We start from the raw sequence: 72089 nt of genomic DNA on the forward strand, positions 1-72089 counted from the left end.
TTTCTATAACGAAGTTGACTCTAGAAATACTCCCATAGTATTTCATGTTTCGCTGCGACGATGACTCGTGGTTTGGGTATTGGGTATGTTTTAGGCATGCTGAACACCACCGTCACTCCCAAGCACATGTTGGCCATGTCTCGAATGAATATAGTTGATTAGGCTATATTGACCCTAGGCACGACTACATAACTGCCCAGGTTTAACCGCACCGTACAACACCCAATTACTTATGTTTTGCTCTACTCATACTTACGGAATCCGGCGGTTAGGTATACTTGTATACTTTTTGAAAATACTTATATTTTAAAGCATTCTTTTAGTTTAGAGCACTTTGGCCCCTTTAGTGTTTATGGTCTTATACCATGTAAGGTTTGGTATACTTAGTTCACTATAAACAAGGGCTCTGAAAATGAACAAGTTTCCTTTGGTTTTCTATAAAATTGTTATCCAAGAAAATCTAATATTTTCTTATAAGTAAAGTTAAGTTATCCGTTTGTTACACAAATCTGGTTATGAACAGTTCAGTTATCCCAAGAAAAACCCTTATTTTCCTAAAAGTTGGTTACTAATCCAAAATGAAATGTACAAGTATCTACCATACTTGTAGTGTTAAGAGAAGTGTTCTGAAAACTGGTTATCCTTGTGAAGTGCATTAGTTTTAACACGTATATAAAACTAACGAGTGGGTAGTAAACTAATTCTGGAGGTTATTAGTTCACTAATTTCATTATTACTAACAAGTAAATCTCTGTTATTCAAATTGCGAGTTCTATAACCACACGATAGACTAGATATGGCAATAAGTAGTCCAATATAATTTTATGACTTTCGTCATCCTTGGACCTTTCGGTCCGGCTGTAGCTAGCAGCCAGGTGCGGGGTAGTCAGCCCCATATAGATCCATACACTCAAGTCACGTTCTCCCTCCAGGAGATTCTGGTTACAGAGGCGGTCCTCCACTCGCGTATCTCTGTGGAGTGTTTCCGAGGACGTGTCTCCAATTTTTAGGAATAACACATTTACAAGTAAAAATACAGAAAAATCATGTTACAAAGGTGATCCTCCACTCGCATATATCTATGGAATGTTACTGAGGACGAATCAAATGTACTAAACTAATGCTTTTAACAGTAATGACATGGAAAAATCATTTGTGAAATATAAAACATGACATTTTATAACGAGTTTCACAAATAGTTTGAAAACTAACTTTACAAGTTAGACAGGTTGTTAATACGATTTCCAGTGTTAAAAGTATACGAAATATGAAACAATTCAAATGAAATAATATGTTTGAGTACAAGATATCCTTGTACTTTTGCTTGTATTCCCCCCTGAAAATATTTAAAACACGGAAAAAGGTGTAGGGGTATGCACTCACCAGACGAGAAATGTGTCGGCTAGGATGCTAAGTGTCAGTTCGGGGCTTGATAACACGCGAGGTTCCTATGTAATATGAAGAGATACACAATTGTATCTAATTAGACTTTGAACCACTAATTAGATAAGAATATACACTTCGAGGAACGAAAACACTTCAATTCAAGTGTTAGGAGTGGTCCGGGTAGCATCTAAGGGTGTGTAGGGCTTAGATATGGAGTTTGCTCTTCAAGAGTAAACTCCTAAAGGAGATTACAGCCCAATGACCATTTCCCCATGAGTTTACAGCCGTAAACTCATGGGTGGTGTGTTCTTGGTTGCTTAATGGTCATACAACAGTTGTGGGATGAAGCTAGGATTAAATCTAGGGCATAGGAAGTGATTAAGCCACAAAAGGGACCATTTAACAGAGTTTACGGCTGTAAACTAGGAGTTTACGGTCCTAAGATCTTATATAACCTTTCCTTTTGTGTTTTGATGGTCCTAGGTTAATCACATGTGATTCTAACTCAATATACAAGCCATGGAAGGAAGTTAGGGCACCTTTTGACCACTTTTGAGGAGTTTACGGCCCAAGAACCTTTCCTTGGGGGATTTATGGCCGTAAGCTCTTATGGGGGTGTTTTCGTTCAAGTTTAAGGCCCTTAACACATTGGTGGTTGATTCTAGACATCATTGCAAGGCTTAGGAAGTGTCTAAGGGGCATCTTACCACCTTAAAAGGTGTTTACGACCTAAGAAATGGTGTTTACGGTCCAAGCACGTTCTTGAGCCATAAACTCATGTTTATCCCTAAAATGTTAAGTTTTCGGTGTTCCAAGTCCATTCATACAAGCCCTAAGGTCGTATCTAAGCTCTAGAAGTGATTTGGGAGGGTTTTGGGGCTCCAAAACCCCATTTATGTGTGTTTACGGTTTTGGAGTGTTTCAGGGCCGAAACACATGTTTTTGGTCATTTTGGATGATTTTGACACAAATTTGTAAGGTGAACATGTTAATCTAAGAGCTAGGATGGATATCTTACAGATTTGGAGCTAGAATTGGGTGGTTTTTAGATCAAAAGCTTGGATTTGTAGAGAGAGAGTAGAGAGAGGGTGAAAAAGCTTCAAATGAAGTTCTTTTAACTTTATATATGGTTTAAGTTTGAGACACAGTGGAATTCTACCTGATACTAACGTTAAACGAGGCTTATGGTCGTACCCGATTAAGTGTTTGTAACCCGACGTGGTCATAACTAAAAATTTTCCAATTAAATATCGAAAGTGTTTTCACGTGTTTCTAACGTGTTTCGACACCCATTAAGTAATAATAAAAGTCTCATATTAAATGACTTAATCCAAAAACGCAAACGAAACAATTCAATAAGAACGAGTTTTATTAACGGAAACAGGTTACAATGACAGATTAAACTTCGGGTTGTCACAATATGGAACTCATGTTCCTATTCTAACTCCTGTTCAAGCTATTGGTACTCAAGCTAGACTCGGTGGAGGTCAAGTTGTAATGAATCGTCCCACCAAAGACGATCTTGACAAAATGGAATGTGATGTTGTTGCCTTTTATGAAATCTCATATTTAGTGGCCCCAGATAACTTTGACATCATTATCAATTTCAAATCAGACAAAGAAATTTGGGATGTTCTTAAAAACTTATACGAACGTTTAGAGCAAGCTCAAGACAAGAAACCCACCATTGCCCTCAACGAGTTGAATATCTTCAAAGCTCATCCAAGTGAAAGTCTTGAAGGCTCGTTCAAAAGATTCAATATTATTGTCACCAAGTTGTCAAATGTTGGCACCGTCCGAAGTAATCATGAAACAAAACTTTAGTTTCTCAATGGTTTGGGTAAGCACTGGACTACAGCCAATATGATTGTCTAAGGAGATAGGAAGATTCATACAATATCTCTCTTCAAGTTATACAGCGAGCTTCTGAAACAAGAATCAATTGTGCTAAAAGCTTATGCAGACTTCGGAGGTCCACATGCTCTCAAAGCTCAAACTCCACAAAACAAAACTACCCAATCATATGAACCTTATTCTCTTTCATATGATAACCCACCATAGTGTTACGAAGCCGATACAGAATATGATGATGATGATGAATTCCAAAATGCAATTGCTCTTGTTAGCCAACAATTCAACAGGTTACCTCCAAATTCTTTTTGCAAAAATCAACAATTTACCAAACCACCCTTCAACCGTAACTCCAATTCACAGAACAATCATTCTCGATATTCCAGAAACCCTCACCAGTCTTCACAACCACAAAATACTCGACCGAAAGAGGCACCGCAGTCCTCCAAGCTAACTTACTCCGATACCTCAACCAAAGACAAAAGTGATGTTATCATTTGTCACAAATGCAAACAAAGAAAATCATTTTGCTAAAGACTATAAAGCTAATGTGGTGAGAGATAAAGAATTCTATATGAGAATTGCATAGGAGATAGAAGAGAAAGAAAGGGCAAGGGCATACGTAGCCCATGTAAAAAGGGATCATCATGTGTGGTCTTCCGGAGATGAAGATAAAGATCATAACATCAAGGGAAAAGGAAAAATATGTATGGTGGCAACTACGGATGAAGATGGATCAATAAATCTAGAGAAAAACTAATGCTTAATGGCAAAAGATGGAACTCTAAGCATCATCAAACAGGTAAAACTCATGATCCAATCTAATAACAACAACATCCATGATTGTCAACCCTTCTTGGACAAAATTAATTACACTTATGTTGTCGTCGTTTCAGACTATAACAAGGCATTAGATGTGAAGAACATAGCGTCCCAAGCAGTGTTTCATGTGAGAGGACAACTAGAAGATAAGAGACTTAAAGTTGCCAAGTTAGAGAAGGACTTAGTGTTAGCAAAACATGCTAGGATGTTGTTCGAAACACAGTTAGAGATAGCCTTGAATCAATGGGTTTTAGCCCAAAAAGAAAATGTACGTTTGACTTTGGTAATCAAAAAATTGTTTAATGAGAGTGAGGCTATTGAAAATCTTGTGAACAATGGGACTACAGATAACACATACAATTGGGGATGGTCTAATGGGTTCTCAACCACAAAGGACTCATCACCTCGATTTAACCAAGACTGTCCATATGTCCCCCCGGATCGCGAATTTCAATTTCCTGTCAATGACAAAACATTCCCCAAAGACATTAGATGTCACTGTGGTAGGCTTCATGAATTGAGTAACAACTGTGTTATCAAGGAAATTCTCCCTGAATCCTCAGATCTCATACCAGTCACTAACACAAATTGTTTCAACTCTCAATCCTCTTCTTATGTTGACGAAGAAATTTTTTTGGAAGGACCAAACTGAGTCAATAGTTATCCATCATTATCTTCTATAAAGTATCCAAACAAAACCATCTTTAACTCATTCTACGGTAGTCCAGTCATCCTTACCGTAGACCGAAGTCACAAGTTCAGTAACCATACAACCCATTCAATCATGAATTACCAACTGAAAACTTTGAGTATGGTCAGTGTTCACAAAATCCTGAACTCTCTAGTTTTTCAAACCATGGTAAAAGACCCACGTTTTTCAAAATAGTCAACCACTCTGAAACCATAGTTGAACATTTCTGAATGCGGTTCTCCAAAAACTCACGCCAAAGTGGCTTTCAAAGAACACCTCAAAAAGCGAGATAAAAAATATAAAAAACATTTCAAACATCCCAAAGTTTCAAAACAAAAGAATTTGAAAAAACACATCAATGACAAAAATCCTTCAAAAATCACTGCAGTCAACATGTTAGACAAAAGGGAGTGTATCGTTACAAAATATTTTCAAAACTAACTTGCAAAAATCCCAACAGAATGTCACATCTTTTCAAAGGTATAATTTGCAAAATTATTCCTTAAAAGATCCAAAATGGAAAGGTCTTTTACCAACTCCTATGTCTACAAAATCACCACAGTCACCTTTTACGTCAAAACCTTGGAGAAATTCACGTGTAAACACTCTTTCAAGTTCCAAGGGTTCTGCAACCAAAAGTCATTCCTGTACTAGACAAAACATTCAAAACACACCCTGCGGACCGATATGCAAACCTGGTGTTTGGATAAAGCTTCTTTCATCTGTACTTTTTCTTCTGAAAACATTCCATCCAACTAAACCTCGTAACATTCCCAAAGTTACAAAATATCCAGCATAGGTCTCAACTCTAACACGAAACATCTCCCAATAACCCATGTGCATGCATCAAGTCAAAAAAATTCCAATTTTACCCCGGGCTCCAAACTTGTTTGGGTGCCCAAACTAACCCATTAATTTTATACGCAATGTGCAAGGAGGAACAAGAAGAGGAGTGATTAATAGAAAGTGCCTGCTCCTAACACATGATTGGAAGGTTAGAGTACCTTCGTGATTTCAGGCCTATATGTAATGGTGGACATGTCATATTCGGTAATAATGCTAATGGTATCATCCGAGGTTATGGTGTGACATCCCTGTTTTTATGGCCAGAAAAGACCAATTTCGTTTATGCTTTTTAATAAAAATCAGATTAACTTCTTAAAAAAGGTGTTGCGGAATTTGTTCCTAAAACAAAATATGGTATAAAATTATCAAAGCATTTCTTAAAGAAATGTGTTTTCATTACATTACAAAATCTCGGGATGTCAATCATCGATACACACCATAAGCATAAACCAAAAATAAATAAACATCTTAGGCCACAAAACATAATCTGGCCTCAAATCCATAATCTCTCGTCAGGTGATCGAACTATGTTTTTGCCACTGCTTGTAATACAAGAAACTAAATGGTTCAGGCTGGGGAGCTTGGTGAGCATATACGGTTTTCAACCCATAATAAATAAGTTTATTATTTTCAACAATCATTAACCAGATTACCCGTTCCCGTTATCCTCACCTTATGTCCCTAAAGCATCTATTAAAAGGGACATATCCTAAGGAATTTCATCGGGATGGACACTACAGCTAAGGGGATTCCTCATCCATAAGTGTTTGTAAGGCAACCATGGGGGGATAGAGTACACTGGTGAACACTTTGTTCACAAACACCTACAGGTCGTGAGCCTGCTAGCGTTCCATTGGACTTCCTAGAAAAGTTTGTGGTCGTCATCCATACTCCACTAAATGACTAGAACAACGTCAAGAGTAAGGCCTCTCATCATTTTATTTCACCACACACCAACTGTTTTATCTACCCATGTGCTACCCAACATTTTTGTAGATATTAGATACATACATGGTCTAGATCTGTAAAATAAAACTTACATCTTTTATCCAGCATAACTTTTAAAGCATAAAATACATAAATAGTCCAGATCTGGAAAACAATGTTTACATCCTTCATCCAACATAACTTTCAAGGCATAAAATATTTATACGGTCCATATCTGAAGAAAAACTTCAGATCTGAAGGCAAGAAGTTCAAATCATTCATCCAACATAGATCTCAAAGTATACAGTTTAGATATTAAGAAAAAGTTTAGATCTGAGATGAAAAAGTGTGGATCTGCAAGAAAAAGTTTAATATCTGAAATGAAGAAGCATAGATCTTTCATCCAACAAACATCTCAGGTAAATAGATAACATTTATATACACATAGATCATAATTTATATAAAATACTTCATATCCATGTGTAAGATGAAACTAACTATACACTCACCTGATAAGGAGTGATTCGGACAGCACCTCACTTCTAAAAAATAAGCTTCTTTGACGAAACCGAGAAGTTTGCTTGAAAACCGGGCTCCGCGTGGGCAGAGTTACAAACCGAAAAACTCTTTTTCTCGGAGACTCCGGACTCTCCGAGGCTTTCTTCTAGTGCTAGGAGGGTTCCCTTGGGTTTAGGGGAGTTAGAATGGGTTAGAGAGAGAAAGAAGTTATAGAGAGAAGTGGAAATGTGCAAGAAATTCGGCTGCCTTCGCACCCTTTCATATAGGGCCAGATTCTCAGACTCGGTTGTGCGTTCGGAAGGGCTACGTTGGGCGTAGATTCGGATAAAGTTACAGGTTGTGGTCTCCGGGAGGTGCGACATGGAGCTTCCTGGGTCGAGGAGTGCGAGGCGTACGCTGGGCACACCGAGCTCGGATGCGGGGCGTAATGCGAGGCTAAGTGTCACGAATCCAAAGCCGGTACCGAGGTCAGCAGTGGAGGGTCCAGATTGCTCCACCTCATCAACTCGTATCAGACTTCGCAAATTCACACTCTGACTTCAAAAACTCATAACTCTCACATACGAGCTCTGTTTCCAACGTTATTTATATCCATACGTAGGCGGTAATGTACTCTACAACTTTCATTTAAACTTCGTTGGCTAATTTTGATTTTATTTTAAAAGTTATATTACTAACAGGTCGGGACATGATTGGTCCATTAAAATCTCATAACTTCTTCATTCGACGTCCGTTTTCGTCTGGCTTTTTATCGTTACGCTACTATTAATGAGATCTTCGATTCACGTTTCGGTTGTGTTAGTTAAAAACCGCTCGATCTAATATTCGAACTTCGGGTTGTACACCGCTAAGCGGAAACTTCGAAAAATCAAAACTTCCTAATACGAAGTCAGATTTGGGCATTCTTTTTATGGACGCTCTCGGTTTAACATATTCTATGTCTTTTGTTTAGGTTGCTAAGGCTATAAAGTCCTCTATCGTAAATTCACTATTTACATATTCCGGTGTCGTGCCGGTTCCCTCGCGAAACTTTGACGGGACATAACTTCTTCGTTATTACTCGGATTTCGGCGTTTTATATATCCCCAGAATCCTTGTTTCGACCACTACAACTTTATGTAAACAAGTAATAACTTCTCACACTTTAATTTTGATTCTTACTTTTATTCTTTATTTATTATATTATTATAAACAAGTAATAAGCACACAAACGCACATAATATTCAAGTAATTCATCGTTATTACTTTAAAAAGAGTTACAATAATTGACGTAGACTATTACATCATCTACTAATGCTTAGCCCTGAAACCCAGGTGTTACATATGGTGTTCTGACTATAGGCAACTTCTCAATTCAAAAGGTTGCGTATGTTGAAGGTCTCAAGCATATTTTGATCAGTGCGGGTCAATTGTGCAAAGCCGGCCACAAAGTTAATTTTGATAGTGAGTACTCCCACGTTTTGACAAGTAATCGATGCACTTGTTTGATTAAGTCTAAATTCTAAGGCACAATGTATCCTTTGGACGTTTCTTTAATCATTGGCAAACCACAATTGTGGTTTCTTTCCAAAGATGTACCCGAAGTCAATTGGCTGTAGCACCGCAAGTTAGCTCGTCTCAACTTCGGGTATATCAACAACTTAGTCACATAAGAAGTTTCCATGGTCTTCCTATTCTAAAATAGAACAATGATTCTCTCTGCCCAACTTGTGATTGTGGAATGAAAACAAAGGGAAGCCATCCCTTGGTGATCGATTCTTCAATAATGGAGTGGTTGGAATTACTTCATATTGACCTTTGTGGTCCATCTACCGTAGCCAGTCTCCATCATAAAAATACATACTGGTTATAGTTGATGATTATACATGTTTCACTTGGGTGTTCTTCTTGAGACTCAAATCAGATACACCGAAGGTCTTCATAAATTTCATCAAAGAAAGCAAGCTTCAGATCAACCTTCCAGTAAGAAGAATCAGAAGTGAAAATGGAACTGAGTTTACTAATAAACTTTGGAATAGTTTCTTATTTTGTGATCAACAACAACGATCACCTTAACAAATTTGTACCCAAATCAGATGAAGACATTTTTCTTGGCTACTACACCAATAAAGTAGCCTATCGGTTTCTCATCAGACGCACAAGGATAATAGCCGAAAGCTTCGATGTCAAATCTGATGACTATTATGTCCGCAACACTGCTCCCTCAGCTGAATCAAAATTCATCTTGGAGAGTGATATCCCAGCATCCTCGGGTTCCCTTAACATAGTTGAAGTCAATTATGATGATCTTTTTGACCCTATTGAAATAGAACATCATTCTAAAATACTTGTGTCTCCGGTAGCACAGCAACAACATGCTGAAGTATATGGTCCATCTCTATCTGATGATTTGTCACTCAACATTTCCTCCTTGCCGGTTGAGGGGGAAAGTTCAACTTCAATACAAACGACAACCATCGAGGTTCCAGTACTAGAAGATGCGACTCTAGTACCTTCTCATGGACTCTGATGATGAAGAAATTGAGAGTATTGACACACGATCAGATCCAAGGGTTATTACTCATACATCTTTCCAGGGGGAACTTCCATCCGCAGTTCAGGGAGACATTCATCTCATCATTACAGCAAGCTCCTACATTCTAAGATACTTCTGCAGGCTGCTCTCAAGTCGAGGGGGAACTACCTTCCCCAACCAAAGAATGTTCAGAGATTGGAGACATTCCCTCTACCGCAGCCGCTAATCACCAACAACCTCGTCTTCACATTTGGACGTCACCCACCAGGTCAAATCATTGGTAACCCATCCGCAGGTGTGCAAACTCAATCGTCTAGTGATTTAATGGACCACTGCCATTTTGCAGCCTTAATATCCGCAGTCGAGCCCCGTTCCATCAAGGAAGCTCTCAAGGAGCCTGACTGGATCACGACAATGCAAGAAGAGCTAGCTGAGTTTGAAAGAAACAGACTGTGGAAACTAGTACCAAAGCCGAAAGGACACATAATCATTGGTACTAGATTGGTTTACAAGAACAAGCATGACGAATCTAGTGCGGTAGTAAGAAACAAAGCAAGACTTCTTGCTAAGGGGTACAGTTAATTGGAAGATCTAGACTACATCGAAACTTATACCCCTGTAGCTCGAATGGAAGCCATACACATCTTCTTGCCGTATGCGGCACATAAGAACATAAATGTTCATCAAATGGATGTCAAAATTGCTTCTTGCAATGGTTAACAGAAGGAGGGCTTCGAATGTCGTGAATTTCCAAATCATTGTTTCAAGCTTTAAAAGGCAGTCTACGGTCTCAAACAAGCTCCAAGGGCATGGTATGAAACCCTTTAAGAGTTTCTCGTCGTGTCTGGATACAAAAGAGGTGTTATTGATTCCAATTTTTTTAGAAGGGCAAATGGTAATCATTTAATGCTCGTCCAAATAGATTTGGATGATATTATATTTGGTTCAATAGACTAGAATATGGTGGATAACTTCACAAAGCTCTTGAGCGACAAGTTTCAAATGAGCATGAATAGAGATATCAATTTCTTTCTAGGTTATCAAGTAAAACAAGTTCCTCAAGGTATTTTCATCCATCAGGAAAAATACACCTCAGAGCTACTGAAGAAATATTCAATGGACAATTGCTCCTCGACCAAAGTTCCTATGGCCTTTGGATACAAGATAACTACAGAACCTACCGGAGAATCAGTTGATCACAAAACATATTGAGGAATGATTTAGTCATTGATGTACTTAACCGCAAGCAGACCAGACATTGTCTTCGCCACAGGCTTATGTGCTCGATACCAGGCCGACCCTATAATATCTCATCTAATCGTAGTCAAGCAAATTTTAAGATACCCCTAGGGAAGCGTAGATCTAGGCCTCTGGTACCCAGTAGGAAAATACTTTAGCCTTCAAGCCTTCACTCATGCGGATCACACCAATTGTAGATTAGATCAAAAAAGTACTTCCGGTGCTTGCCAGTTTCTGGGAGTAAGATTAGTCAACTGGCCCTCAAGGAAGTATAATTGTATCTCTTTGTCTACCGCAGATACAAAATATGTGGCCGCAGCCAGTTGTTGTTCTCACGTTCTTTGGATGAAAACACAACTTATGGACTATGGGTACAGAATGTTGCGGGTACCAATTTTTGTGACTTAGAGAGTGCCATTGCAATTTATCACAATCTAATCCACCACTCAAAGACGAAGCACATTGAATTGCGATACCATTTCAATCCAAGACCACATACTTAAAGGTAACATCGAACAACTTATTATTCCAACTCATGAGGAAATAGCTGATGTTTTCACAAAATCAATTGATGCCACTAAACTGAATAGATTTCTAGAAATCTTAGGAATGATGAATCCTAACCCACAATTCCTCTTGAATTGATAGCTACCGTAGTCTCGTGAAGAACCTGTTTTTTTTCTTTTCGAATTCTTCAAACTTATTCTTCACTACAATGCTATAACAATATATGCATCATGTGAGTACCGGAATCACATATGATCTATGTATTCTTCGAGTCCATAATTCTTTTGATTTCTAAGTGTTTAATCAAGTGTTCTCTCAGAACAGGCTACCGCAGCCATCTATGTCTCAATCTAAGCTTCACTTCACTGCATTCAAACTCAGTCACCAGGATCCATCCGGATTAACACTAAATGATCACTTCATGAATTATTTGGACTTTGTGTGCTATTTAATGTTCTTCATTTAAAAAAAAATCTTCATAAAAAAACATCCGTTTTGTAGCATACAACGTTTTAGTTGCTTTCCAAATCACCTTATGTGTGTCAGACCTATTCTGGGCTATAAAACAAAAAAATCTCTTTCCCACAAAAGAAATATCGTAAAGAAATCTTTTCATTAATATGTCACATCTCTTAAGCCCACAAAATGTCTAATTTAATTTCTTTTATGTGGCTGATAATGGTTAAAACCAAAGGATTTTACCATTAACAATTGCAAATAAGTTAAATCCAATAACTTTTGAAATCTGGTGTTGTATAACAATCTTTTCCCTACCAAGAAAGGTTTACGCTCTCTGAACCGTTACGAAGACCTTTCTATTCTTCATCTTCTTGCTCTCTTATTTTCTTGCAATTTCTAAAACCTTTTCAAAAATGGTGAAGTATAGAATCTCCAAAAAGCAATCCAAGGCCTCTGGGTCTGCTCGATCAACTGGCTCCGATTCAACAATCAGAAATCAATCTCCGATGATAGGCTCGAGTAATTCTAGGGGTGTGTTTGAAGATTTTCCATCATACAAGGAGGTGATTCATTTGATGATCAAGTACCTATCATCTCACCCATTGTTTCGTGCGTTTAACTCTTTCATCGATATCATTCCTTTATCCACCCTGTTCAAGTGTGCATTCTCCGCTTTTCGCCAAAACAATAACCATCAAGAAGTTCACGTGACCATTGATCGATGATTGTATTGTGGTCCTGACTAAAGCTAAGTTTCTAGAAGCAATTAACCTTAGAGTTCTTCGTTCAACCTAAATTTACTCACCAAGTGTCAACGAAATCACATCAACCCTATACCAGATGGGTTATCAGAAGAAGTTGAAAGGAATTGGGGAATTCAAGAAAAAAAAAACTCCGTATGGTATGGCAATACATTTGTCACTATGTCATCCGGAGTCTCTTTGGTAGAACCAGAGGCACAAAGAACATCGGAATCAAACTGCTCGAACTGGTATGGAGCTTCTTCAAAGGAAACCCATTCTACTACGGCTAAATTCTCTGGGATGACTTCCTACAATATGTCCCCAAGGAGAACCCTCAAGAAGATCCAACTAAACTCACATTTCTACGCTTCTGGTCCCTCAACATCTTGGATCTTCACAAAGATACAAACCATGACATGGATACTGACGTTAATATCTATGCTACCGGCTATTTAAAAAGGTACACACTCTCCTAAGATCAATCATATTTTCGACCTATTAAGAGATTACCTGGCCACATTCTCAAGACCATTGGTCTTGAAACTCGAGAAGTCACTGACCATATTGAGGCTACGGATGGTATAGAACCATACCATTCCTCCCCACCTCATCCCAGTCAGGCTATTTTTGTTCCTTCCAAATCCCAAGGTCCCTCAACTACCGCAATTCCTCCTACAACCACAGATCCTCCTACAACCTTAGTCCATCCTACTGAATGACCCTTTGGTAAACCAAAGCCCAAGCGTGTCAAGCAAATAGTCTTCTCTAAGAAGGCTCCCTGCAATATAGCCAGGAAGTGTAAACTACCTTCCAAGAAACACAAACATATGTTTGTAGAAACCTCAGCTAACACCCCTCCTTCTCAATCTGAAACTCCCGGTGAACCACTAAATGTTGATGAATCCACAAGTGATGAATCTGACGATCTCTTTAGACGCAAGAAGCTCAAACTTACCCCCATCCATAGCCAAATGTGTGACCGGACAAATACTATAGTCTCTCAAGAGACTCCGGTAGTCCTTGGAGACCCCACAATATTATTTGCATCTACCATCTCTAGCTACTTAGATGCATCAGGTGCATCTGTTTCAATTGAACATGGAGATGATAGCCCAGTTGGATCCCAAGAGGATCCCATTGGTACAAATCGCCCTAAGGTCTCCAGGGCAAGTCACCTTCAATACTTTGAGCTAGAGGAGTTGCGCTTCATCCTTCTTACTATCACCCACACACTTCAAACACATAACCAACTGCAAGAAAATTCTTCCGCCCTTGCCAGAACCGAACCGAGGCCACACTTGATTACGGGTCAAGGAGACCAAGGATGTTCAGGAAATCCTACTTCGCCACCATTACAATCAAGTGGTTTAGGCGTGGTGAGCACTATCGTGGACTCGGTTATTGTATAGATGATTCCTGGACACCCCGATGCGTACACTAGGATTTACCGGTTATTATATAGATGATTCCTGGACTCGGTTTCAGCCAAGTACTGAATCTGAGATCATTAATTATGAAGCTTTCCGCAGGGCATTTCGAGCACGCAAGGCTCAACAAAAAAAACAACAAGAAAAGAAGGAACAAGAAATTCACACCGTGGCCAAATATTGGGCAGATGCTATCAACAACACTAAGACGGCTCATGACCTTCTCAAGATTCAAGATTGGATGTCCATAATGGAAGCAACAGTGCAACAAGCTCAAATATTACAAGGTGGTGTTGGTGCATCTCATCCTCCAATTGCTGAGAATCATGAGTTCAATGTTGATGGCACCGCAATTGACATCAGTTCAAGTCTGATGCCAGAGAACATATGGCTGCTGAAAGAATCTCAATAAAAGTTGAAATGGGTATTTGAGCCCTGGAAAACGCTCGAACTGTGGATCACAAACAATTAATGTCAACTGCTGAAACTCTTATTCAAGAGGTTACAACTATCAAAGAAGAGATCAAGTCCACTCTTGATCGACAAGCTGCCAATTCTCAGATCCTAGTCCAAGAAATACACAATGTGTATGAATCTGTCCTGTCAATACTTCAATCAACAATCAATAGCCTGAGATGTTCTCTCATGGCTAACTCCAGTGTTGATGAGATATTGCGGTTAACTAAGGAAATTTACAACATGTTGTTTAACGCTGATGTCCCCTCCAACGCTCAAATCTCCGAATTGATCAAATCTCAGTTTGATCAAACATTCTCTAAGATTGATGGCAACAGGTTTTTACTTCCTCAAAAAGGGGAACTGAACACTCGAATCTGGAGCACCATCAAACTACAACAACATTTCCTATACCGAACTTTGGTCCATCCCACTTTGGTACATCACAGCCAAGGATAAAAACTCAGCAACCAACTCCACAACATTCTCCACAACACACAACTATGGTTCATTCTCCTCTTAATCAAACTCCAATTGTAACTATGGCCACACAAAAGCTTCCCTCTCCAGTGTAAACTCATCACTCTCCTCCACCGCAACGACACTCATCACATCAAGAACAACAACACTCACTGCATCAAGAAATCCATCAATCCCCACCTCGTCAAGAAACTCTACCACATTTCAAAAATCTGGAGCCAACTCTGTCTTCTGAACACTCCAATGACTCTCCTGCAACCAAACAATATAAAGCAAACTGAAAAGCCACAAAGTTTTCTGAACAAATCTGGAGAGATCATGGTTTTGACATGACAATGAATCAAACCCTGATTAACTCCTGGGTGAATCCTACAAGAAGTTTGCTCGATGAAGACTATAGGCCAAATCTGACATATGTAGAACCACCTACGAATGGATATTGGTACATCCCGATCTCTCCCAACGCCAAATTTTTCACTTTGTTTGAACCCTTTGACCGCAGTCTCCATGATGACCAAAGGCTGCCTCTTCAGTTTGAACAATTAAACAAATTCAACGCCAAGCATATATCTACCTTTGAAAGCATATGGTCTAACGATAGACCCTCCTCGGTCAAGAGTTACAGGATAAGGAGATTTACGAAGAAAAAATTCATTCAGTACGCACTGACAAGAACAGGCGACCGTTATATCAGAACTCAGGCTGCCCTTCCCTATATGAATCCGGAAGAGGTATTTTTGATTGCCAAGGTGTTTCAAATGAAGTCGAAGAAACATCCAAAGATGAAAATCGCATATGAGTAGGCTTGTGACTACCTTAAGTTCGTAGTGTGTGACTTCGCAAAGATTGATGCGGATATTCATCCGGTCCTTGCTAAAAAATTCAATCTCCCTGCACTTGAACTAGCACCTCTCTTTATTGAAGGATATCAAGATCGATCCATAGGAGCAACCAACTTCCCGGAACTGGGAGTTATGTTTAAAAGAGCCAACAACAATGTCAAATACTTCATCCCCATCACTACCATGCATCGTCTAACCCGCAAAAACCTAGATGTTACCTTGACTTCGGTGCAAAGGACAAAACATACAACAAATGAAGTAAAATTTGAGATTACAAGGAGGATCACTTGGTTTGGTGAAGTAAGAAAGTTTTGGTGGTTGCTAATCAAGTTTTTGATTCTCAACAAGTAATGAAGTTGAAGAGGACACTTAGGGAGGAAATGTTGAATCAAGAAAGTGACCCTCTTAAACTTGTCAGCTGAAGTCATCTAAAGCAACTCCCCTACCGCAAAAAATCATATCTTCAGTCTACAGTCTTTTGCTACCTCAACATCAAGTGAAGAAGTAATCTGCAATCTCTATGAAGACGTCATCCACAACAAATACTCTTTAGTTAATTTGTTTTTGACTTAGTTGTTTACATTGTATTACCTAGTGACATTCATAGTTGCTATAAGTCAGATATTTAGTCTTTGTTTATTCTCTATCTAATTTCTTGAGTCTCTATAAATAAAGTACTCAACTATGAATGAACATATATCTCCATTCTCTCAATATCTGAATCTCTTTCTGAATTCTTATCTTCTAAGAACTTACTGAACTTACTCTCAAATACGTGAAGATCACACTATCATATCTCCTTCGGAGCAAGTCCTTGTGACTTCATTCACTTTAAGAAGATAACATGAACTAACTCATTGTGAATGCAAACCTTGTTAAGAATTAACTTAGTGTTTACTTGATATATAATTTGTTGTCATTTACATTTCCATTACTTTTATGCACTTACATTTCCGCATCTAACTATCTAACAACTCTAACATCTTATTATTGTTAAGATTTATGATCCTTTGAGATTAACTAATTTCCACAATATATAACTTTCACTAACGTTTGTTCAAGTGTTTCTCAAAAGTTTTTCTCTCAACAGAAGTAATCTTCTAACACTTCTTTGCAAGAGAGAATATGAGAGAGTATGAGGGAGCTATAGTTTTGGTGAGTAAAAATGGATGAATGAAAACCTTCATAAAGCTAAATTATTACCTAAGACTTCTTAAAACTTTAAGAACTCCATACCCTAAATCCTATATGTCTCCCATGCCTCTTAAGACATGCTTAATTTACCTGATTATATTCAAAAGACCATGTCTTTTTTCCTAGAAAGTAGATCATCTTTTTTTTATACATAAAAAGTGAAGAGAAGTTTATAAAATTCTTATAACTCTTTATAAGATATAAACTTTAAATTTGCATTGAAAGACAAAAATAATCTTCCTAGTTTAAAGTAATATACATGACTTAATAAATCATACAATATGATATATTATGTTACTAACTAATAAAAATTAATATTTTCATTAAATAAATAATTTCCAGTTAATTATAAGAGTTTATTGAACATTTATTAAAATCATTTTCTAATAAATAATCAATTATATCAAATTATTGTAAGTGAGACGCATTAGTATGATTTGTTAATTAGAAATATCACTTTAATATGATTCTTGAGCATACTAGATCTTTCAATCTCCCACTTGCGCAAGATTCATATTAGACTGATATAAATCTTAACACATAAGAGGAATAAATCCCATCTTAACTACATAAGTGTCTTGTATAGCTTACACCATACCTAAAAAATGGCTTTTATGACTGTCCGGTTAAGGACCAACATTCGACCATATCAAAGCACTGCACTCTTTACACTTAAGTGCCACTATGCATCGAGGTGTTAAGGATATAAATATAGTACCTTTTAATAAATTAACATTCATGATAACGATTCAGTTTAATAGTAGTTCTCTGATAAGTACCTATGAAATTTGATTACAGCCCATTGCTAACTTTCATTTGGTGAAATTCAACCAATATAATTCATATTAATCTTATTTCGTAATTCCTCCCATAATTATAACCAACTATGAACCTTTAGAATAATAAGATTATTCATGGATTAAACATGTTAATACAGAAAACAACAAGTATTGATGTTATAATCATATCCTAGTATATCAAAACATTATATAATATTTGTTGTCACAATGTTCTAATATCCAAATCAAAATACCATTTGTAGAATAATAAAGTCTTACAGCTAAAGTGTGAACATTGATACTTAGCTTAGAAGAAAGGATTTATTAATGGGTTCGACTAAACTTAATTTTTGTGAATTTTGCGAATACTATCATCTCCATATTTGAACTTACTCTGGGTATACTTAAATATCTTGGAGAATATGATTGGTGTTCTTTCGTGACATAGAGTCTCTTAGCTTGATTAATTATACTCTAGAAGTCACAAAGATTTCTATGTGATCTTTGTAAGGTAGAAATCAACATAGTTTTTCAATGAACTCATTCATTCAATCATTTTGATTTGAATTTATATACTACTATATTCATATCCTGTAGTAGATTGTTTCATTTCGTATTTTCTTGGACCTCATTCCAACTAAACTTACTCTTCATTCCACAATGAAGTGATAATACAATTATAAATCATAATTATCTATATTTTTTTAGAAATCAGAATCCTATGTAGTTCATTAGATGAAGATTTTATTCTAAACTAATTATCTCATATACATTTTCTTAGTTACTGTAAAGTACTCTTAGAATTTCCTTATAGTGAGCTAGCGACTTAACCATGTATCTACATGGTATATTATGATATGCTCATAGCATGATCATATAGCATGTTCTATGTGTAATATAGCTTAAATTCCGGATTCATTTTCCAAGAAAATCAAATATAAATCATTTTAGCTAGTTTAAACCTATGAGTTAGGTCCTTTTGAGGCTGGCTCAAACTTAGTGTTGTGTGATAATGCCTAGATTCCTCTAAAGTAATCTTCTATCTTGATGTCCTTCAAGATATTGTCAATATATGCATAAAGATATAAAACTTTTAATACTCATTTTCTCTATCTCTATAGATTTTGCATTCCAAGAATGTATCTTGTCATTTCATAGTCTTTTAGCTAAAAAAGAGATCCCAAGTCAAGGTGAAAAGGATTGATATGGTCATAATGTAATTTCTCATGATTAAATATGTCTCGTTTATAAAACTTTTAGGAATTTAATTGTGCTCACACTAGTTTTTAGTAAACATACATGCTCTATCCATTTTTTTATAAGAGCATACTTTGTGGTTTTACATTAAAATGATTATTGCAACCTTGAGATGTTTTCTTTATATCCACAAGTGGATCTCAAGCTTCACACATTTTCCTAAGATAACATAGATTAAGAAAGCCTCTAGGAGTGTCCATGTAGATATCTTCTAGTAGATGTCTATTCAGAAAAGTTGTCTTTCTTGAATTCTAATTGCTATATCTCATGTCAAGAATATGAATTTATAGTAAATAGTATCCTTGTTGATCTAATCATAGCTACTTGTATAAAAGGCTTGGGCATAGTCAATGTCTTGAGTATGAGTGAATCTTTTTGTAACAAGTATTGATTTAAATTTGTATAGTTATCCATGTAATGTATTCTTTCAAGAAGAATCACTTAATCCTTCTAGCGTTTCTATAGGGATAAAGTTTAATCAAGCCCATACTTGATTATTATTCATGAATTACATCTCATGTTTATCACTCTAAGCCATGAATCAGATTCGAGATCTGACATATCATCTTGGTATTTGATGGAATTGCCAGAAACCATCAATAAAAGCTCACTAATGAGAGATTCCACATTTCTCAAGTCAACAATGATTTCTACCATTAATTGGGAATAATTTGTGTTTGTGAATAGCTATGATTCAATTTTAACAGTCCCTTGTTAAGACTAGTGCCAATTGTTACTATATCAGGTTATGGTTCATGAGATGCTTTAAGTTCTAGGTACCTCCCGTTCGTGTTGTTATTAGAAACTTGCTTTCTGCTAACACAATTATCAGAGGAATAAATAACATACTCTTAGTGGGTTTGCATCTAATGATCTAAGGAACATTTAGAGTATTATACAAATCTATATCTAGTAGATTTTGGGTTTAGAAGCTTTAGTCCAACAAAGGTTTCAAAACTACAAAACATTTAAATAAGATTGGGACGGAGCCTTTCCATAAAAAATTCTTATATAGAAAATATTTTATCTAATTATTATTTGGTATTTGTACTCAAGGTACAATTAATAGTGTTATAGGTGTTATCCCAAAGAAATAAAAGGAGCACATTTCTATCGATTTGAATGTAAATCACACTAAGTAAGATTTAATTCATCCTTTATTATCATTAAGTCCATTAGATAGTTTTTACCAGTTTGTATCTTAACTTTATATTTGAAAGCTTCAACAAAGATTTCACAATTATTCTTTACCATGTAAAATATAATTATAACTACTATATTTGTTAACAAAGTATATTTGGCATCTTGTGGTAAATCTTAGATATTCATTTGAAACGAAGTCATACACCATAGTGTATAGTTCGTTAATAATTATTTTCTCTACTACATAGTGAACATTTCATTAAGGAAATTTATATATAAATAAGTTTCACATATATCAATTAACCTACATTATTTGCCTTCAAAGATCCATTTCTTGAAGTTGGAATATGTGAATGTCATTTAGAAATTGAAAATAACAATGTCAAAGATATGTTTGATTCAAACAAGTATAAGTAAAAAATTGTTTTCCATATAAAACTTGTTATTTATAAAATATTGATATTTACTTTATAAATCTCATTAAGAGATCTAGTCTCATATATAGAATTTCAATCATTTCCAAATATGAAGGTGGTCGTTATGAAAAAAGATTTAAGTAAATAGTCCATCATTTATAAATTAATGGAGACATCTGTTTAGAAAATCTAAATGAAAACATAAATTGTTTCAAAACAAACATTGTTTCAGAATACAAGTACATTATGTTCCTAGCATAATTAGTAAACTAAACTCCAAGAGTGCAGTTCCAACTTGATTGTGATCAACTGGTTAGTCTTTTGTACTATTGGGCTTATAGTGTTGCGTCATGGGCTTGGTCCTTAGCCCAATTTTGCCAGTTTGGGCCTGTCCAACCATGGATATTTACTCTAGGGTTGTAGTATTTAAGGTGCATGCATGCATCCTTAGTAAGTAACGCTTTTATTATCTTTCCTATCAAAGTATTGTAAACCCTAGCTCGCTTCTATAGTGGAAGTTCTTTATCGAGCTCTGCTGAGGCATGACTATATTTGAATCGTAAGCTTAGTATTGATTCCATACTATGTTCTTATTCGTATTGTGATTGAGTTGTTTGTTTTTAATCATTATACCTATGAGAGATCTAAACGATCTAGAGATTATTTCTCATTAATTGGTATTAGAGCAGGAGGCTGTGTAATTCATACACATCTCTTCTATTGAAGAAATTATTATGGGCATTGATTGATACTAATTGAGTCGTCATTCCATATTAACGTATCTCATTAACTGTCGATCTCACTCTAACCATAAATTACAAGTCTGATCTTAAACAAGTTATCGATCAAACATCATCACAATGTCTATGGATGATTTGCAAACCAATCCAACCAACATCTCCAACAATATTGGATCAACAACAAGGATTCCAATCTTATACACTCAGGATTATGAAGTTTGGAAGCACCACTTCGAAGATTATGTGATCGGATCAGAGGATAATGGGTACTTGATCTGGGAAGCAATCACAATCTGTCCGTTTGCTCACTCAAGCACTTCAAAGATTGTCAAAACTCAAAAGGAGTACAATCAGCTCATGAATGATTTGAAAGACATTCCTCAAGACAAGAAAGAGAAGTTTCAGTTCAACATCAAAGCCTTAAGAATGATTAGGTTTGCTTTATAATCGGACACGTTTCAATTAGTGAGTTCATGTGCTACAGTAGAAGAGATATGGGATAGCTTGAAAGAATTATATTTTACTGATGAAGATCTGGAACATTCGATTCAAACCTTGATACTTTCTGAATTTGGCGATTTCAAATAGAAGCCCGAAGAGAAACTCATTCAGGCCTTCGATCGGTTTAATCATCTTCTCAATAAGACAATAAAGCACGGGATCGAGAGGAAGGTCATTGAACAGAAGTTTACCTTCATGAACGGTCTTAGACTCGAATGAAGGGCAGTTGTATCCACAGTAATGGCACACAAACAGTTTAAATCATATTCTCTGGCGAAACTGGTGGGAATTCTAAAGGCCCATGAAAGTGCGGTGTCAAAGAAAATGAACGTGGTTTCTAGCTTGGGGTCATTAGCTCTTATTTCAAAAGGAAAAAGTGTTGTTGAAGAAGAAGAATAATTGGATCTTGCTGACTATGATCTAACTGGTGAAGAGTATGCCCTGATGGTTTCCAATCCAAGAAAGTTTATCAAAAGAAAGTTCCCAGCCAACAAGGACCGAAACTGGCAAGGAAGTTATAGTTCTGAAAAGGTGAAGGAGCAACCGAAGATGGGTTCAAAGTCAGAAGAATCTAAGAAGGAGACGAAGATTGGTGGTGACTCAGGCTTTGATTGCCATTATTGTGGAGGAAAGAATCACTTTGCCAAAGACTTCATGCTGAAGAAAAAGGCAGAAAAGGTTGATGAGGATGATGAGGAAGCGAACCTCCTGAGACGATTGGAGGAGATCAAGAAAAGAAAATCAGTAGCTAACAATAACACCATGAATGCTTTGATTGTACAGGATACAGGTAACAATGATGAGTTTGGTGGAGTGGATGTGTGGTCCACGGATTCAGAGGACGAAGAAGTGAGAAAGCTGACTCATAGCATGGCTATGCTGGTGAAAGAAGAATATACTGCAGGAAGGTGTTTGATGGTGACAGAAGGTGTATAACAGATGCGAGGGTACACAACATATAGTGGACTGGAAGATGAGAAGGAGCGAGAGGACAGGTGTTTCGCTGCGAAACCTGTCAGTGCATAGATCAACGAATGTGATGAGTTGATCAAGAAGGTACAAAATATTCTTACTTCTCTGAAAATACCTATTACTAACTATGAAAAGGAACTGAATAGCTTAAAATCTAAATTTTCTAGTATAAGTAGTATTCTTACCCAAACACGTGTCACAAACTCTAACCTGACTGATCAAATGAGCAGGATATCGTCGAAGAGTGAGGAGAGGCGGATGTGGATTGAGCAGAAGGAGAAAGAGTTAATTAGGTCTAGGGATGAGTCAATCTATTTGCAACGAGACAATCTTAAGATTTTAAAACAACGCATGATTTTACCCTTCCTTGAGTTAAAGGATGGGTGAAGTCGATGCCGAAGCTAACAACTGTGAAAATGTTATATCTTTTGACAAAATCTCTCTTGCCTACAAAATTGGTCTTGACAAAATAGAGTATGTTAGGTCATAATTTTGGGGTTTGAGCTAGGCTTCATCTTGTATAGGTCTTGGTAGGGTCTTGGGGTTTGCTATGTTGGTTGTAGTATGTTAGCGAGTGTGTGCATCCATACAGGTGTGTGCTGCTGCACACTCTGTGTGCGGCCATACACATGTGTGTGACTGCACACTCTGTGTGCGGCCATACACGCGTGTGCGGTTGTACACACGTGTGCGGCTGGTGGTCCTATAAATAGAGTCTGTCTGTGTCAGTTGTATAGAGACGTCAGTGACGTATGTGTGTATTTTTCCAAGGTTTACCTGACATTTATGATATAGATGTGTGAATGCTTGATGTTATCTCTTTTCTACTCCTTCTACACTTCATTTTGATTGCTATTTGATTTATTGATTACTGAACTGGATCCATAGTTTTTAGGGACTAACAATTGGTATCAGAGCCAATTTGGTATCAATTGAAGCATTTTAGAGTGTGAGGTTGCAAAATTTCACTGTTTTTTTGAAGTGCATTTGATTAAAGAACTACTGTTTAATTCCTGTTTTCAATAGTTTAAAATCAATTTTTATCAAAAAATCTGAGAAAATTGTGTGTGCGGTCAACTGTTTGAAGGTGTGCGGTTCACTATTTGAAGGTGTGTGGTTCATTGTTTGAAGGTGTGCGGTTGGAGTTTAAAGGTGTGATGTTGGAAATTTGAAGGTGTGCGGTTGGAGTTTGAAGGTGTGCAGTTGGTGTGTGCGGTTGAGTGTACGGTTAGAGTTTATGGTTGAGTGTGTTGTTGAGTGTGCGGTTGAAGTGTGCGGTTGGGACCCAGGCTTGTAATGAGTTGGGTCCCTAAATCTAAATAATCCTGCTCATTGTGCAGGAATAGCTGCGGAGAAATCTCGTCAAACCTTGGTACGTCGACAGCGGTTGTTCCAGGCACATTGACAGGAGACATCTCCCAACTGCACGTCATTCAGACTTTTAATGAGTGTTATGTTTCCATCACGGGAGGAGATGGAGGGAAGATCACTCAAAAAGGAATAGTTGTAAATGGAGTGCTGAGTTTTGAGAACATCATCTACGCTCCTGAGTTAAAGTATAACTTGTTGAGTGTCTCACATATCAGCTTATAGACTACTGGTAATGATATAAGGTTAAGCAGTGAAGACCTCGATGCAATAGTGTTTACAGAGTGTTCCATCGAGTTGTACCTGATGTTTTTCTAATATAAACGTGTACAAGCTCGATTTCTTCTCATCTTCTTATTCAATTGCGATTGTTTGTTGCTTGATCATTGACAGAAGGAGTTATTGGTGTTCTCAAAGTGACGTCTCCAACTTTTGATCAGATGGCCGACACCTTTCAACCGAAATGGATACAACTTCAAGGATTCCTCCCCTTAATCCTGCTATTCCTACATTTGTGCCATCCACAAGTGATTCGACACCGACACAAATCTCCCTGCCTTCTGTAAAAAGAAGTCGACTCGATCCAAGGCATGGAGTATTTATTCAAGATCAAGAACCACCAGTCCAACAATCCTCCAAAGCTGCTACACCAACTCAATTGACCCTAAAAGGACCAAGTAATGTTAGATCTTCGTTTGATGTCGAGAGTTCTTCTGCTCCTGGGGGTTCTTCTCCTCCACAACCTGTGCATTATGTTGCGTCTTTGAGGCTTGCCAGGTTTCTTGCTCAACAAGATTCAGATCCTTTACCTCGTCACAAATGAATATCAATAGGCGAAGGAAGTTCAGGGGGAGCAGGCCCATCTATCTCAGAGCTCAAGGAGGAGATCACTACTCTTAAACAGAAGATCATCGAGAAAGACGTTCAGATCGGAAACCTCGATATTCGAGTTTCTGAGCTTGAAGAAGAAAACTTTCAGAAGTCTAAACAGATCTCCAATCTCCAGCTTAATCTTGGTACCGTATTAGCAAGCTACTCTAACTATAAGAACAAACTTATTGCAGAATTTGGTAACAAGTTCAAGACCACAGTTAAAGAACCTAGCGCCACTGCAGTGATCGAGTTTCAAGATAGCAATTGTGTTATTCGTCCTGTTTGATGCTAAGGATCTTCTACAATTCAGGAAGCGATACATACACACCTTGGTGATGCTGATTAGAAAGACAGAGTCTATGCTAGCCACAAACCAAGGGGAAGACTGTTAGGTCAAAATTTGTCGGTTTGGGCTAGGCATCTATCTGTATAAGTCTGACGTGCTTTTGATCGAAGAAGAACTGAGTCCATGCTAGCTCAAACCAAGGGGGAGATTGTTAGGTAATAATTTTGTGGATTAAGCTAGGCATTCATCTTGTGTAGGTCTTGGTAGGGTTTTGGGGTTTGCTATGTTGGTTGTAGTATGTTAGCGAGTGTGTGCGGCTGCACACTCTGTGTGCGGCCATACACGTGTTTGCGGCTGCACACTCTGTGTGCAGCCATACACGCGTATGCGGCTGTACACACATGTGCGGCTGTACACACGTGTGCGGCCGGTGGTCCTATAAATAGATTGTGTCTGTGTCAGTTGTATAGAGACGTGAGTGACGTATGTGTGTGTTTTCCCAGGGTGTACCTAACATTTATAAAATAGATGTGTGCATGCTTGATGTTATCTCTTTTATACTCCTTCTACACTTAATTTTGATTGCTATTTGCTTCATTGATTACTGAATTAGATCCATAGTTTTGGTGACTAACGGAGTCCTACATAAAGTCAAAAGACCATAAGGACATGCTCAAAAATCTGGTGGATGAAATGATAAATTGAAATTAAGAACCGAAACTGTATAGAAATTTGACTCGTTGAATGCCAAATTAAGTTCAGAAAATAAAATTGATGTTGGAAATGCATCTGAACTTAATGAGGATGATGACATGAGTGAAATCTTTGTAGAGGATGTGGTGGACTGTTCAGAATTTTTCAAAAGCGAACCTGAACCAAACAAAAATCTGATCTCTGAAAACTCCGTTCAGTTTGCTCGCTCATCGACAGACAAGACCAAAATTCTTAAGGCAAAAGTTGTTGTATATCAAAAGGTTGAAACCACTCCAAATCAAGTCTACATAGTTCAAGGGGCACTCCTCAACAAACAGCAGAACTGACAACAGTGGTAGAAGAAGATAATGCAAATGGATGTGAGGAGTTCTTCTAGGCAGCGCCACTAGGTAACGTTGATGAAACAAAAGGCCTATCTCAGAAAACCTCATGGAGAGTAAAGGGTAGGTACGTACCAGAACCACTTAATAAACCTACAAGATATGATGTGCCAAGCAAAAGTGGCACCAAAACATCTTCGGGCGAATCAGTAATAACGTCGTGTGAGATGTGTTCGTCAAAGAGCGAAAGCCATGCTCATGTATCGAATAAAAAGGCCAATATTCATAAAAATCCAAAACAGGTGGCAGAACGAAAATACAAACGAAATCTGAGATACAAGAAGAATCTCTCAGAAAGAAAATAGTTTTGGTGATCTCAGAATCCTCATTACGTAACGTATGAAAAGACACATAAGTCACTAGGAGAACTAAGAAGCAACCGAAAGGAAGGTTTCGGTCCTTGGCATGAAAGCAACCGAAAGGAGGGTTTCGGTCCACAACAGGTAAACAACCGAAAGAAAGGTTTCGGTCCTCGACATGAATGCAACCGAAAGGAGGGTTTCGGTCCTAAGCGTGAAAGCAACCGGAAGGTGGGTTTCGTTCCTCAGCGAGTAAGCAACCGAAAGCAAGGTTTCAGTCCTCAATACAATAGCAGCCGAAAGGATGGGTTCAGTGCCAACATCAATCAGACCAACAGAAGGGAAGAGTGTTCCCGTTTTCAACCAAGGAGGACTGATAATCGACGACCTAATATCGCTTCTAAACCCTATTCTTCTCATTCTCATTCTAATTCTTATGCTTCAAAAGATTCAAAGGGAAAAGGAAAGCTCTTTCCAGAAGATAACAAATGCCCGAAAGAGATCCAAAAGCATGCAGACGTCAAAAATTCAAATCCTACGTCTAATGAATCTAAGACAAACAAAATCAAAGTTTTTACAATAAAGAGAAAAGATGAAACAACTCTAATAAAAAGAACATATATGGTTGATGTTTCACTTACTATTCCCTGTCTTGTAAAAGGCTCACAAGGACCCATGAAACTTTAGGTTCCTAAATCTGCTTGATATTTTGCAGGTTATATGTGACATGTAGTTTGACGAAGAATGGTACATAGATAGTGGCTGCTCGCGTCGCATGACAGGCCGAAGGGAAGAACTAAGGGAGTTTCGGTATCTCAAGGATGGTGGAATAGTGAAGTACGACAACAATTCATTTGGAACTATTAAAGGCTATGGAATGATTACGAATGGTAATTTCTCAATCAGAAAGGTTGCATACGTTGAAGGATTGCAGCACAACTTCATAAGCGTTTCACGGTTAGTTGTTGGGACCGAATTGAAGGCCTCGTTTGATTATGAAGGCTCAAAGATAGTCGAAAAGAAGTCAAATAACATACTGCTGAAGTCGAAGCGAAAGGGGGAAATGTACCCTTTAAACCTCAATCCAATTCGAGGGAAACCAGTAGTTTGCTTGCTAACGAAGGCTCACTCAGACGAAAGCTGGTTATGCAATCGAAGGCTCTCTCATCTCAATTTCATGGATATCAACATCCTGGTATTGGGAGATCATGTTAGAGGTCTTCCAGTTCTTAAATTTGACAAAGAACATCTATGTGCAGCTTGTGAAATTGGAAAGCAAAGTCAACAAATTCATCCTTCTATTATCAACACAAAGGTGATAGAACCATTGGAGCTGTTACATATCGATCTATGTGGTCCCTCCTCTATTGAAAGCATTGGTGGGAACAAGTACATTCTTTTCATAGTTGACGAATTCTATCGCTTCACTTGGGTATTCTTCTTGAATCAAAAATCAGAGGCTACTCCTAAGCTCAAGCTGTTCATAAAGCAAGTAGAGGTCCAACTGAGAAAAGTGGTTCATAACGTAAGAAGTGACAATGGCTTGGAATTCAAGAATAAGGATTTCGAAGACTTTTTGGCTGAGAAAGGAACGAATCACAATTTCTTTGCTCCATATACTCCACATCATAATGGAATCGTCAAAAGGCGAAACCGATCTCTGTACGAAGCAGCTCGAACTATGCTAACCTTCGCTTCATTGCCTTTATATTTCTGGGATGATGCTATTGTTGATGCATGTTACACTCAGAATACATCGTATCTAAACAAGCGATTCTCTATCACTCCTTACGAGATATTGAACAACTGCAAGCCTAATGTGAACGTCTTTCACGTATTCGGTTCAAGATGCTTCGTCTTCAACTCATAGGAGAATCGAAACAAGTTTGACGCTAAGGCTAATGAAGGGATATTTTTGGGCTACTCCTTGCAATCGAAGGCATATAGAGTTTTGAACAAACGCTCCAAGAAGATTGAAGAGACATACTATGTCACTTTTGACGATAGTTATGTCAAGAAGTTGAAGACAACTGATGGTGCAATGCAGGAAATCTTTCCAAAGTACAGTCAAATTACAATACCTATCTCAAACCTTTTCGAGCTATATATGCTTCTCTTCGATGAACTTGAAGAGGCTATCGATTCTGAATCCAAGGAGGAAGATAACAAAGTCGATAGTATGAAGCAAATTATTGACGATGTTGCATAGAAGATGGGTACTGATCAACCAAAGGCAACCGAAAGGCCTGACTCAAGCAAATCTTCTGGTGACCGTCCTTCTGTCCAGGGGAGGGTTTGTCTCTACCAAAGGATCAAGTTTCTTCATTCCAGGGGGAGAATTCATCGTCACAATCATCTAGCTCAACCAAAATTCGAAATGAAAGGGACCATTCTGATCCAGAAATTGAAATCGTATCATCATTCGAGGGGAAGAATACAAATGTCAATGATGATGATACACTATCAGAATTGGAAGAAGAAGTCAATGTAGAACTGGATCCCTCCTATGATCCAAATTACCCACCTCTCATTAAATGGACCAAAGACCATCCTCAAAGTCAAATCATTGGGGAATCCTCAGAAAGGTATTAACTTGATCACAGATCAAACCGAAAAAAGCTGCACTATTTTCTCAAGTAGAATTTTTCATGTTCAACTCCTTTGTCTCTAAATTTGAACTGAAGACTGTGAATTCGGCTCATGACCATTCTGAATGGGTTCAAGCCATGCAAGACGATCTTAACAAGTTCAAAAGAAACAAAGTATGGCATTTAATTCCAACTCCAGAGGATGCTTCGGTTGTCGGTCTCAAATGGGTATTCAGAAATAAGATGGATAAGGAGGGGAATGTGATTCGTAACAAGGCCCGGTTGGTTGTAAAAGGATACTGCCAAGTGGAAGGTATAGATTATGAAGAGACCTTCGCTCCAGTTGCAACATTAGAGTCGGTTCGAATCTTTCTTGCTTATGCTGCACACAAAAACTTTGAAGTCTATCAAATGGATGTAAAGTGTTCCTTTCTCAACGGAGAACTTGAAGAAACTGTGTACGTTGAGCAACCGCCATGCTTCGTGAACGAGAAGCATCCAGATCACTACTACATCCTAGACAAAGTAGTATATGGACTAAAGCAGGCTCCCAGAGAATGGTATGAAACTCTCACTCGACTCTTAAAAATGTCCAAATTTAAACAAGGTTCGGTTGACCCAACCTTCTTTCGTAAGAGAGAGGGTAACCACCTTATGATAGTTTAAATTTACATTGATGACATCATCTTTGGCTCCACGAATTCCAACTTAATAGCTGAATTCAGGAAGTTGATGGAAACTAAATTTGAGATGAGCTTAATGGGTCCAATTAACTTTTTCCTTGGCATAAATATTAGACAAGGACCCGAAGGCATTTTTATCAATCAAGAGGCATATACAAAGACATTGCTTGCCAAGTTTGGCATGATGGGAGACTCAAAAGTGAAATTCCCTATGGATTTTAGGACTAAGCTTAGACCATCTTTGGAGAAGTCAGGCGCTGACATGACACTTTATCGTCAAATGATTTGGTCATTGATGTATCTCACAGCCAGCAGACCCGACATCATGTTCTCAGTCTGCTATTGTTCCCGATTCCAAGCTAACCCACGCGAACCTCACATGCTAGCCGCGAAAAACATCTTTCGCTATTTGAAGCGAACCTCCTCTCTCGGTTTATGGTATCCAGCCAACTCAGGTTTCTTTGTCCAAGCATTCTTAGATGCTGAAATAGGTGGTTGTGGATTGAATCGTAAAAGCACTACTGGAGGATGCCAATTTCTTGATGGTAAATTGGTTAGATGGAAATCAAAGAAACAAACATGTGTTTCTCTCTCCACGGCTGAAGCTGAATACATAGTTGCCGCCTCATGCACATCTCCGGTTGTTTCGATATAGAGTCAGCTTAGAGACTATGGGTTGAACATGAAGAAAATCCCACTATATTGCGACTCTAAAAGTGCAATTAGGGTTTGTCATAACCTAGTGCAACACTCGAAGAAAAATCACATAGCACTGCAGTATCACTTCATCAAAGATCATGTGGAAGACGGTAACGTGGAGATTCACTTCGTTAGGACCACTGATCAACTAGCAGATATATTAACTAAGGCTTTACCTGAAGCAAGTTTCAACAAGATCTTACAAGGCCTAGGAATGATGGAAGCAGAATCAGTACCAAAATCGTCTTCGCTTCATTAAAGGTAAGAAGCGAAATAGAGCGAACGCTCGGTCTATTTTGGGTTCGGTTCACCCGGGAACTGAAATGAACCGAACGCTTGATCTATTTCGGGTTCGGTCCTTCTGAAATCGTTCGCTTCTTTTTCATTAAAATGGATTTTGGTTGTATTCATATGTATACTCTTTTCGATATTCATTTTTATGTTTTTGTTTTCATTTTATTTTATTCTATTTTATTTTCATAAAATCCAAAAACATTTTTCTTTTTGTTTTATCAAAAAAATTTCACAAAATATAAAAACATGTTTCCTTTTATTTTTCTAATGCTTTTCTTTGTATAACTTCTTTTCTATAAATTAGTTAAAAGTCCCTAGATGCATGCTGCTACAGGTTGACCAACGCCTCAACAGATTTTGAGTGAAGCCTTAATAATGTGATATATACAAATCATGTTTTCCCAAAGTAGGCTGTTACATTCACTCTAATCGTGAGCTACCTTACTCTTCTCATACTAAGTTTAGAGTTTTCTGCTTGGTCCTTCTTTTATAGCAGAGGTACATTCGCTTCTTATACCACCTATATTATTTTTCTTCATTACACTTCGTCTCATTAATGTAACCCTTGAGACTCTCAGCACTTACCACTGAGGTTTATGGTTATACAAAAATCTGTGTTAATGATCTTAGTCTCGTGTCACTACGTACTAAGTGAATCCCACAATTCAAAACCTTTAATGAATTGACGGTGAACCATTACCACGATAAAGTTCTTGAATGAAATCTCTTTTTATTTTGAGCGATCCTTCTGAAAATGTCTATCACCAAGACTTTTCTTCCCCAAGGATCCTATTAAATTTTTTTGAGATTTCTCATTTGTCAACAAGTCACTGAATATGTTTCCTACCTACTTGTTTAACAGGCGACATTAGTCACAGAAGTGCCGACATCATGAATTGAAGCGAAAGCCACCCCTTATATCCCTAATTAAAAAGATGCCTTTCAATACTTCTTAACAAGTATTTGATCGTTATCTCACATGAAATCACACAAGCACTCTGAAGTCTCTCTTGACTTTGAAGGAAGAGATTCGTGCCCGGAATCAGTCGCTTTATGTCTTAGCAGACATCACAAGTTCCCATAAAAAGTTTTCTTTATTTCTTTATCATTCACACTCTATGCACGAAAATCTTTGATTTTCCAAAAATCTGGTTCTATTAACGATGAGCTAATTTTTACAGTTTCGTTTCTAAAAGTATTCCGGTGATCGATAAAGATAAAGGTGATAACGGTTCATGTAAATTATGTGGGTGACGATTAAGATAAAGTTCTTGGATGAGTTAGCAGTTATCCAATCGTTTTGAGGATTTGAAAAAGGTACTATTATGGAAAGGCGCGTAAAAGTGAAACATCCTTTCTCTCTACTGCGTCATCATAGGGGTTGCCAACTGTCCACTCCATCGCATTAGGAACGGTTTCACATAAAGCCAAGATTTCAGCCAGATATTTCTCTCTCCCACTCGTACATATAAAAGGATTTCTCACACTCCACTTTACCCTTTTATCACCCACAAATCCTCAAAAAGAAAAGGGCTCTTTTATCACTCACAAATCCTCAAAAAGAAAAGGGCGATCTCTCTTATTGTTCATCGTCATCTTCTCAAGCTTCATCCATGGTGGAATCATCTTCAGTTCAAGAAAGAACTGCTCACTCAACTCTTCTTGCCATCAAGCCCAATCAGAACCTTTTGATCGATCCCTCCCCTTTCCTCTACGATACGTACATGTATCAAGTGATGGAATGTCTGAAATATTCCCCACTCGTCAAAGCCCTAACCACAGTCGAAGTTGTTCCAATGTCTTGTCTCTCTCAAATCTACTCCACTGCAACGTATGACAAAGGGGCAGATAAAATTTTCTTCGACATTCTTAACCAAAAAGCTTCAATCTCCAAGAATCGATTTTGCTCTCTTCTAGGGCTTTGCATATGAAGACTCCATGGTTAATCCTGATTTCAATGTTCAACAATATGGGGTATACTGAAAACCTCACCACTGTGACTAGGTTCAAGAACTCCTACCTTCCTCCTCAATGGAATGGCCTCTTCACTCTACTATTCAAAGGGCTTTCTGAACGAAGTGTTGGATCTGACGGTGCGAGTAAGTCCTTCATGTCTCTACTTTATGGGGTGTACCATGGTCTTAATCTGGATTAGGGAATGGTTTTATGGCTCCAACTAATTCAGAGTTTATCATCTTCTTCTCGTCACACTGAAATCTCTTGTGCTTGCTTCTGGACCATTATTACTCAATGGATAATGAAACGTTTTCATGTTCCTATCATGGCGGACTCCATGCTTTCTTCCAATTCTACTTTTCACACTACCAACATCATAGTGACTCATCCTTCAAAAACAAATTTTGTTGGGTCCATTTCTGAGTCGATCTCTGCCTTTTTGCCTCCTTCAAGTAAGATCATTCATGAATACAAGAAGCTTCCCTCCTCTGGTCCATGGGAACTCACTACTGAAATGGTAAAGTCAATTGATGAAGTAGACAAACATGCTAAAAGAGGCAAAAAGCCAGAAGTGAAAAAGGGAGATAAGGGGGTCCAGTCTCAAAAGTTCCAACCCCTAGGAAGCGAAAGTCTGAGAAGGCAGCTCCAGCTCAACCTAAGCCGAAGAAAGTCAAGAAACCCACTCGCAGGCTAATTCTTCAATCCTCCAGTGATTCTGACTAAGAATATGTGTCGCCTAATCAACCAACAATTCCTCACAGTGAATCTGATAGTGAAAGCTCAAAGGATGAAGGTTCGGTTCGTGGTGATACTCCTCCTCGTTCGCCTACACCAGAGGTACATGTTCGGTCCCAACCACCTTCTCCCCCACCTATTTCTTTACCTATCTCCCTCCCTCCTATTTTTCCTGTCATTACATCTCAACCATCCTCTACCATTCCTATTTCTGCACCCATCTTCACTGAGGCTACTACTACCACCACTACTGGATTTCGAACCAACGTATCTAATATGGGGGCTGGTTCTTCAGCACCCAATCCTCCTGTCACTACCGAACCTCCTGAAACTACCGAACCACCATCACCTACCCTATCTACCAAAACCAACACCATTCTTTGAGGTGAGGACTTGGAGTTTGATTCCACTTACTTCAGTCCCTACCGCGTCCAAAGTAATGATGATGACCATACTCCAGTCACCAAGCGCCACCTCAAGACTGTTACTGATAAGCTTGATCAGCTACTTTCCTCCTCCTCCACTGGTGCTTATTCCGAAGCTGCTCTAAAATCTTGTTGTCTTCGGTTGTTAAAGAACATGATGCTTCTCTCTCTGCCGCAGCAAAGGCTATCGATGCCTCTACATCTCAGTGTCAGAAGGCCTCGCTTGCTGTTGAGGCCTTGACGAAAGAAGGTAAAGAAGCGACCGTAAAAGTCGATAAACTAATTTCTGAGGCTCATCTATTCTTAGATTCTTTGCAAGCTACTGCTCAAAAGAACTCTCAGACTGTGAATGCTTCAGTTGATAATCTTCTGGGTTCTCTTCAAACTAAAAGGACTAATCTTGAAGTCGCTCGAAAGGCCATTGAAGCTGCCAATGCAACTCTTCATGCTAATGTCAATGAGCGTCTGACTCAGCTGGAAACCGAACTAGCTGTTGAAAATTGAATTATGGACGGGCTTGACAAACGTACTTCTCAGCTCAAAATTCAAAATCATAAGCTTCTTGCTGCCATAACTGATCTTAGTGATTTGAAGTCAGAAAGAGAAGTGATTAGAAGTTTTGTGGGTGACGTTCATTCCATTTTGTCACATCTTCTTGATTCCCATGACTCTATTCTGACCACATCCATCAGACGCCATTTAGCTGAAAAACTCAGACCTGCGTTGGATATCCTTAGTTGGATAGAGGTTGTTTCGGTGACTTCTGTCTAGCCGAAACAAGGGGGAGAAAAGGAAAAGGCAGACGTTAATACTCAACCTCCTCCCGAACCCAAATCAACAGTTGCACCGAAGGATAATGAAGCTTCGATCAGCAAAAGGGATAACAAGAAGAAGAAAATTGGTGAAGATGATACAGATGATGATGATGATGATTTTGAAGATTCTTTGGGTGAAAATCCCTCTAAGCCCTTTCAGAATACAAAAGTCTCTGACAAGGATCTTGCAGAAAAGATAGCGAAGGAAACGGCTAAGCTGCAGAAGAAGCTAAAAGAAAAAGAGCTCTTGGAGAAAAAGAAGTCCATTTTTCCAGAATATACTATTGATTCGCTCCAAAAAGATGCGATAGATGAACCGAGTACTCATTGGCTCAAACATGTTACATCGTTCGGCCTTGAAAACTCGAAGGATGCGCAGTTTGACATGCCAATCACTCGAAAGGCATTTATCTTTCATTGCTTCAACTCAACTGTTGTAATTCCCTCTCCGGACCTGAACGTGGATCGAGATCTGTTGGAGTTTTACCTGGAATTTGCTCAGCCACAATACTTGACCTGGAGTTCACAGAAGATTACTACTGTCAAAGTATTGAAGCCTTATTCAGCGGGAAAATTTGTCAACGTCAAGTTTAAAGTGACCCGAGGCTCTGAAGGCTCGGTTCTTAATTTCTCCCTGGTTGATCTACCGAACCTTATGATGGGTTTTGAGCATTCTAACACTTCCTAAGTGTACATGCAACCCTAATAAATCTTGGATCTATGTTTGTCTAAGATACATGCAAATAATTATTTTTCCAAGGTTCATATCCTAACTAGCATGGCATGGGGAACATGAATCAAATAAAGCTAGTAGAAATACTTACCTTGTAATTGTAGTTGATTGCTTGGAGTTTTAGAGCCTAGCACCAATAATGTGGATGCCTCAAATGAAAGTCACAAATCACCACAAACTTGGAACTTTGAGAGAATAGTCACACTTCTCTTGAAATCGGCCCTCACCTCAACATAAGTCAACTAGTGTTCACTAGATACAACTAGCTTGATTTCAAGAGCCAAAGCCTCCTTTATATAGTGTGGTGGATTAGGGTTACATCCATGTAAACCCTAATACCCATGTCTCTCCATTTCCATGAGATCCATGGGTTAAAGCTCCATGGAGTATCCATGGGCTTCTCCATCCAAGCCTAGCCCATTCCAAATAAGCATAAGCCCACACTATATAAATATAGAAGCCCATATTTAATTAGTAATATCTTTGATCACTAAATTAATCCTAGATTAATTATAGATCACTACTAATTAAATAATATGATCTTATATTAATATATTAGAACTTATAATATATTAATAAATCATAACTTGTACTATTCTCAAATATTATATAAATTGTTCGGGTGAAGTGCAACCCAAATGGACCATGCCGGGTCGGGTCAAGTACATACCAAATATAGTTATGGACTTAGACACTATATCCAACAGTCTCCCACTTGGATAAGTCTAGTAACTATATTTGCAAGTATAACTTCAGGAACCGATCAGCACTCGTAGCTCTTTCAACTCTGTAGAACTTGAACGCGCCATTTAGATAAGTGATCACATAATCCTCTGTTCTAGATATCAGCCGGACAAACACATGGAACATTGTCTTACTTATTGTCCAGCATTTGTTTCCCGATTTCCGATTTGTTTGACATAGAACTTAACTGAACACATCAATTTAGTTCTGACCGGGCCCGGTACATAGGTCAAAACAAAATCATCGAGGGGCCCAGATATTAGCTTCTAATCCAAGAAGGAATAGATAAACTTTGACTCATATGTTTGTTCTACCACTCATTGAATTACACACAAAGGCACGTTTTATAACATCGAGTTACCAATGCGTTTACGTACAATCAATGCATAACCAACTCGTAAGTAACAAATCATATCTCTAGGTTTGAAGACTTATATGATATTACCGTCTCACGATCACTCGAGATAAAATTCCATGAAGTGATTCCAGTGAGCGTGGGTTGAGTCCAATGCTCAGAACTTATGAGCACTCATGATTGTTGTAGCCTTGTCCAACACCTTAGACCTTTACAACCCATCATGACAGTCTTGATTCATACCTACTTCCGACATATGACCGACTGTGGAGGTTTGAATAATATGTTATACCAAACAAAATTATTCTGGAAGTCAAAACTTGCAAAAGAAATATAGTAAAAGATCGACAAGAGATAGTAGCACTTTACTCATAAATAAAACACCTTTTATTCATCATCAAATGTCAATTACACTTTACAAATTTCCGGGTTATCTAACTACTAAAACTTATATCATCCTTCAGCCCTATGCTCCGAGCATACTGGAGATGCTTAACCCTACTCAGTCCCTTCGTTAGGGGATCTGTCGGGTTCTCATCCGATGATATCCTCTTCGCCATGAGGAGTCCTTCTTCAATTCGATGTCTGATAAAATGGTATTTTCTGTCGATGTGCCTGGATCTCCCGTGATCCCTTGGTTCCTTGGCTAAGGCAACCGCACTATTGTTGTCACAGAAAATTTCCATTGGCTCTTTTATAGCTGGTACAACTCCAAGGTCTCCGATGAAGTTCTTTAGCCATATTGCCTCCTTTGCTGCCTCGCTTGCTGCTATATACTCTGATTCAAAAGTGGAATCAGCCACTGTCTCCTGCTTGGAACTCTACCAAGAGATTGCTCCTCCGTTTAGGGTAAAGACCCAGCCTGACTGAGAGCGGAAATTATCCCTATCAGTCTGGAAGCTAGCATCACTATACCCTACAGCTCTCAAGTCATCACTCCCACCGAAGATAAGGACCCAGTCCTTAGTCCTTCGCAGGTACATAAGGATATTCTTTACCGCAGTCCAGTGTTCCTTGCCAGGGTTTGCCTGATACCTGCTAACCATGCTCAAAGCAAAGGCTACATCAGGTCGAGTACACGTCATGGCATACATGATCGATCCTACAGCTGAAGCATAAGGAAATCGACTCATTTCTGCTATCTCAGCCTCACTACTAGGGCTTTGTGTCTTACTCAATCTGGCGTTACACTGAATGGGTAACTCACCTTTCTTGGAGTTATGCATGTTGAATCTTTTCAACACTTTGTCCAAGTAGGTACTTTGGCTAAGTCCAATTAGCCTTTTACTCCTGTTTCTCAAAATCTTTATCCCTAGGATATAGGCAGCTTCACCAAGGTCCTTCATAGCGAAACACTTCCCAAGCCAGGTCTTTACTTCCTGCAGGGTTGGAATGTCATTTCCTATGAGTAGTATGTCATCCACATACAGTACCAAAAAACTGACTATGCTCCCACTAGCCTTGATATAGACGCAAGATTCATCTTCACTCCTCGAAAAGCCAAATTCCTTGACTTTCTCATCAAAGCAAAGATTCCACCTGCGAGGTGCCTGTTTCAATCCATAAATGGATTTCTCGAGCTTACACACTCTATTCGGGTACTCATTGCTGACAAAACCCTCTGGCTGACTCATGTAAACATCTTCAGCCAACTTTCCATTAAGGAAAGCGGTTTTGACATCCATTTGCCATATTTCATAATCATGAAATGCAGCTATGGCCAACAGAACCCGAATAGACTTAATCTTGGCTACTGGAGAAAAGGTCTCATCATAGTCCACTCCAGGAATTTGAGAGAAGCCCTTTGCAACTAGTCTAGCCTTATAAGTGTGTACTTTACCATCCATGTCGGTCTTCTTCTTGAAGACCCATTTGCACCCTACAGTCTTACGACCAGGTACATTCTCAACCAAGTTCCAAACTTGATTGTCATACATGGATTGTATCTCGCTATCCATGGCCTCTTTCCATTTAGCAGCCTCAGGGCCTGCCATGGCTTCCGTGTAGCTGTTAGGTTCATCCAGACCTACTAGTGTCTCATCACTAATAAGTGTCTCACCTTCCGCAGTAATATGGAAACCATAGTAATGCTCAGGTGCATTCCTAACTCTCGTGGAACGCCTTAGAGGTACAGGCTCATCAACTGGCTCAACAGGAGTTTCCTCCTCAGGTTGAGGGCTAGTGTTCGAAGTTCCTTCACCGCTTGACTCTTGAATTTCTTCAAGATCAATTTGCCTCCCACTGTCTCCTTGGCTTATAAATTCTCTCTCTCGAAAGACTCCTCTTCTTGCTACAAAGACCACATTGTCACTAGGTCTGTAGAAGAGGTAACCAAAGGATTGTTGTGGGTAGCCGATGAAAATACACCTCTTGCTTCGAGGTTCGAGCTTATCATGAGTCTCGCGTCTCACGAAAGCCTCACAACCCCAAATCTTGATGTGGTCTAGCTTAGGTACTTTGCTAGTCCACATCTCGTGAGCAGTTTTGGCAACTTTCTTTGTAGGGAGAAGATTAAGAATATGGGCGGCAGTCTCTAAGGCATACCCCCAGAATGAGATTGGTAGCGTAGCTCGACTCATCATGGAACGAACCATATCCAACAAGGTTCGATTACGCCTCTCAGCCACACCATTCAACTGTGGTGTCCTGGGAGGTGTCAATTGTGAGACAATAACACATTCCCTAAGATAGTCGAGGAACTCTGAACTAAGATACTCACCTCCTCGATCGGATCGAAGCATCTTAATGTTCCTGCCCAATTGATTCTCGACTACCTGTTTAAATTCCTTAAACCTCTCGAAAGTCTCTGACTTATGCTTGATTAAGTAGACATATCCATATCTACTGTAATCATCAGTAAAAGTCAAATAATAACGATTAGCATCCCTTGTGGCATGTTTGAATGGTCCACACACATCCGTGTGTATAAGGTCCAACAAACCTTCACCCCTCTCACACGAGCCTGTGAAGGGTGACTTTGTCATTTTTCCAAGTAAGCATGATTCGCAACTATCATCTGAATTTAGGTCAAACGACTCCAAGACTCCATCCTTTTGGAGTTGGCCTATGCGTTTCTTGCTTATATGTCCAAGACGACAATGCCATAATGATGCTTTATCCAAGTTATTATTATTAGTAGAATCAATACACAAAACATTATTTCCTAACTTATCTACAACAGATACAGCTTCATACACACCATCACAAGGTAATGCTTTAAAATAAAAGACATTATTATAGAAAGCATCAATAGAACCAACTTCATTATTAAATGAAAAGGTAAACCCTTGTTTGTACAAAGTATGAAAGGAAATAATATTTCTTGCCATTCCTGGAGAATAACAACACTTATTCAAATCTAAATTAAACCCACTACTTAGCGATAAAGTATAAACTCCAATCTTGGTAACAGGTAAAGCTTTCCTATTCCCCATGATCAAGTTTATTCTTCCTTCCTCCACATTCTCACTTCTTCTTAGTCCCTGCAAGTCACAACAAATATGAATACCACAACCGGTATCAAGGACCCAAGATTTAGAATGGGGTGAGTTATTAGAAATGATAGTGTAAGTACCTGCATGGTTGGGTTTGACTTTCCCATCCTTTACATCCTGCTGGTACTTTGGGCAGTTCCGCTTCCAATGAGATTTTTCATGACAATAGAAGCATTCAGCCTCTTTTGGGTCAAAAGAAGTAGTGACGAAACCTTTCTTGGTTCCATTTGAAGAAGAGCCATCAAGGGTCCGAGCCTTGGTACCCTTCAAGGATCTCTTTCTCTTCCTCCATCGATTTTTCCCAATTGCCAAAACCGGAGTTGAGTTTGGAGTAGGAGTGATAGCAACCGACTTCCCCTTAAGACTTGATTCTGCGGTCTTGAGAAGTCCCTGAAGTTTGCTGAGTGTGACCTCTTCCTTATTCATGTGATATGTCATGCAGAATTGATCATAGCACGATGGTAAGGAGTGCAAAATGATATCTATTGCAAGATCCTCAGGGAAGTTCACATTAAGCTTCAGCAAACGATCCACATACCTTTGCATTTTCTGCAAGTGGTTCGTGACGGATTCCCCGTCCTTCATCATGGTTGTTATCATGGAGCAGATGACTTCATACCTCTCTTGTCTTGCACTTTGATGGTATCTTTCCATCAAATCTTGGTGCATTTCATAAGGGTAGAAATACTCATAAGACTTTTGGAGTTCCGCTGTCATCGTGGCCATCATGATGCAAGCCACTTTCGTAGCATCCCTTTCATGTGCCCGAAATTCAACGATCTCCTGAGGAGTTGCAGTGGTCTCATCAATCTCCTTAAGCTCCTTGTCAAGGACATATTCTTTGTCCTCGTAGCGGGTAAGCATCCTGATGTTTCTGATCCACTCATTGAAGTTGGATCCATCAAAGGTGACTTTCCCACACAAGTTCATAAGGGTAAAGGAGCCATTAGGATTAGAGCCAGAAGCATTGTTGGAAGACTTCTGAAGAGTAGAGAACAAGATTAGTTTAGATATAAGAGAGTCCTTAATAAAACACCCAAATGTAATATTAAGGCTAGGATCCAATCACAATATAATATAACTTAGAAGAGGTATGCCGTAATCTAAGCTATACCATATTTGAAAGGTAGGTGAATGACGATTCACCAATTTCCACCATGAAAACCGCAATATTTAAGTATTAGGTTTTTGATTGGTTCTTAGAAATTCCTAGATTCTTTGAGATTCAATGAACTTTTCAAAGGCATGTTTCAATCTCGAGTGTGCCCTGCAGGTTTTGTGACTGGGATGCCGAGGATCACAAAACGAGGTGTGAAGTAACTATGCAAATCACTTGGTACCCTTTAAAGTTTATCACTCAATCGATGTGCCGGTAAACCACACACGCTCCATCGATACTATAATAAACCTTTAAGTTACCCTTTACCTACCTTGTTAAGTCCAAGTTAGTGTGCTGGTTAACCACACACGCTCCACCAACGACTCAAACAAAGTGTAAAGTGTAATTTCATGGATTAGCACCTTATTCACATTTTTCCTAAAGTAACTAAGATTGGGAATTTAATAAAACATTTAGTTACTTTATAATATTCATCATACTTTGAATGAGAATTTATAAGTCCTTGTCTTACCCGTTCGGCTAACGACCCTCCATCGGTCAAGCAAGCGGTGGGTGAGAGTAGACACCCATTAAGTCACCATTTTATAGGCAACAACCTTATACCCACCTTATAGACCGGCTTCGTGAATGAGGCATACTAGCGGTAAGACAACTTTGTTCTTATACATATATATAATTAAATCATAATAATATAAGTATAAGGGTTGAATTTTAATAATTTTTTTAAAATTCTAAGGATTGGAACTAAAGTTTTAACTTGACTTTACTTGTTCCAAACTTGAGGGCAAGTTTTGTAAACTTTCAAAACTTTTCATATCTTGTAACTTATGAGTTTAATAGAGTAATAAAATGAGGACTTTTCATTTTTCTAACTCTTGTGTTCTTTTAATGGTTTTTTAATTCAAGAGACTTTTGATTTTCCATAACTTGAGGACAAGTTATGGACTCCATTAAAACACATTATGATCAAGAATTAAACTACCACATAGGTTACAAATAATTCCTATGATCATCTAAACATCATAAGAACAAGATCATGAACATGAACACTTTCATATATCAAAATCACACTTAATCTTTGTAATTTTGATAACTAGTTGTTGTAAATGAGTTAGAAAAAGACATTACACCTTCTAAAACAAGTTTTCAAGTACCAAAACAGTTTAGGGTAATGTTTCTAATCCATTTGCAGCAACTAAAGTCGAAAAACTGCACTCTGTCGACCCTACTCGTCGAGTGCATGAACCTACTCGGCGAGTAGGTTGAAGATACAAGTGTACTCGGCGAGTCCCCCCATGGACTCGGCGAGTCCATCAGTCAGACAGCAAGATTTCGACTTTTTTCAAGCATATTGCAACAAGTATCAAACAAACAAGCCTAGGCTCTGATACCACTGATGGGTTTTGAGCATTCTAACACTTCCTAAGTGTACATGCAACCCTAATAAACCTTGGATCTATGTTTGTCTAAGATACATGCAAATAATTATTTTTCCAAGGTTCATATCCTAACTAGCATGGCATGGGGAACATGAATCAAATAAAGCTAGTAGAAATACTTACCTTGTAATTGTAGTTGATTGCTTGGAGTTTTAGAGCCTAGCACCAATAATTTGGATGCCTCAAATGAAAGTCACAAATCACCACAAACTTGGAACTTTGAGAGAATAGTCACACTTCTCTTGAAATCGGCCCTCACCTCAACATAAGTCAACTAGTGTTCACTAGATACAACTAGCTTGATTTCAAGAGCCAAAGCCTCTTTTATATAGTGTGGTGGATTAGGGTTACATCCATGTAAACCCTAATACCCATGTCTCTCCATTTCCATGAGATCCATGGGTTAAAGCTCCATCGAGTATCCATGGACTTCTCCATCCAAGCCTAGCCCATTCCAAATAAGCATAAGCCCACACTATATAAATATAGAAGCCCATATTTAATTAGTAATATCTTTGATCACTAAATTAATCCTAGATTAATTATAGATCACTACTAATTAAATAATATGATCTTATATTAATATATTAGAACTTATAATATATTAATAAATCATAACTTGTACTATTCTCAAATATTATATAAATTGTTCGGGTGAAGTGCAACCCAAAATGGACCATGCCGGGTCGGGTCAAGTACATACCAAATATAGTTATGGACTTAGACACTATATCCAACACCTTAACCCTCATGACTGGATACTCGTCAACAACATTCTGCTGTCAAATCCTCAGGAGAATCAGCCGATTATAGACCATATCAAGCGAATGCTTGTTTGCTACATTCATTAAGTAGTGAAAATGGATCAAGAGATCACATCTGTCATTCACAAGCGACCAACGATCAAACCAATTGGGAAAGCTGGCAATGTGAACGTGATGGTCAAGGGTAAAATCGACCCCCAATTTCATACGGTGATGTTCGTCAGGGGTGAAAATCAAAAATGTCTTTTTTCTCTTTGTGATAAGCACTTGTTCTCAACTGCTTGCTTGGAGCATATTTTGGAGATCATTCAAAGGTGTAATCAAAATTCTGCAGCCGACAAGAAGTTGTTTGTTGACATGTTGAGATGGTATATTCAATTTCGGTAGACTCTTCTTGCTATGATTCCTCAATTGTTCAAAGTTGTGAAGATGGTGAAGGCTACTCAACATAAGTAATATCTCGCCTCATTTGACACAAAGGGGGAGATTGTTGGGCTTATAGTGTTGCGTCATGGGCTTGGTCCTTAGCCCAATTTTGTAGCCGGTTTGGGCCTGTCCAACTGTGCATTATTTTACTATAGGGTTTTAGTATTTAAGGTGCATGCATGCATCCTTAGTAAGTAACGCTTTTATTATCTTTCCTATCAAAGTATTGTAAACCCTAGCTCGCCTGTACAGTGGAAGTTCTTTATCGAGCTCTGCTGAGGCGTGACTATATTTGAATCATAAGCTTCATATTGATTCCATACTATGTTATTATTCGTGTTGTGATTGAATTGTTTGTTGTTTATCATTCTATGAGAGATCTAAACAATCTAGAGATTATTTCTCATCATGTACAATATATGCAAGCCATTTACAAATATTAGATGAACGTTGAAGTACCAAGTACTTAAATGTTAAATGAAAAGTATAAGTTCTATCTAGTAGACACCTTAAGTGCTAGTCTATTCTAGACTTTCTTGCTAGATAAGAGGAGTATTTCATCTTCCAGTGACCAGTTTCTCCACAAGATAAATAAGATCCATCTATGTCGCCTTATTGGATTTCTTGGGTTTGAAGGTGTTCAGTCCATATACATGAGCCTATTAGATCACACAAGGTGACTCTTTTAGCTTGCACTATTCTAATGTTTTAAAAAGTTTATAAATATATCACTGTAAGTTATCCAAGACTTCCTCGAATATTGCTTAACATGTTACATCATCAGATATATGTAAATTATCCAGGACTTCTTGGAAGTCATGAATAACTATTCCTAGTTTGATGTTAGAAGCATCTTTAGCATTGTAGTGATGCCTTTACTAGGTGCCATGTTCAGGTTTATTTGTCAAGGAAAGTACATAAGGACTAGGACCTTTAAATGTATACAATTTCACATCACTCAAGATATTTTCTCTCAAAACATGAACACATTTATTGAAGTTGTATTTACTAAATGTCATTGTTTAATTAAGTTACTACAAAAAATGACTATTCACGGTTATGAGAATGGATTACTTGTCTACAAAATTTTCACAAAACTCATTTATTATTTTTGATATTTAAACTTTTTAATAATTAATACCCTTTTAGTATCCAAAGACATTAATTATCAAAGTCTAGGATCCAAGTTGCAAAACAACTAAATGGATAAGTAACTTTATCCCATCCATTTGAATCTAACCCGAGAGATATCGATTATCAATTATATCTTACTATATAATTCTTTTATTTATGAGATCTCTAATAAAAAAATATAATTAGACAAGTTTTAACCCATTTATGCCTTGGATTTCTCTTACTTAGGTTTGGATTTATCTTTTCTTAGATATCCTTTATGACAAAAGATTCTCGACCAAATCATCTAATTTGAAAAAAATGTGTAACCGGCCTATAACATAGTTATAGAAATCACAAATACACACGAGCCATCAAAATATAACACTAAGTGGTCAGGTATCCTTTGTTCCACTAGTACATACAAGAGATGTGCGAGTGTTCTTCAAAATAGATTACAATGATTTATGGTTTGTAAGGGGTATGTTATATGTTTTCTAATTTTAGTTTTAAAAACATATGATATAATAGTTATTGCATGCATATAATAAGTCATGGTACCAATTTTCAACAAGAAATCACTTTTAAAGGTTCTACACAATGTAGTTTTTACATAATTCATTACGATTGAACTTTAATAACCGGTTATAAGTTTGAGTGCATTTAAACCTTTTGTATATTCAATAAACTTTCTTTTATTACTTATATATTTTGAGTTTGTATAAGTTACAAAAATAACACTTTAAAACTTATAATTAAGTATTTGAAAATTTGTCGTTATTAACGTTTTTATAAAATCGGATTTTATTTTAAAACATTAACTTGTTACATCTTATGTTCATAATATAAATTTGAAAAACAAACTCCATGTGATGTTTATTTTATCCACAATTATTTTAGCTTGTGAAGAAACTTCTATATCAACCACATATAATAACTGCATAAAAAAAACAATACAAGCATGCATAAAAATATATGCATAAACATAACCAACTAATGACATTTTTTGTGAGCCAACACAAAAGATGCCAAGTCAATTCCTAAAGGTAAATTTGAACGGACCAAAAAAATCTTCTTGTAATGTTGTGGTAAAAGCTCCCACTTGAGAAAACACCCATTGATTGCAAAAGTTTGAAAAAACTTCTTAAAGACAATAATTCAGCAAGATGCAACTCTTTTCAGAAAAGGTTGTATAAAAGGTTGCATTACGTCCAATAGCTCGAAGGAAAGCTTCTAACAACAACACCTTTTGCAACAGTTTGCAAAAAGGTTTCCTTTTCCTCCCTGCACACTTCATAATCTCGAAAATTGCCTTCTTGTCTTCAGAAAATGGCTCCAAATTCACTTGTTATATTTTTGTACAAATAAATTATTTCTAAAAACTAATCTATTACTTACAAAAATAAACCAAGAAAACTAATCTATTTAATTTATTACATACCATATTAATAAATAAATTATTACAACTTATTTATAGCAAAAAACAATAAACATCACAACACAAATCTCATTGGCTAGTTTATAGACATCCTACATATCAACATACATATAAAACAACCTTTGTTTTTCTAAGATAACTTTAAATGATAAAAGATGCACGAAACTTTTGTCAAATAAAAAATAACAATTATTATATGTATGAACTCATTTTCTTAAAAACACAAGTTATCCATATTTTCCAAAAACTAAGTTTTTTGAATAAATACCAATTGTTGGGTATTTATTCAAAATTTAGTTTCAAAAACAAAAGATTTAGCAACTGGAGACTTTGATTTTGAATACCATAAAATAAGTTTATAACCAACAATGGATCTTCTTGAAAACTTTAGAAAGCAAACAAGCACCAAAGACAAAGATGAAGAAATAACCACCTTTGTAGTCCATATCCATGATGAAGCCAACTTGATGTAGATGCTAGTGATCTTCTAACAATTCAAGTAGTTAATCTTCTAACACTTCTTTGCAAGGGAGAATATGAGAGAGTATGAGGAACCTATGGTTTTGGTGAATAAAAAAATGAATGATTGAAAGCCTTCATAAAGCTAAATCATTACCCAAGAGTTTAAGCACTCCATATCCGAATCACACATGTCTCCCATGCCTCTTAATCCTTGCTTACTTTCCTTTATAATATTCAAAATACCATGTCTTGTGTCCTAGAAACTAGCTCCTTTTTTTCTTATAAAAAGTGAAGAGAACTTTGTAAACTTCTTATAACTCTTTATAAGATATAAACTTTAACTTTTAGCTAAAAGGCAAAAAAGTATTTCTAGTCCAAAATAATGCACATGACTAAATAAATCATATCATATGATATATTATGTTACATGCTAATGAAAATTAATATTTCCATGAACTAAAAAATTTCCAATTGATTATAAGAGTTTACTAAATATTTATTGAAATAAATTTCTAATAAATAATCAACTATATCAAGTTGTTGTAACTCGACTCATTAGTATCATTTGTTAATTAGAAATATTACTTTCATATGATTCTTGAGCATACTATATATTTCAATAATAGGGATGAGCATAGGTGGGTACCCGCCTCATTTCGTCGGAACCGGAACATGAACTGGTGGTTTCGGTGAAGTTAGAATCAGAACCAATCTATGCAATTATTAATTTTTTGAAATCAGTCATGAAACATGCAGTTCCGGTTCCGGGACCGGGTAACTAATTATGCTATGTTTTTGTTTAGTTATTACAAAGTAAATCTCAGTCATTGAAACAAAAAGTAAATACTATAACTAGTTCATTTCGATAGAAGTTACAAACGGGAAAAAAACAATCGTTTTAGAAGATAATCGAAGTTGTTAATATATTAGTCACAAACAAAAGTTCATATTCTTACCATCAACAGTTAATGTTATTTTACTTTAGTTCTTCTTTTAAGATATTACCATAAATTATGTTCAATGGTTAATCCCTTCCTATTTCTTTTTCAATGGTTAATGATTGAGAAAAATCTTTCTAGCGATCTTAGGCTTCTTTTGCATATTAGGAACAACCTATGGATTCACAATATTAATATTCACCCCAACTCCATCTCCTCCTTGTTAGAACGTAGCACTTCTACTTGGAACACCCTTAATAAATGATAATTTGGTGTATAAGGGTTGAAGCTTCGCATCAAAAAGCTTTGAAATATAGTCAACGTAAGGATATCCTTCTACTCAGTAATCTTGACAAGCCTTTCATGAATTTCAAAAATTCTACTGTCAACAAGTAACAACTCATCATCTTTCTTGACAAGTTCACAATTCACTGTCACCAAATCCTCCTTCAGTGAAGTGATTGTTTCAAATTTGCTTGTAATGATATCCATCAATTTAGCTTTAGTGTAATAATTCAAAACAAAATTATTAAGCGCATCAATGAACTTCGAATTATGAGTTGTGTTAGAAAAAAGGATCAAGGTTTTACGGCCCATGACTTCATTCAACGCTTCTTCCATCTTTGAAGTTGTCGAAGTTACAAACTTCTCATGGTCTCTGAATAATCTTTTCTTTTAGATATTAAAGTCTTCATAGTAGACTCATGAACTGTCATCATGTTTTGGAACTTAGTTGTATTTCCTTAATAGGCAAGACTACCCGACTTATGAACTTTTCTCGAAATACCAATTATATTTTAGGCAACCGTGTCCTAATATTAACATAGAGTATTTATATTTTCTTTATATTTTTCACAAATAATACTTCTATTATTTATCTTCACATAATAATATTATTTATATACTATAGCATATATAGAACCATATATGGTTTGCCCCTTGTATATAAACATATATATATATATATATATATATATATATATATATATATATATATATATATATATATATATATATTCCTAACATATATTCTAGGCAATAAGAATATAGTTCATATATAGACTCTCTAACATATATTAAATATTTTAACTAATACTTGTATTAAAATAATGTTTTATAAAGGGACTATGCACTCACCTAACTTAGGTGACTGGAGAATTCGGCTACGCTCCACCAAACTCCTTGAATTTTCCTTTGACATGATCTAGATCAAATGTGATTAAGTCTTAGTCTAAAATTCTTGGTGACTAATGATAGTCTAGATTTCTCACTAATCCCAATTTCTACATGAAGATCTATCAAGTAAGTAAAAACCAAGTAGGATCATACCAGAGGTAGGGCCCGTTTGGTAATAGGAGTATACTATTTGGAAATCTCACTTTAACCACCTCGCTAAATCAAGTGTAGACATCACTCCAATAATTAGATCAATTAGTATAATGACTTAGAATTATTTATAAATCTTATTTAAAGGTTTAGAATAATGACTTATGACTATAAATATGAGTTACACTAAAAAAAATAGTGTAACCTAACTTATGGAGTATTTTGATAAAAGCCTGGGAATTTTGCGGAGAGAACTCAGATCCGAGAGCTTCTATTCACTTGCTATCTGATACCTGAGGGCTTCACCGAAGGGGTCGGGAAATAGAAAGTAAAAAGTATGAGAGATACAAAAGAAATTTAGAGACTTATGGAAGAAAAGTTGTGAGAAAATGACTAAATTTAGACTGATATTTATAGCTGAATTTGAACTGCACGTCGCACACCTATTTTGTATGCATCGTGCATATTTTAAGAAGAGGTGACATGGAAACTTCTCTATGGTGATATGTGTCTATTTCTTGTGGTATTTCATATGTACATCATGCATGTGGTCGCCGTGTGTGAGTGTGGCTGGAGAATTCTTATTTTTTTTTAAACGTATATCTTCTCTGCATGAGCTCCATTTTATATCCCCACATAGCTATCGATGAGATCTACAATTTTCATTTAGACTATGTTGGCTAATTTTGATTTTATTTTTAATGTTATATTTTTAACAAACTCCGTTAAAAATTTATCACTCTCTCAAAATTGTGGATAGGTGTTAACGAGATATTCAACTCTTGTTTAGATTGTTTTTTCCTAACAATAGACTGATTTATGTTTCGGTTTCTGAGCCATATACTGCTATGTTAAAATATTAGAAAAATCGTAACTTCCTCTCACGAAGTCAGATTTAGGCGTTCTCTATATGTACGGAATCCTTGTCACATATACTATATCTTTGGTTAAGTTTATTTTCCTAAATAACCTTCTATCAAAAATTTGTTTATATTGCTTATAATATCTTAATTGACTAGCTGGATCTATAGGTGTTAAAATTATCTCCCTCTTGGGATGATTATGTCCTAGAATCATCAACAAACCAGGGCTTGTATAATGACTCTCCACGTTACCTTTCCATCCTAGGTAAAAATCGTAACTCTTGTATAATTGATGGCGGTACTCAATCATGCACTTCCTCTTCCTTCTAAATTTGATCTCCATTGGAGGGTCTTCCTCCTTCTAAAATTAACTTATCCTTAGATATGGTCTTTACTTTTACTATTGTAACAAACATATAGGTCATGTTCTAATGACCTTTCATCGTTTGATGAAATGGCTAGACTCTGGTCTCTTTGAGTTAGACTTTAGCATGGAGGATTTCTTCGTTCATGTTCTAAAGTGCTATATTCTTGTAGGTAGCATTTCTAACAACATGCAGCTTAGTCCTAACAAAGATTTTGATTCTTTTGTTGATCACTTTGATTCTCCTTCCCTTCGATCTCTTGACTAAATTCATATGCTACATCGAACATGGTTCCCTAAACCAAGTAACTCACTTCATAGCATTTATCCAAGTCGGACTCTATCATACCCCCAAACCAGATGGAGGAAACATCTGAGGGCTCGTGTGACTTAAATTCAATATCATCACAATGAATATACATGAATCATAATATAAACATCACCATGCATCAATATATTACAACTGACATTATTCACTTCAAGTACATTGTTTTAACATTACAATCCATATGGTAGCACAGCTGCCCACCATGTCTTCCAAGTAGTTAAGCAACTCACCCTTTCCTATCAATGTACCTTTCATTGATTAAGGTGCTTTGCCTTTTATGCGTTCAAAATGAGAACTCATAGAACTCACATGCATAATTAGCTCGATTGGATTGGCACAGAAACAAAATGATGTCAACACGATAGGTTGTAAACCTCAACTCGTGTGCTAGTGTTGATTGATAAGGTTTATTTGATTTGTTCTTGAAACCTTTCAATACCATTAAGACTCCCACTGACTCCTTGACATATAAGATTCTCTTGTCAAAACATTTCTTGACAAATAAATATTCAAGAGTTAGTGTAGCTTTTATCAAGACAAAACACTTCATAACTTTGGTCTTAGTTGGTCTTTGTCTTATCCAAGACATCACAACTTTCCACAATTGATGAATGTTATAAACCTTCTTAATATTTGTCACTCATTGTCACAATCTTAACTCTACGACTTGTTTTGGAACGAAGTATGATTGACTTTTTGATTTAACCATTTCTTCAATCCTTGATTCCTCTTCTCCAACATACAATTGCACTAAGACTCACTTAGTGGATCAATTGAGATATGGTTCTTAATCATTAAGACCTATCATAAAGCATAAAAGCTACTCTCCCTTCTTCTTAGAATGGAGAAACTTTTATCTTTCTGCCTACATGATTCTTCTTATTCGTTTTGTTATTGATTTAAACCTTTTTTAATCAATTCCGAATTATACTTAATCTTATCATATTTACTGAACCATGACGAATATCTTGTTACTCTTATGGTGGACTTTGACCCACACACGACTTTTTGTACTCGATCTCCTAGTCCTTCACTTGACACTTTATCAATGAATTAGTCTAATTTCCAAATATGAAATTTCTCATTCATCGTGCAACCAAGTTGCGTGATTCCAAATTTATGTCCAATTGAAACTTTGGGCGATGAGAAACTCTCCCTATTCGGTAAATTCTCGACTTTCCATAAATAACATAATAAGAACCAAATCCATTATTGTTAATAATAGAAACATTCTAACATCAATTTTTCATACACGCCATTGCAAGGATAAATAAATAAAATTTAAAATCAAAATTTATTTTATTGCGGAAAAATTTTTCCTTACAATGCAATTCATTGAAAAACTTATGCTAATATATCTTTCTTAGCAATCTAACTCTAACTCTAAGTAGTAGCTTAAGAATCTAATCTTCGGAAAATGCGATCGAAATCCATTCCTTCATGGCTAGGACCCAACACAATATTCTACAACTCGGGAGAGGGATGTCGTAACCCTAATTGCAGAATATTTGAAGGTAAGTGAATGACGATTCACTAATTTACACCATGAAAAACGAAAAAGAAATTTAAGTTTTAAATTTATGAAAACTCCTAGATCCTTCGAGATTCATTGAACTTTCAATGGCATGTTTAAATCTCGATATGCCCCTCTTGTTTGTGACTAGGATGCCGAGGAGCACAAAGCGGGTGTGAATAACCATGCAAACTTTCATGGTGCCCTCACATGTTACAGTCATCTATTCGATGTGCCGGTAAACCACACACGCTCCACCGAACTATGACAAACATTGAGTCACCCTTTGCTACCTTTGCTTAGAGCCATTTAGTGTGCCGGTAAACCACACACGCTCCACTAACGTCTTCGCAAGGGCACAAAGTGTTATTTCATGGAATTGCATCAATTCACTTTTGCCTAAGTAACTAAGATTGGGAATTTTATGAACACATTTAGTTACATTTATACTTCATTATACTTATAATGGAAGGTTTCGTCCTATCCTACCCATTCGGCTAACGACCCTCCACTAGTCAAGAGTGCGGTGGGTAAGAGTGGATACCCATTCAATCGCCATTTTATAGGCAATTTCCTTAAACACCCCTTATAGAGTAGCTTCGTGAATGAGGCCTACTAACGGTAAGACAGACTTTTACTCATACATATATATATAATGTTAAACTTTTAATGTTATATATAGTATAGGGTGTATTTTCTACTTTCAAAATACTAGGTGGTCTAATTTAACAATTATACTTTTAATTCATTAAATTGTAAACCTATACTTTTATGGATTTATTAAATCTCTATTAATTATACACCTTAATTAATTAATAAAACCATAAGGGTGTGATTTGAACTTTTTCAAAACTATACTAGAGTTTTAGAATTTAACATTGCTAATTAAACTTTTAATCATCTTTTAAATTCCAAAACTTGAGGGCAAGTTTTGAAACATTTCAACACATTAGGGTTTAGAATTTAAATATACATCATAATTAAACCATTTAATCAAAATTTAAATTCCAAAACTTGAGGGCAAGTTTTGAAACCTTTTTCAAAACATTAGGGTTTTAACTATTTAAATTTCAAAACAACAAAACTTTTGGGTTCAAATTAAAACTATAAAACCTAAGGGGAAAATATGAAACTTTTCATAACAACAAGGATCAACTAACAAATAATCTAAATTAACAATTAATCACTTAATTATCCATATTTGATTTAGTTAATGATTTCTTGCAAAACAATTTATCAATTTAATTTAAACAATTATCACATAAGGAAACAATTATCTTATTAATTGATAACTATATTGAATTAGATCAAAAATATAGTCAAATATATCATATAATCGGATTAATATTGATCTAACATGATAAGGTAACCATCCATAAGCAAAAACAGCAAGAAATCCCAAATATACCTCTTTCTGACGCACCGACTCGCCGAGTCACCCTCTGGAACTCACCGAGTAAGGGCAACTCGCCGAGTCCTTCAAGCAGAACACCAAAAATCGAATTTTTTTCAAACATATCAAGCATCAATACAATAGAAACCAATCAAGGCTCTGATACCACTGATGGTTTTTGGTCATAAGACATCTTATGTGCTCATACAAACCCTAATGCTTGGATCTAGGTTTCTCTATTGTACATGCAAGTTATCCAAGGCTATAAACCCTAATTCTAGCATGTGGGAATCAATATTAACATATAATTAGGTTTAAGATATTACCTTGATTGTTATGTAGCAATAACAATCCCAAATCTCCTTGAATTGACTTTGGAAGGCTTAGAGTCACAAGTGTAACTCCTCTAATGGCTTACAAACACCATAAGCAAGTGGAGAAGGTATAAAGAGAGAGGAGAGAGGTAGGAATTCCTCCTTAGGACTTCTTGGGAAGGGTTAGACGAATTCATGAGCCTTAGGGGGTTTATATAGGTGTAAAGATTAGGGTTTTTGTCCTTATCCTTATCTAGTTGCTTGACCACCAAGCAACCATAAGATAGGTCTTAGAAACCCTTATCCTAGTCGAATTCTAAGGCATTATCTCCTTAAATTCGTTCACCCTATATTTAAGATAATCCTTACCTTATTTTGTAACTATCACATAATTACAATTCAGCCCCTCTAGTTTATTTAATTACACTTGATCACAAAATTAATTCTTAATTAATTATTGACCAATATTAATTAAACAAATATGATTTCATATTAATAAATCATAATAACCTCTCTCTTTATTTATTTCTCCAATCAAGTTGCTTTGGTGAAGGCAACCCAAAAGGACCATGCACCATCTGGTCAAGTAGATACTAAAAAAGTTATGGACTTAGACACTAATCCAACAGTCTCCCACTTGGATAAGTCTAACAACTATTCTACGTATGACTTCAGATCCTGATCTGCAATCATAGCTTTCCAAAGCCGCTGTCAACTCTGATCCTATCAGATACGCGTGTCCTTAGATAAGGGATTGTATATTCCTCCATTCTAGATATCATATGAGATACTATTTCAAATCATTCTCTTTGTACTATATCTCGATTCCCGATTTATGATGACTGACTAATTGAACAAATCAAATTAGCCCTAGCCCGGCCGAGCATTTACGTTTGTCATCACAAAATCATCGAGGGGCCCAAAGATATCGCTTTTATCCTACTTTGGATAAAAGGAACGGATAAACCTTGATACAATGCTTGCTTGCACTCACTCACCGAATCACACACAACAATATGTTTTATAACACCAAGTTACTAGTGCGTTTACATATTATCAATGTGCAACCGATTCGCAAGATACAACTCACACATCTCGGTTTCAAGAATATAAGATGTTATCGTCTCACCAATCACTCGTGATACAATTCATGGAGTGATCCAAGTGAGCGTGGGTTTAATCCAATACTCAAATTCATATTCATAAGCACTCACGAACGTTGCAGCAAACATTTGCTTATGTCTAATACTCTTTTAGACAATCCACACACCAATTCATGATAGTCTTCATTCATATCTACTTCCAACATATGAACGACTGTGGCCCGTTCGGATAATTCGATTATTCTTAATAAATTCAATTATTCTAGAAGTCAAAACATGCAAAGTGAAACACAAGAATAATACTAATCCCATATGGCCTCAAACCTTTGAGTATAAATAAAACACATTTTATTTATCACCATATTGATTACTCATTATTTGTCGTTTCGGGTAATCAATTCCTTACTTGAATCACAACACTTGTCCCATGCTCCTAGCATGCACACAATGTTTACCTATGGTTCTTACTTTGTGAAATAGATCACATTGAACACATTTCCAATCATCCTTTTTCCATAAGTTAAAGAATATCAAATTCTTGCTACTTATAGAATATGCTAGATTCTAACATTCTATGCAACTATCCTTTCGTAATGTCACTGCACCAAAGTCACAAAGACTATTGCCAATGATATTACAAAGTCCTCTATCGGAGATTGTTACAAGACAATTCCTTAGATATGATGTCTCTCACTCAAAGTAAATTCCTTTGAACATCCTTTTGCATAAAGGTTTCTAATCTAGACATAGATTTTCAATATTCAATTCCCAACATGGACACGCTTCCATATTTTCCACATGACAACTCATTCTTAATAGAATCTTTTCTATTGATGATAATGTCGATATTGTCCATCCAATATGGAAACATTTCCATATTTTCCAATAATTTACTTCCAACTACTCACAAGCGAGCAATCCTCGTCGAACTTTGGATTGTCCTTTGATAGTTATTTAATTATTTTAGTCAAAACCAATTCTAGTCCCTTTTCCCTCTAAATGCGCTCGACATTTGGAAAATTTTAGAATGGTCAAATATCAAATCATTTGCAATCGATCCTATACCCGAAGCGTATGGGACACGACGCATAATGTTTCATTTGCTATGTTCTCAAAATTCGAATTGTGAAGAGGAATGCCCTAATCATAATCGAAATTTTAAGAACACACTATGTACCCTTGACTAAATTTATTAACATTTCTCAACCTAAACCTTTAGATTTGAAATGAAGCATAATATTCTCTCCCTTAATTATATAAAAACAACTTTACAACCCTTACAACTTTGCATGCTATATCTCTTGTTTTCTATAATTAATATTGCCAACTTGCAATACGTGCCTTAATAATCATACAATCATAACATTTATGTTCCCACTATCATGATGATTATTATAAAACATAACACTTATGCTCCCACTAGCTTCGACATGTATTCATAAAAATCTTAACTTTCAGAAAAACAGTGCTTATTGAATTTCTTAAGTTCATGTTTCTAATACTTAGTGATTTGATAGTATTTTATCAAGGCTTCTTGAACTTATACACCTTGGCCTTAGATAGTTCATATGTGTGTGTAAACAATTGCCAAACCTCACAATTCAAATTATGGAAAGGGATACCGTAACCATAATCGAATTCGAGAATACAATTTTACAATCACTATCTTCTTAAAATCTTTCTTAGTGAAAGCATTTCCTCACAATCATTTTCACGAAGGAGGAAATCTTATGACACTTAGATTTAAATGGTGTATGTGTTCCTATCCATGTGAATTTGTTAAAACCAAAGTTTACGACAAATTCATACTCATATGGATCGAACTTTCTTAATCTTGATTTCTTGCCTTATGGTAGCACAGCTGCCCACCATGTCTTCCAAGTAGTTAAGCAACTCACCCTTTCCTATCAATGTACCTTTCATTGATTAAGGTGCTTTGCCTTTTATGCGTTCAAAATGAGAACTCATGGAACTCACATGCGTAATTAGCTCGATTGGATTGGCACAGAAACAAAATGATGTCAACACGATAAGTTGTAAACCTCAACTCGTGTGCTAGTGTTGATTGATAAGGTTTATTTGATTTGTTCTTGAAACCTTTCAATACCATTAAGACTCCCACTGACTCCTTGACATATAAGATTCTCTTGTCAAAACATTTCTTGACAAATAAATATTCAAGAGTTAGTGTAGCTTTTATCAAGACAAAACACTTCATAACTTTGGTCTTAGTTGGTCTTTGTCTTATCCAAGACATCACAACTTTCCACAATTGATGAATGTTATAAACCTTCTTAATATTTGTCACTCATTGTCACAATCTTAACTCTACGACTTGTTTTGGAACGAAGTATGATTGACTTTTTGATTTAACCATTTCTTCAATCCTTGATTCCTCTTCTCAAACATACAATTGCACTAAGACTCACTTAGAGGATCAATTGAGATATGGTTCTTAATCATTAAGACCTATCATAAAGCATAAAAGCTACTCTCCCTTCTTCTTAGAATGGAGAAACTTTTATCTTTCTGCCTACATGATTCTTCTTATTCGTTTTGCTATTGATTTAAACCTTTTTTAATCAATTCTGAATTATACTTAATCTTATCATATTTACTGAACCATGACGAATATCTTGTTACTCTTATGGTGGACTTTGACCCACACACGACTTTTTGTACTCGATCTCCTAGTCCTTCACTTGACACTTTGTCAATGAATTAGTCTAATTTCCAAATATAAAATTTCTCATTCATCGTGCAACCAAGTTGCGTGATTCCAAATTTATGTCCAATTGAAACTTTCGGCGATGAGAAACTCTCCCTATTCGGTAAATTCTCGACTTTCCATAAATAACATAATAAGAACCAAATCCATTATTGTTAATAATAGAAACATTCTAACATCAATTTTTCGTACACGCCATTGCAACGATAAATAAATAAAATTTAAAATCAAAATTTATTTTATTGCGGAAAAATTTGTCCTTACAATGCAATTCATTGAAAAACTTATGCTAATATATCTTTCTTAGCAATCTAACTCTAACTCTAAGTAGTAGCTTAAGAATCTAATCTTCAGGAAATGCGATCGAAATCCATTCCTTCATGGTTAGATTCTGCTCACTTCTTCCTTTAAGCTCCCTTTCTTTTCTTCGATTCTACAAAACATCAATTGTAATCTTATCACATTATGTATTAAGAATCTAGATTAAAGCATAAAAGAGTTAGTCAATGGATTTTACCTATATTAGAGCCATACGTTTCGACTCTCCCATCTCTTAGATCTCTTAGGTAAATGGGGCAGCTTCGTCTCCAATGCCCTTTCTCTTGGCAATAAAAGCAAATTGACTCTTTTGGAACAGCACATGGAACTACTTCAGACATCGCCTTTCTCTTATGATCAAACTTTTCGATCATTGCATGTCTTTCGTTGCCATTGCCTATATCCATAAAGGTCTTGAAAGCAGATTCACCAATCAATTTTGCTTTTCTATTACGCCAAACCATTGTTGATTCAGCAGCAATAAGCATATAGGTGAGATCTATAAGGGTCAGGTCGCGGTTCATCATATAGTACTCTCTTACGAACTCACTATATGAGTTAGGAAGTGACTGAAGAACCCAATCAACAGCCATTTCTTTACAGACAACGGATCTCAACTTCTTAACCTATCAATGTGTGACTTCATCCCTAGGACGTGTGTACACACCGACTTTCCTTCTTTATGTTTACTTGCCAGAAGGGCTTGAGTGATCTTGAACTTTTCAAGTCTTTGAACTTGTGGGTTAGGGAGAATAATTGGAGGAGGAGGAGGAAGTGAAGTATGATCTCTTGTTCCTCGATGGAATCGTGGAATTTCATCTTCATGTGGAATGCTTGTTCCACGGGATTTGAGAAGACCATAGTTGTCAAACTTTGACATCTACAAAACGGGAGAAAACGAATTCAAGTTAGTTGATAAATTGAGTCCTTAGGAAATCACTCAAATGAGATACTAAGGCTAGGACCCAACACAATATTCTACAACTCGGGAGAGGGATACCGTAACCCTAATTGCAGAATATTTGAAGGTAACTGAATGACGATTCACTAATTTACACCACGAAAAACGAAAAAGAAATTTAAGTTTTAAATTTATGAAAACTCCTAGATCCTTTGAGATTCATTGAACTTTCAATGGCATGTTTAAAACTCGATATGCCCCTCTTGTTTGTGACTGGGATGCCGAGGAGCACAAAGCGGGTGTGAATAACCATGCAAACTTTCATGGTGCCCTCACATGTTACAGTCATCTATTCGATGTGCAAGTAAACCACACACGCTCCACCGAACTATGACAACTATTGAGTCACCCTTTGCTACCATTGCTTAGAGCCATTTAGTGTGCCGGTAAACCACACACGCTCCACTAACGTCTTCGCAAGGGCACAAAGTGTAATTTTATGGAATTGCATCAATTCAATTTTGCCTAAGTAACTAAGATTGGGAATTTTATGAACACATTTAGTTACTTTTATACTTCATTATACTTATAATGGAAGGTTTCGTCCTATCCTACCCATTCGGCTAACGACCCTCCACTAGTCAAGAGTGCGGTGGGTAAGAGTGGATACCCATTCAATCGCCATTTTATAGGCAATTTCCTTACACACCCCTTATAGAGTAGCTTCGTGAATGAGGCCTACTAACGGTAAGACTGACTTTTACTCATACATATATATATATATATATATAATGTTAAACTTTTAATGTTATATATAGTATAGGGTGTATTTTCTACTTTCAAAATACTAGGTGGTCTAATTTAACAATTATACTTTTAATTCATTAAATTGTAAACCTATACTTTTATGGATTTATTAAATCTCTATTAATTATACACCTTAATTAATTAATAAAACCATAAGGGTGTGATTTGATCTTTTTCAAAACTATACTAGAGTTTTAGAATTTAACATTGCTAATTAAACTTTTAATCATCTTTTAAATTCCAAAACTTGAGGGCAAGTTTTGAAACATTTCAACACATTAGGGTTTAGAATTTAAATATACATCATAATTAAACCATTTAATCAAAATTTAAATTCCAAAACTTGAGGGCAAGTTTTGAAACCTTTTTCAAAACATTAGGGTTTTAACTATTTAAATTTCAAAACAACAAAACTTTTGGGTTCAAATTAAAACTATAAAACCTAAGGGGAAAATATGAAACTTTTCATAACAACAAGGATCAAATAACAAATAATCTAAATTAACAATTAATCACATAATTATCCATATTTGATTTATTTAATGATTTCTTGCAAAACAATTTATCAATTTAATTTAAACAATTATCACATAAGGAAACAATTATCTTATTAATTGATAACTATCTTCAATTAGATCAAAAATATAGTCAAATATATCATATAATCGGATTAATATTGATCTAACATGATAAGGTAACCATCCATAAGCAAAAACAGCAAGAAATCCCAAATATACCTCTTTCTGACGCACCGACTCGCCGAGTCACCCTCTGGAACTCACCGAGTAAGGGCAACTCGCCGAATCCACAGTGGGACTCGCCGAGTCCTTCAAGCAGAACACCAAAAATCGAATTTTTTTCAAACATATCAAGCATCAATACAATAGAAACCAATCAAGGCTCTGATACCACTGATGGGTTTTGGTCATAAGACATCCTATGTGCTCTTACAAACCCTAATGCTTGGATCTAGGTTTCTCTATTGTACATGCAATTTATCCAAGGCTATAAACCCTAATTCTAGCATATGGGAATCAATATTAACATATAATTAGGTTTAAGATATTACCTTGATTGTTATGTAGCAATAACAATCCCAAATCTCCTTGAATTGACTTTGGAAGGCTTAGAGTCACAAGTGTCACTCCTCTAATGGCTTACAAACACCATAAGCAAGTGGAGAAGGTATAAAGAGAGAGGAGAGAGGTAGGAATTCGTCCTTAGGACTTCTTGGGAAGGGTTAGACGAATTCATCAGCCTTAGGGGGTTTATATAGGTGTAAATATTAGGGTTTAGTCCTTATCCTTATCTAGTTGCTTGCCCACCAAGCAACCATAAGATAAGTCTTAGAAACCCTTATCCTAGTCGAATTCTAAGGCATTATCTCCTTAAATTCGTTCACCCTATATTTAAGATAATCCTTACCTTATTTTGTAACTATCACATAATTACAATTCAGCCCCTCTAGTTTAATTAATTACACTTGATCACAAAATTAATTCTTAATTAATTATTGACCAATATTAATTAAACAAATATGATTTCATATTAATAAATCATAATAACCTCTCTCTTTATTTATTTCTCCAATCAAGTTGCTTTGGTGAAGGCAACCCAAAAGGACCATGCACCATCGGGTCAAGTACATACCAAAATTGTTATGGACTTAGACACTAATCCAACAGATTCTTCAATAGTCTTCAAACACGGGCTCTAGGATATATAAATCAAGCACTAAAGTAATGTCTTTAAACTTCATTTTTGAATGTAATCCCAAAAAAAACTTCATGTAAACCTGGTCTGCCATAAAAACCCATTTTAGAACAAAGAAACTGAATCACTTCTTGTCTTTGAAGAGCTCTCCCTCCAAGTCACAAAGATCTTCAAATAAGCTAACGATATAAGCCATCAAAAAATATCATGTAACATCCCAAACTTTAAAATTCGTAATGCCACTTGATCAAGAAAATACTAGAAGTCGGAGATATAACAAGTCCTTAGCAAAGCTCGATAAAGAACTTACGTTGCAAAGGATACTTATCTTTAAAAGCTTTAGCAGAGCTCGATGAAGTACTTCCACTGTAAAAGTTACGTTCATAATTCTACCACAAGCTTTATCAAAAATCTTCAAATTTGAAAAGTTACAAATCCAATTTCGAATAACCATACCAAATTCTCCCCCGATTTATAATCAAAAGCATGATTATAAAGCCTTCAAATGGTCATGAGAATGATCTTCATGGATAAAAATTTACTTTTCTGTTCACAAAAAAATATGTACGTTAAAGAATTCAAAACTGTTCACTGGCCCTTAAATTTGTAAACTTTTCTAAATATAAGGCAGAAACTTTCACTTGTTGAAATTCAGGGACTTAAATAGTAACTCTGCATCATTTTCCCTTTGATTTGTAACAAATTTCGGAAATCAAATTAAAATTGCCATGTTGGTGAAGTTACAGGGGCCAAATGTGTAAAATCGAAGTCGTCTTCCTCATTTATCGTCTGATTGACGAACACAACCTCACGGCCCGTAAATAGAACTCCGATTCCGAGACATCGACTGAAAACCAAATCAAAAAACATCCAAAGTTAGGAATCCAAATAATTTCAAGCAACAGTGAAATCTGAATGCATCGGTTCCTAGCATCCAGTTCCGAATGCCAATCGATTCCAAGATCGAACAAAAGTACAAACTCCGATTTAACTCAACGTTCCGAGCACAGGTCTGTTTTTGATGTAGATGTGAGTTACGAATAGAAGCCCAGTCACAATTCCGATTCCGAATCAATCGATCACACTACCGATTCTGATTCCGAGTGAATTTCCCAATCGATACGCCAATGATGATTCTGAGACCTGCACTTCAATTCCCAAAATCAACCATCAAATGCGAATAAGGTTTCTGTTCCGAACTTCACAGTCATTCCCATACAGCCTTCGTATTCGATTGTATTTGCAGGTGAGACCATTTCTTTCAATTTTGACTTTTAGCATTGACCACCAAAAACATCTTCTTCCAATCACCTCTATTCATGAACACTCCGATTCTTTCATTCTGAACAACATGATTCGGATTGGTTTTGCAATTTCAGTTTAGATTTAAGTTCCAATCAAGTGACATCATTCCGACTACCAAATTGTTCATTACCCCATTGTTCCAAACACATCCACTCATCGATTCGTCTTCATTTTTTCTTCATCGGTTCTCAAAATATAAATGATCAATTTATCAACAACAATCCCTAATTAACATCGAATGGAAAATCTAGACCCATTATCACAATCGATCATACATATACCAAGAGGTGATTCTCATTCACTAAAGTTATTATCAATTGTTGATTGGGTCAAATTAAAACTTGAGAACAAAGTCGATTAGGTCAAACGAAATCGATTTTAAGACCAAAACTCAAGAGCAAGACCAAAGCGATGAGCAAATCAAATAGAAATCGAGAATAGTAAGATACATCAGAACAAAAAAAGTGTTCAATCACCATGAAGTTAAACTCTTAAATCAAAGAAGAATTTTGACCTGCATGATTTTGTTATGTCAAACGGCAATACAAGGACAATCAATGAACATTGAACGAAATTAATGGGTTTTTTTGAGTGAAATAAATGAACAGTAAACAATGAATATGGGCTCAAGAACAGTACGTCATCAGATGAATGAACATAGATTAAAACAATCGGGCAAAATCAATGGAAATAAGTATCGATTATTTGGCCTCAAACGTGAATCTATAGAAAAATTGATCTAAAAACAAATCAGATCCAAAGAACAGAGAAATACCACGATGAACAATAGAAGAATATCATAAATCTTCATGAACAGTAGCTTGAACAAGATTTTGATTCCAAAACGCCAAAACACCAATAAATCATCAATAACATGTGTAGAAAATCATCAAATCAAGAACCGATACTTCAAAAATCAATACCCGCTCTGATACCACTTGTTGGGATTAAAATCTTAATTGAGACTTGATGAACAAGATGCGGAAAATAAGAACAAACACAAAAATGAAGATTAGGTCGAATGATCACTCAATTTATTCAAATAAGAGGAATAAATTACACTTTCAACATAAACTAAAGAATCTAAGATTACATAAGAAACCTCACGTCGCGACTACATTTTGCCTCACTCTTAACCCTAATAATGAATACTACATGACTATTTATAGGGAAAAGACAAGTCTTGGGCTTTTAACCTACACTTCATCAAGGGGCCCATTGTCATCATCCATGGAGTGCTTTGAACCCTACAATCTATACACAAACTCTCGCTCTCCCTCCAGGAGACTTTGATTATAACTACAGACTACGACCGACACATGTAGCCGCGACGTGAGGTTTCTTATGTAATCTTAGATTCTTTATTCCTTTGAAGAGCATAATTTTCACAAAAGCATTTATTTTACCTGTTTTGACTCTTTTGACCCTCAAGAAAACCGTGAATGGCAACTTTTCACCCAACTTTTGTTTATTTGAAAATTTAAGCCCCAAAATTTGTTTTATGTTACAATATGTCTATTCTAAATCTTAGAGGGTATTTTTCTTGACTTGATTAGTGTGGTATACCTTAGATCATGTTTGTTTTCCTTCTTATGTCATAGATCTCGAGATTTCTTCTCTTTTTGTTGCATATTTACCACATAAACACTTACAATCACACATACACGCATAAAATCATACATAGCACCCACATACACATAGTTCTACACATTTTACTTGTATCCTCCCCCATAAAACTTGTAAATACCAAAATATTGAGGGGTATGAACTCACCTTGAGTTTGTGGGTTTGGTATTGAAGAAGAATGGAAGAAGTTTGAATAGATTAGGAGAAGATTTTTGATGAAATGAAGTAGTTAGATCATGGATTTAAGCACCAACTTACCTTAAATGATGATTTTTGTGGAAGAAACTCCTTGAAAAGCTCTAAATCTCGAAAATTTGATGAGGAGAAGTGAAGGTGTTCTTGAGAGAGTTTGTTTTAAAAGTTGGATGTAATGTGTGTGGGTGTGTGTCTTCGGCCGAGGATAGAAATGAGAGGGAGAAAGAGAGATAAGTGAGGTGATGGTTTGCATGGAAGTATGTGATGGTGCATGGAAAACCAAAATATAATAAGGAGGTGGCTAACCCTCCTTATTTCATCAATTTCCATTTTTTTTTTTGTTTTCTTCTTCTTGGGCCGAGAAAGGGATAAGAGAGAAAAAGATTTAGGCCTTGAATGCTTAAGCCCATATTATGATCCACTTAGATGATATTTTGGCCCAATTAGTCTTTGGAGAGGGTTATCGGCCAAAATAAATAAAGTATAAGTTTTTATGGCCCATTAGGTCTAATTAGGTTAGTTATGGCCCAATAAGGTCCATTAAGGTATTTTTTTCATTCTAGGCCCAATTTGGTCCAAAATATTAAAATAAATGGAAGTGGGTCCAATTAGAGCCCATTTAAGAGTTCTAAGCCCAAGATAGTCAAATTGGAAGCTTATTGGCCCATTAGGCCCAATAAGGAAGTCGTAGTCCAAAATGGACTTAAACCGGGCTTTCTAGGTTTCCAATTCTTTGTTGACTAATTGTAGTGCTTGTATAAAGTGTTTGATGGAAGTTTTGTTGTTATTGAATAAGCATCATACATGCTTTCACATTTTTGGTTCACATTTGTTATCATTGTTGTTGTTACAAGGCATCAAATTTCCTAGTTGTGACATCATCCCCCCGTTAGAGGGAATTTCGTCCCGAAATTCTTTTAAAATCTAGATTTGAGAATGCGAGAATAAGTGAGGGTACTTCTGCTTCATCTGGTCTTCGTGTTCCTATGTGAATTCTAGACCACGCTTCGCGTTCCACCATACCTTCACAATCGGAATGTGACTTTGCTTAGTACGCTTCACCACCTTGTCCATGATTTCGACTGGTTCTTCGACGAACAGGAGATTCTTGTTGATTTATATTTATTCAAGGGGAATGAAGAGGGTTTCGTCGGATAAAAACTTTTTCAAATTGGAAACATGGAACACAGGGTGTACAGTGTTGAGCTCAGCGGGTAGCTGCAGTCTATACGCCACTGGACCGATTCGGGCGAGAATCTCGAAAGGTCCAATATATCGTTGTTTCAACTTCCCTCCTTTCCAAAACGAATAACTCCTTTCCAGGGAGAGACTTTTAACAGTACCCGTTCCTCAACTTGAAACTCCAAGCGCTTCCATCGCTTATCAACGTAGCTCTTCTGTCGGTCGCGTGATGCTCGTAGTCGAGCTTTGATTTGTACTATCTTTTCCGTCATTTCACGTATGATCTCTGGTCCCGTTAATACACCGCCTGATGTCAATTCTCTCGCTAGCTAGGTGTCACCTACCTCAGCCCACTACAACGGTGATCTACATTTACGTCTATACAATGCCTCGAAAGGAACAACTTTGTTGCCCGTGTGGTAATTGTTGTTGTACGAGAATTCGATTAAAGGTAAGTGGGTATCCCACGACTTTCCAAAGTGTATCACACACGTGTGAAGCATGTCATCAAGTTTCTGAATGGGTCGTTCGCTTTGACCATCCGTTTGCGGATAATAGGCAGTGCTCATGTCGAGATGTGTTCCCAGTGCTTTTTTTGAAGCGATTGCCAAAAACCTGAAGTGAATCTACTATCTTTATTTGAGATGATAGATAATGGCACTCCGTGAAGTCTCACAATTTCCTTGATGTATATCCTTGTCAACCTCTCCATCTTGTAGGATTCTTTTATTGGCAGGAAATGAGCGGATTTCGTCAATCTATCGACTATCACCCATATGGTGTCCAATCCATCTGTTGACTTGGGTAATTTGGTCACAAAGTCCATAGTAATCCTTTCCCATTTCCACTTGGGAATTACTGGTTGTTGTAATAATCCCGAGGGCTTCTAATATTCCACCTTCACTTTAGCGCAAGTAAGGCATTTGCTAACATAGGTGGCAATCTCTGCCTTCATGTTGGGCCACCAATAGTGTTGCTTAATATCAAGTACATTTTGTCTAAACCCGAATGGATGGAGTATCGTGTCTTGTGGGCTTCATTCATGACTACCTCTCTGAATCCCCCAAGTTTAGGGACCCAAATGCGGTTCCTGAAATAATATGCTCCGTCATCTTTCACTTCGAGATTGTTTTCCATTCCACGTAACGCTTCGCTCGTTCTGTTTTCCGCCTTCATGGCATATGACTGGGCTGTTCTGATTTGCGAGGTCAGGTGGGATTGGATGGTTATCGAGAGATTTTTCACACGACGATTTGAGTATTCTTTCTTACTCAAGGCATCTGCTACCACGTTAGCCTTGCCTGGGTGGTACTTGATTTCACACTCATAATCATTTAGTAGCTCAACCTATCTTCGTTGCCTCATGATCAACTCTTTTTGATTTAGGATATGTTGGAGGCTCTTGTGGTCCGTGAAAATGTTGAACTTTGTACCGTAAAGGTAGTGCCTCCAAATTTTCAAGGCAAAGACCACAGCTCCCAATTCCAAATCTTGGGTTGTGTAATTCACCTCATGTGTCTTTAGTTGTCAGGATGCATAAGCTATCACCTTCCCACGCTGCATAAGTACGCAACCTAGACCCTGATTCGACGCATCACAGTAAACTACAAAGTCCTCTGTTCCTTCTGGTAGAGATAGCATTGGTGCACTGCAGAGTGCTTGCTTCAGAGTTCGGAATGCAAATTCTTTCTTATATGTCCATTCAAAGGGAACTCCCTTTTGTGTAAGCATGGTAAATGGCTTGGCTGTCTTAGAGAAGTTCTGGATGAACCTCTTGTATTAGCCTGCAAGGCCTAAAAATTGGCGAATTTATGTAGGTGTCATTGGGATTACCCATCCTTCGATGGCTTTGACCTTGGAAGGATCCACGTGTATCCCTTCTTGACTAACAACATGACCCAAAAACTTAACACTACGGAGCCAAAACTCACACTTAGAGAGTTTTGCGTATAACTTTTCGGTTCGCAGGGTTTCCAGGATTTGTCGAAGGTGTTGGCCACGCTCCTTTTCTCTTCGAGAATAGACTAAAATGTCCTCAATGAAAATGTTGACAAAGTTGTCAAGGAATGGTCGGCATATTCAATTCATTAGGTCCATGAATGCGGCAGGGGAATTCGTTAGACTGAAGGGCATTACGACAAATTCATAATGTCCATAACGAGTTCAGAAAGCGGTTTTGGGGATATCCTCTTATTGGACCTTGAGTTCATGGTATCCAGATCACAGATCTATCTTGGAGAAATAGCTTGCGCCTTGAAGCGATTTTTGACAGTGAGCTTATTTAGTTCCCTGTAGTCAATGCATGTCCTAAAAGATCCGTCTTTCTTCTTAACAAAGAGAATCGGAGCTCCCCATGGTGAGAAACTGGGTCGGATGAATCCTTTGTCAAAAAGTTCACTGAGTTGGCTGGACAATTCTTGTATCTTCGCATGAGCCAACTTGTAAGGCGATTTGGTAATGGGAGTAGCTCTTGGCACAAGATCAATTCGAAACTCAACTTGTCTTTTGGTGGGTATCCCCGGAAGATCTTCAGGAAAGACATCTGGGAACTCACAAGCTACTGGAATGTCTTGAATATTGATCTCTTCCTTGGATTTATCCACTATATGAGCCAGAAACGTCAAGTCCCTCTTTCGCAGATACTTATGTGCCTTAATGCACGAGATAAGACGAAAGTTTGTGCTAGGTTTGTCTCCGTATATAATTAGGGTTTCGCGAATCAGAAGGTGAAGGCGAACGGCCTTCTTATGACACATAATCTCAACATGGTGAGGGCTTAACCAATCCATGCTAATAATCACATCAAAACTCCTAATGGAAATAGGCATTAAGTTTATTCGAAAGACGTGTTGGTTTAAGGCTAGGGCACATCCGATGTAGATTTCCCCAGTGGATTTTGTTTTCCCATTGGCCATTTCCACCATAAAGGTTTCATTAAGCTTCTGGGTTGTTTTAACAAGTGTTTAAATTTATTGCTCACAAATCTTCGTTCTGCTTCGGTATAAAAATAGGATGCATGCATAAGCGTGGTTTAGGAGAAACGTACCGGTGACAATAGCGGGATCCTGAACCGCTTCTCCCTGGCCCATGGTCAGCACTCTTCCTGTTCCTCCATTCCCAAGGTTGTTGTTGTTGGGGCAGTTTCGACCGAAATCCCTAGTCTTTCCACATCCATAGCAGGTGTGGCTCGGTCCTGCATTGTTGCCGCTGTTGTTGGTGTTGTTGTTGTTTTTGTTGTTGTTGTTGTTGTTGCAGTTGTTGCTGTTGTTGTTTCCTTGCTGTTGATTCTGGGGAGGATAGGTCCTGCAATATTTTGCCGTGTGACCCTTTCGATTGAAGTTGGTGCAATGCATCTCTTTGATTTCTCCATTATGATAGAGACTGCACTTGTTGCACTTTGGAAGAATTCCAGAATACTGCCTAGGAGCACTTGGAGCAGCTGAGACTGGAGCATGTGGTGTGGAGGGAACTTGGGTGGTTGCAGCATTGACTATCATTGTTTGTTGCTTCTTAGAAGATTCTGAGCCTTGATGTCCCTTCCTCTTGTTATTCTTTGCCTTCTTGTTGTCACTCTCCTTCTTGCCTTCAGCCTCCACCGGCTTCTCGCCCTTCTTGTTGTTGTGGTCGTGCAGTTTCTTGGCCAATCTCTTAGCACTGTCAAAAGATTCGAGATTTGATGCTATCACATTTCCTTGGATTGGGGAGGTTAATCCCCAGATGAACCGTTCGATTTTCTTTCCCTCCGAAGTAATCATGCCAGGGAACAATAGAAACAGTTCGCTAAACCTTGATATGTACGCGTCAATGTCGGAATTTCGGACGGTGAGATTCCATAACTCTTGTTCGATCTTCTGAATTTCGCCTCTCGGGCAGTACTCGGCCATCAACATTTCTTTCATCTCCGCCAAGGGAATAGAGTTGGCTACAGGGAGAGTCATGGCTTCTACGTGTCCGTTCCACCAAATGAGAGCTCGATCAACGAAAGTGCATGCGGCAAACATCACCTTCATTTCCTCAGGGCACTCGCATATCTCGAACACCGATTCCACCTTCTCGATCCATCTTTTTAGTGTTAACATTCCCCCAGTTCCATTAAAGGTTCATGGCTTGGCATTGTGAAATCTTTGTAGGAGCATGTTTTGGTAGGTCCTTGATTCATCCCAATGTTTCAACTTCCAGCCCCTTGTTCAATGACTCCACCATTGTTCCCTTGGTGGATTTGCGCCATCGCTACAGTAACCGCAGCAGATATAGCTGCTTGGGATGCAGCTGAGTTGACTTCAGGTAGGGTTGGCCCAGGTTTTCCGCAAGTTGGTCATTGAGTCATCTTTCTGTCATGGAACGGCAAGATGTTCAGTGCCTATGGTTTTTGTGAGATTGTGGTCCTATAAACTAAGTGTGTGGCACGAACTTAAGTAATTTCACGAATTAGCATACAATCATGGATAAATAACACATAGTAGATTACAACATCACAGTAGAACACATAATATTTTCCATTAATATTATCCACACTTTTGTACATGAAAATTTGCTCGAAAGAGCATAAATAGGTGGTGCAAGTCCGGCAGCTTAACGACTCTATGAGTAGTGTAATCACTTAAACATAGAGTCGATGGTACATAGCATAAATCATAGCACTAGTAAGGTAAGTCTACTCCTAACACTCTATGGAGCGCCTTATGACTGCAGCGAGGTCATATACCGAAGTGTTGTGCCAATAATTGGGCCATCTCAGTCATTTCTCCAATGACTTCATCCCTCTACGACTCAGCTTGCACTGCTCGTGCTTCCATGGCGAATAGTTATTGCCGCAGAGCAGCAATCTCATATTCTGGAGAGCGATTCTGCCTTGCGGGATTCCCTGGTGGGGCGGGGTGGTCCTGCTGCGCCTCGTTGACAGGTGATGTGGCAGAGTCCTCGCCTGAGTCTTGTACTTCCTTCATGTCGTCATCGGTCCCATCAAACTCGCAGTCTGAGTCCGTGTACTCATCAGGACCCATGTCGCGTGCTCCCCCTGATCTCCCTCATGCTCATCTTCGATCATCCTGTGAGCCAGTAAGACCTGATGAAATGAATCCCCTGGTGCTCCCCTTCCATGGTGACTGAGAGGAAGTATACGAATAAACTATCATTACTCCTAAGTAGTTTTAATTATTGTATAAATAGAGTTGATGTTCTCTTCTTGGTGATAAAGGGGTATGTTTTTAGGTTTACCTACCATCGCGATTTCCTCAGGGCATGTGATAGTTGTACCTCAGAGGAAATGTAGTTGATCAGGCTATATTCACTCCTTAATACGACTATAAACAATCCCGACTTAACCGAGATGCTAGCATTATCTTATTTGATTTGGTATTATGTTATTTTTCCTATGTCTTACGAGTAGAGAAGTTTTATCGTTGTGTTTTATTTGTTTTATTTTGTTCAGAGTTGTTTTGTCCCTTTTTGGTTTATAGTTGCAAATCAATGTGTGGTTAGATATGCTAGTTCACTATAAATAGAGCTCTGATACCAACCTATCACACCCCCGAACCAGACGGCAGAAATCTCCGAGGGCTCGTGTGACTTAAATTGAATGTGATCACAATGAATATATATGAATCATAACATAAACATCACCATGCATCAATATATTACAACTGACATTATTCACATCAAATACATTGTTTTAACATTACAATCCATACAGAAATTGTTTGATAGTTTTCAAAAGTAAAACACACTAACATACTTGGTACTTAACCCTCAGCTTACATGTTACCTTAGAATACAAGTTATTCTGAAAAATGGTCAACATATGGAATGTTGGTGAGTTCATAAGCAGATTTGATATGAAAATGTTTTGTGTAGTTTGAACGAAAAGAACCCAGAAAATCCGATATTTTTTGAAAAGACCATTGTTTATTAAAAGGTGTGAAGATCCGTAAATATATGCATGATGATTTCAAAACATGTATAATTGTAAAACTTTGTATTAAACGTACAAGTGAAAATGTTGAACTTCCCTGGAAAACCCGATGTTTTCCAAAATAAAAATATCATATAACGGTTTGAATGTGTGACAACCCGAAATTTCTATTTGTACGAACAATATCTATTCAATAGAAGCCAGTCCAGTTTTAGTGATTTTCAAACTTTTCCGAACAAGTTTGTGTACATTAGGGTTTACACTTCAGGAAATATCAGGAGAGTGGATGCTCCTGGGTTTGTGAAATTTGAACATTTCAAGTTTCATAATGTTTCAGTCCAAGTTC

This window comes from Lactuca sativa, chromosome 7 (genome assembly GCF_002870075.4).
Source record: "Lactuca sativa cultivar Salinas chromosome 7, Lsat_Salinas_v11, whole genome shotgun sequence".
Lineage (NCBI taxonomy): Eukaryota > Viridiplantae > Streptophyta > Magnoliopsida > Asterales > Asteraceae > Lactuca > Lactuca sativa.